At 32.2% G+C, this 72,089-nt stretch overlaps 1 protein-coding gene across 1 annotated transcript; it reads left to right on the top strand.

The window, feature by feature from the left end:
- Window positions 1–44,028: 44,028 nt before the first annotated feature.
- Window positions 44,029–57,356, top strand: LOC124355346 (neuropeptide-like protein 31). The gene is made up of 2 exons (XM_046806451.1): window positions 44,029–44,186; window positions 56,835–57,356. The coding sequence occupies exons 1-2, from the start codon at window positions 44,169–44,171 to the stop codon at window positions 57,171–57,173; spliced, it is 357 nt and encodes a 118-aa protein (XP_046662407.1). The 5' UTR covers window positions 44,029–44,168; the 3' UTR covers window positions 57,174–57,356.
- The last annotated feature ends 14,733 nt before the right edge of the window (window positions 57,357–72,089 follow it).

Below are 72,089 nucleotides of genomic sequence, written 5' to 3'. Positions count from 1 at the left end.
TCTTTTTCTCGGTAGAATATTTATTGATATGAATATTATTAAATTGCACAATAGGAACAAGGAATTGAATGAAAATAAGAATTGCACAAATTTTAACTATAGAAATATATTTTGTTTACTAAAACATTGTACATAATTTGAAATTAATTAAAATTTGTTATTGTAAATGGTAAAGTTGAATAAAACATTTACTAAAATTGGAATTTGAAATTCTTGCTAAACACAGTTAAATTCTAACTCCGCGCGTGGTGATTGGTCGGTTTAGTTCGTTTGTTTGGTTGCACTGTTATGACAGGTTAGAGGTTATAATTTGTTATTTTAAATGTTTGACTAGCAATACGCGCTGTTTCTTCTCAATCGACTGAATTACGATTGATTGCAGAGTGATTTAAACTAATAATTTACTTAACACTATCAACATTTGTCAATAGTATGACATAACCTATAAACTCAGTTTCTCAACTTTTGTGTCAATCTAACAATTAATCAATCAATCATAGTTTACGATAATGAAATATCAGTGTACAATTATTTACCTTTATTGTTGTAGGCTAGTTGTTGTAAATGACGAATCTAAGCACTCCACATTTTCACGAATAAACATAGTTATCTGCTTTATCCCGTGCGGCGGACCCATAGTTATCTGCTTTATCCCGTGCGGCGGACCCACTGGACGGGCATCGTAACGTTACCGGGCGTTACACTTTTTCATGAGTGACTCCGAGCCGCAACCTAATTTAAGACGTTGTCACGTCAAAAAATCATAATGTTGTTTTTATAGTGTGTAAACACTATATTGGGAAGCAGTCTATTGAAAATAAAAAAAACCCAATTATTGAGAAATTACCATCTTAGATGACGTTACTGACGATTTAAAACGTTACGACTTAAAAGTGTTACAATGATTGCAGAACAAAATATATCATTTTAAATTTTGCTCCTTTTTAGTATTGAATTGTAGGCTATTATTTCATAATGGCTATTTGTAAACGGTTATGCTATCCGAATTCAGGTGAGGTTAGGAACAATTAAAAATTCCACAAAATCGTAAAAAGAATAAATATATTTCGTGAAGAACTTCGTGGTATACATTGAAGAACATATGAAACGTTTATAATGCGGAAAAACTATTGCAAGGTCAAGGTTATTAATAGTTGGTGCCCTACGTGTTTGGAAATTTATATAAACACTATGTCCACGTTTCTGAATTTTAAATTGTATAGCTTACATTGAAGAATACATTAACGATCACGCATTTTATTGGCTTTGAACTAAATTCCATCATGTGTACCGATCATCAATATGTTGCAATGAACAAAACCATAGTTCAGTTGCTATATGTAGCTAAGAGAATACGATAAATTAATTATTTCGATTACTTTGAACACTAACGTGAGCACAAACTAGGGCGACTTTTTTGGTTAATTGTTACGACTCGTTTTAGACAAATACTCTTCCTCTTAATAAACTGCATTATGTAATTTGACCCTAACAGTTATGTCTCTAACACAATAAAATAATCAGGAGTAAAAAAACTAGCTGAATCTTGAGGAAATTCCTGTTAAGATGAATATTTATTCCAAAGCCCAGGAACAAAAACAATTATCTGCAGTTGTAACTAAAACCTCTGGGTAACAATCAATAGCAGTGGGGAAATATAGAAAAGTATGAATTATTACATCATTTTCCATCGCGGCACTCCCCTCCAGCGCGCCTCCGCTTCGTCTCGCTCAGACTATAATTGCCAGGATCACTTGAAGGAACACTAATCCTGATCCAGCAACAGCTGTTTAACTCAAGGCCAAGTGATCGGTTATTGGAAGGCCGTGTTTAACAACTGGCTCGCTTCTGACGTAAAGATCATTATAACATCACCTTCGCTGCATTTACACACAGACATCATATTGTATGCGTTTTTTTTACTGCATTAATTTGTCATTAATCCAGAATTAACAATAAGTGAATTTTACGTAATTGAAGTAATTAAGATTTTTACGCAAGGTTGCTTTAGATTTTTTTTCATTTCATTCTTCCAGACTTTCAATTAGTTGATCGCCCGCCCTTGGCGCTGAGGATTATTAGTGGTTTACTCTTATGTATTTCACGTTATTTTTATTAATTATAATTTATTTGGTTATAATTAAGTAATAAAATACAACAAAACATTAAGGTCAGGTTTTTCTTCAGAATTAAACATTATTAGCACTTATGAATGTCTATATCTCCATTAAATATAACGTTTTGAACAAAATTAATACTTCGGACTCTACAATTTGTTTTCACAACTACACAAATTTTTAGATCGGAATATTTCTTCCCTTATGACACCAACATTTTTAATGTTACCAGGCTTATTCATAAAAGTTTTATATTTCAGCAACATTAAGCTTTAGGTTTTTATATTTATTTTCAAAGTAGCCCTTAAGGTAACATTGGAGCATATAGACACAATGCTCCAATAGCATTATTTTATTCCCTGGCACAAGCGGAATGTGACGTTCAAACAACAGTCCAGTGAATACGGTACATTTATTTATACAGGACTTATGCTAATGACTGGGATTTATGGAAAGTTAATTACGTTAAATTATTAAGTTAAGTTTTATTAGTGTAATAGTTACGTGTAACTAAATCATACTAAAACAATACTAAACGTAACATTAGTATCAAACAAATTGCATTTGCGCGATTACAATGATAACCCGTTCGATTTTGCTTAAAAAGCAATACGACTTTGAGTAAATGTAATGTATGGATCTCCAGATGTAACCCATTATCTGTGAAAGAAATCGTAGCAAATTTATAAAATTATTGGATGAGCGTTAGCAAAGTCTAGCACTCGATGGCTGGAAAAATAATTTCTATCTGTTTATCCGTATATATTACAAAAACTAAATAACCTACACATTTTAAATTTTACATGAAGCTTCATTCAAAATAGACAAAATATAGTTTGATTATGGTACATACTACTCCATGAGGCAGACCATTAGTGAACATTTATCGTCGTTCCTATACCAAAGACATTTATACAATACTCCATCGGATCATAACACGACATTACAAATGATTGCAATAGACTGAACTGTCTGTCAACATATATTCAGCTGTTTTTTCTAGAAGAATCAAATTTGAATCGAATTAAGTAACCCCCGAAAGTGAAACTGATTTGCTGATTAAAAAATTAAGTTTGGGATGATATCCTAATAATAAAGTACCTACATCACATTTCTTTCTGCATTGGTCTTATGGGTAGCCATGATGGCAAAGAGGAAATTGCAGAATAAATAAATAAATGACTGTGTAAATAAGCTGAACACAGTCATTTGACTTTTAACTTGTGACATAGAAACACATGTAGTTATAGATTTGAAATATTGCTTATGAGCTCAGCGAAGCCTCTTACGCAACACGTGTTGTAGGTTGACTTTTAACTCGTTCTAAAATTAACGTTTGCTCAACAATGAGTCTTCCTGCTTCATTCCTTAGGTCTACGAGTTGTTCATCCATTCTTAGCTGAGAGCTGCTTGCATGAGTTGAGTGCAAATACATTCAATGTACCCGAACCACTAGGACTAGTATTACAATAGATGGAACCATAAATGTATTACATAACATTTCAATAAATTAAAATGTACAGTAAAGTAAAGATGTTTTATTTTACCAGGCGAAGTTAGGGCTAAGAAGCCCTCTTTAACACTTATCATGGGGACCAACGGCATAAAGATGACTTCCGAACCACCACCAATGGCCGGGCAGGCGGGCTGCTTGCAAGGACAGGATCGCTTAGCGGTCACCCATCCAAGCAGCAGCCACGCTTGAAGTTGCTTGATCCAATTATCCGGCTCTGGTTGTTCTGGCTGATACCTGTGTATATTTTCCATAACAAATGTTTTAAGAATGCCCTATTATTGTTAACACCACGTTTTATCATCAGCTTGAATTTTTATACGGAAATGTTGGAGTACCAATAACTTTATACACTATTTTCTTACAATAAAAGTCTGTTCGAATTTCATGGTAAAGTTTTGTTGAAATTTTGTGAAATTTGCCTTAAAATAGCAATGGATATTATATATATATATATATATATATATATATATATATATATATATATATATATATATATATATAATTTCAATAAACATTGAATCGCAAAAAGTATTTGCTCCGCCGGGAGTCGAACCCGGATCTCTCACTTGCCGGGTGAATGTGCTACCATTACACCACAGAGCGCTTACTTTTTCCGATTCAATTATTTTGTATTTGGCCGTATCTGTCACATATGCGTTTAAATAAGCAAACTAACATATGATCGGAAGACCAAATACCTGTCAAACGACTTTTATTTATATTAAATTGTATAAATGGCAATCGCCTTATTTAATTTCAATAAACATTGAATCGCAAAAAGTATTTGCTCCGCTGGGAGTTGCAAATATATATATATATATATATATGTATATTTAAAACCTACTTTATTAATTGTGTAGAGTTTGAAAATGTGCGGTGCATAAATGGGCAAGTAATATAAAATCAAACGTTTAAACCTCTTCTTGGGACACCCTGTATATATGTTTATTTGCATATTTTTATTCAAACTATTTGATTGAAGCTGACTGATACTGTACGAGACGAGACATATTGAGATCGTAAAGCCTCGACTTAAAGTGCCTGGATTAATTAAACATCGTAAGCTGACGCTGTTATTCAATATTTTCTTTAAATATAAAACGACATAAAACAATCAAATTTGATTTATATTCTATCTAAGTTGTTTATAATGTGAATGAGAGTGTGTTTATAGTTTTGAGTGTATTGAGTTAATTTGTATACATAAATGTCAACAGTTGGGCAAATTTCAGTTTCATCATAACTTATTCTGTTACCTATCGAAGTTATACTTTAGTTTTTTTCATTGAATAGATAATTGTATTATGTTTTACTAAATATGATTATAAACTATTTTTGATTCATGTTAAAAATAACAAAGAGCTATAATAATCATAATTCAACATTTATAATATAACTGTCTTGTGTGCATATCTAAAACGATTGCTTACTTGAACCTGAATCCGTATCATGATAAATGATGTAGTTAAGTTGGTCATGCTGGAACAAGCACAGATAATTAAACAATTGATAAGATAAGACTCTAATGTTTTGCACCTCCTCAAGTTTTGCACCTATACAGTAGATTAAACCCTGTACCTCTGGTTATACGGACCTTAAGTTTGTGGATCTATGATGCTACTGGTTACTGTAGACCGGACTATTTATCGACCAACAAATTCTCGAATTCAGTGTGCTTGTTATATCTAGTATGTACGTGGTGCGGTACTTTTTTGTTGGAAAGTCTTCCATTATCTTTTAAGATAACTTATCCGAAAAAAGAATCATTTTTTCTTTCCTTGACTCATTACAGGCATTTAAAGTACGAAATTTAGACAGTCTTGTAAAACTACTGAAGATGAAAATATGAAATTTTACAATACGTGCATGATTTATAGATTTTCGATCTCTTCAACCGAACGTCGACTTCAGATTCTGAAGTTACGTGAGTGGGAGTACCAGATTTCATATTCAGGAGTTTCGTTTACTGGAGCACCAGATTTTAGAATCAGGAGTTACTCCTGTGAGAGCACTATAATTCACATTCAGGAGTTTCGTTCGTGGAAGCACCAGATTTAAGATTCAGGAGTTTCGTTCGTGGAAGCACCAATTTCAGATTCAGGAGTTACGCCTGTGAGAGCACTATAATTCACATTCAGGAGTTTCGTTCGTGGAAGCACCAATTTCAGATTCAGGAGTTACGCCTGTGAGAGCACTATAATTCACATTCAGGAGTTTCGTTCGTGGAAGCACCAATTTCAGATTCAGGAGTTTCGTTCGTGAGAGCACTATAATTCACATTCAGGAGTTTCGTTCGTGGAAGCATCAGATTTCAGGAGTTACGCCTGTGAGAGCACTATAATTCACATTCAGGAGTTTCGTTCGTGGAAGCACCAATTTCAGATTCAGGAGTTACGCCTGTGAGAGCACTATAATTCACATTCAGGAGTTTCGTTCGTGGAAGCACCAATTTCAGATTCAGGAGTTACGCCTGTGAGAGCACTATAATTCACATTCAGGAGTTTCGTTCGTGGAAGCACCAGATTTCAGATTCAGGAGTTACGCCTGTGAGAACACCAGAATTCAGACACTGCACTAAGCGAAAGGTGAATTGAAGCTGAATTCGACATTCGAACTGAATAACCCCTTCCCACTATAGCTACAATTGCGTAAGATACACCTTGAAATCTTCCAATTTTAAATATAAAAAGCACACAATCTTTACTTTTTCGATTCTAAAAATCAAGTTATACACATGAAATAAAAGAAAGGAGGAATTGATCAAATTAAAAGGAAAAATCTATTGAATTCATAAGAAAAATAAGATAAATGTTTAAATCTAGAAACGTTAAAGCGGAGGGAGCTGGGGCTGGTTTTGTTGATAAACTAATCGTCCGTATGGCATTGGCTTTACAAAGCATTGGACACAAATCGACTTGAAACCAAAGAAAGAGGGAAGAAAAGATTTGGGGTTGGTTCTCTAAATAGGAAGTTTTGTCTTTTACTTTTGTATTAAATGGGCAGCAGCTTTAATTTTTGTTATTGTGTTTTTATTTATTTGGTTTTTAATATATAGCTAAAAATATTTTTGATGGTAAAAAATCGAAAGTTACATTCCTGGTTAGAATAATTTGTTTTAGAACCTCCATAAGTTTACTATAATAAAAAAATACTGTTATTATCCAATCTTAAATTGCAAAATACCAAATTAAATAGAATTGTGTCTATAACATTTTTAATTCGGTATATATTTATCTTAATTCCGCATAAGAATGTTTACTTACATTGTATTACTATAATTTTAATACTAATAGTTTTATTGACAAGAAATATTAGGTTTATTTGTATTAGAGATGTAGCCTCAAAAAGTGTTTGATAAAATTTTATACAATAATAAACCTTTTAACACTTTTGATATATATTTTTTTATTTCTTACTATGTACATTTCAAATTATCCTTAATTTACCTTAACCTATAAATGTACCTAAAGATGAATTCTTAGAGTTGGAAATGTAAATAGTAGGAAATAAAAAAAATATATATCAAAAGTGTTAAAAAGATTTATTATTGTATATAGGTTTATTTAGTTATCTTGTGTTTCATTTTTTGTGATTTCCAATTTGTAAATTAATTGTTAAACAAGATAATGTTTTACTATTTACAAATCTATGATGTAGCTTCTTTACAATATTATTTTAAATTATAGAACATGACCAATAAGTAATGGTTCATGTTTCATAAAATCATTTACAATTGTTCTCATATAATTAATTTGTAGACTAGCTAAACCTTTGTGCGCCGACGTAAGAAATATGTGGTACGAATAAAATGGTTTCTTGTTTTGGAGTAGGTTTATGTCCGTTTTAAAGTTTGAATCATTAGGGTTAAATTAATTTTGTAAAAAATCATAGGCTATTAATTTTGTTACAGCTTATTTAGGTAAACATGCGTCGGTTTGATCTTTAATATAAGAAAATGTTGGCTGTCAAAAATTAAATACCCACATTGCTTACCTAATAAGGCACAAATAGATTTATCTGAATTGGATTACTTAAGACTTAATTTACTTTATTTAAAATAAGTTAACACCCTAGACGATGTGAGGGAAGAAACAATCATTGATGTTGTAGAAAGTAGTGACATCACTCAGCTTTAACAGTTCGTGATAAGAGATTGAATATAATCTTGGGTATAACGAGAAAAATGGTTGGCGCACTAACAGACGTTGTTGAAAATAAAAACAAAACCAAAACATTGTGTACAGAATTTAATTCTTGGAATATTTCGACCTCGCTGTCGAGAGCCCTTTTCATTGAACAACTTTTAAACAGGAACTACCAATAATACATGTTTTCTTTTAGAGGTGGTTGTTTTTTACTCCAAGGGGACGCAATCGTTTTTGGATCATAATAACTCATGCTTAATTGTTCAAGAACGTTTGGGTCACATTCCTTTAAAATACCACTTCTGAAGACAGGGGAAATACAAATCGTTTATATTATTAGACGAGAAGAAATATGGATTGAAGTGGATTTCGGACATTTATTATTAGGTCCAAAAGAAAAAAGTTCAAAATAAGGTTATGAATTTTTTAATATATACATGAAAGATGACTGGATGGATTAAAATATTTATTTGCTTTAGAAAAAGAATATTTACAAACTATTATGAAATATTCTTAAACTGTATTTAGTTGAATAAATAACATGTTTAAGTCACAAATCCATGTTAAATCCAAAATATATCACTTTCTAAAAGTATAAATCATTTACAAACTGTAAAATATTTCACATTTTTCTCTTCAGCAGTTTTCAATTCGGGCCTGACTACAAATTTGTCTAAATGCCTTTTTTTAAATGCTTGTAATTCCTTCTGAAGTGATTAAAACGTTGTTTCCGTCTTTAGGAATGTAATTTTAAATGGATACGATGTAAAACAATGATATAATGTGCCAACAGAATATTGATTGATGACACGAAGTTAAACAATATAATTTCTTTATAAAAGGCTGCCAACATTTTGATAATCTTCTTTGTTGAGTTATTTTCCTTCTTGGTTAACTGAAAAACACTCAAACAACAATGAAAACAATATAAAACCGGGTGTCTAGCATTAAGTGGTTGTTACTAACAACAATACACACCTTGCGGTTATTGCGGTTACTCGCTATACCCTATATTAGTGGGAGTATAATTGCAGAGATCTTGTACAGTCGGTCGGCTCCACTAACAAGCGGACAGCCGGCTGTTAATTTCATCATACTTACAGAAACTAATGAGTATTTAATGTTTAATCTGAGGTACTTACTCTTGTACCTAATGACTTCATCTGGGACACCAGCAATTAATATTTGAATTGTCAAGGTCCTTCTACACCCAGTTTCCTCAGATTCTGAATCAATTAGTTTAAGGATGTGTTCTCAAGCTAAACTAACACAGTTTGTTAGTTTCGTTGTTTAAACTACTGCAAAACCTTTAAGGTTAATAGAATAATTCGTTTCGTAGCTATAAGAGCGTAGGGGAGGGGGGAAGTGTACAGAGCGAATTCTCAAATACACTGAGGACGCGATTATCCGAAGTTGATGGGACCAAACCTATTTCGGATAATCGGAATTTCGGATAAGGCGGAATACTACTGGAAATACGCTACCTGCTGATACTGATATCAAAAACCTTACATACGTACAGACAGACAATGGCGCTGTTTTAAGAAGGCTCTGTCGGATCCTCAATACATTTTTTAGTGTAATTTTTAGTGTGAGTAAGATTTTACACCTTGGCTTATTAAGTGGAATGAGACACCTTATATCAGAAGAAACTCTATGGCATGAGACGAGATCGAGGTGTTTTATATTGCAACACATATATAAGACATGAACAAGAGCGATCCAAATATGTGATTTTAAGTACTTGTCATTAAGCTTATATTTTATAAGCTTTTAACATTTTTTATTGGTTGGTAAATTTAGCATATCAGGAAACTCTCGGAATAATAAGTATAGTTGTATTTATACTTGTACACTTTTTGCGATTGAATCCTTTTGTATTTAACCGTTTCTACCACATATGTGTTTTAAATAACCAAACTAACATATGACCGGGCGACCAATTATCTGTAAAAAAGCCTTTAAATTAATTTAATTTAATTCTATTTTAATTGAAATTAAAATTAAACTACTGCTATTTATATAAATTAAATGAATTATATATATATCTATATATATATATATATATATATATATATATATATATATATATATATATATATATATATATATATATATATAATTACACACACACACACACGTGTTATTGTTACGAACGTTTCAATTTATTGTTGAATTCTTATAAGTGGTCCTAAAATATAACTATTGCAAATATCAAAACATGGGGAAATAAAAAATTAACCTATTGCTATTTATATAAATTTAATTGATTATATATATATATAATCAATTAAATTTATGATTATGTGTGTGTGTAATTATATATATATAATTATACATATATAATTATATATATAATTACACACACACACACACACACACACACACACACACACACACACACACACACATATATATAAATATATTTATATCCCATTGATATAAATATATTTGTGCCTTATTAGGTAAACAATGTGGGAATTTAATATCTGACAGCCAAAATTTTCTTATTCTCAAGATAAAACTGACATATGTACTAAATAAGCTATAAAAAAGAAAATTCTAAGATTTTTTACGCAATTAATTTAACTCTAGTGGTTCAAACCTTTAAAATGGAAATAAACCTACTCCTAAACAAGTAAACATTTAGTAAGAAAACACTTTGTTTGTACCATATATTTCTCAAGTCGGCGCCATAAATAAATTAATTAATTATAATTAGTATATATATATATATATATATATATATATATATATATATATATATATGTATATAGGGAGAGTCTAATGTATAATAAGTATTTATTATTTTAAGAAACAAGGTTAATGAAAACGTTATTGTTACGAACGTTTCAATTTATTGCTGAATTCACATAAGTGGCCCTAAATTCCAATCATATCAAAACTAATATAATATAACTATTGGAAATATCAAAACATGGGGAAATGACACCCTTAGCGTTGAAGCTTAAATACGTTCTTAATTAGGTGAAAGTTAACATTTTAATATTTAATTTTTCTAACACTAAAAATATTGTCTTATAAACATAAACATAATGTACTTTTACGTTTAAAATTCCAATTAATAACATGTCCTAGTACATTTTTTCTACGTTATTACGCAGAATATTTAGCAATAAACGTAAGATATACTCCATAATACTTCGTAAGATAATACTCCATAAGATATACTCCATAAGATAATACTCCATACTTAGCAATGATAGTAGTAAGAAAGACAGTGTAATAGCTCAAAAGGTATTTAAAAAATTTATCGATCTATAAAATTATGTATAATTTCGTTAAGAACGACTGCTTAAAGTTTCCCTTTACAAAAATTATTAATATTTTGTAGATTTCGGGGTTTTACAGATACCTGTTATGAGGAAACCATGATTGTTTACAAACGCTCGAACAGTTCCTAATTACGTGTGCTAAGTGTACATTTCAGCCACTGCGGTGATAATAATAGCTTCCTAGATCTACATGTTGACCTTTGCGGAATCAAGGTCACATGTCCACGTAGTTAGTTGTATTATGTTACAACTCGTACATACATAATTTTTGGAGAAGGTCCTTGTACAAAAATCAACTTATCTTTAACAATAATAGTAGCCTACTTTCTCTATAATATAAACAATATGTAAAATTTCCACAATAAATAGAAAAAGTATTGCTTTATGAGTTACATTTTTTTGAAACTCATAAAGCATGCCTCTTTGATAATTTTTGAAGCAAGCGTTTCTCAAACATTCAGCGCTCCTAGTGCATAAATGGTTATGTATATCAAAACAACACTAAAAATTAAGAAAAGCCTTGTAATTGCATGTTTATCTCAAATGCGCTAAAAGAAGTGGAGTCTCTATTAGAAATTACAAAGTATGGCCACCATACTGGAAAATGGCTACCAAATTTTAACTATGTAATTTTAATAAACGTACAAATAAAGTAAAGTTACTTATTTAAAGTTGACTGTAAAATCAATACTTTCTGAGATACATTAATGAACCACCGTTGGAAAGAAAACGTACTCAATATGCAATAAGGGTACGTACTTAAATTATGTAGTTTCATGAAAAGATTTTTTCAGGGGTACATTAATTTATAACACACTAAGAATTTGAATTAATGCTTTCATCAGGCGGAATTTATTTGGGAGAGCCAATGGTCGAGCGGTCTAAGACGATGGACTCTGAAGGACTGTGAGTCTGAGTTAGAGATGGCGCAGGTTCGAATCCTGTCTGTGACCGTTGCACTTTTTATTCTTGTACTGTATCTACTCTTCACCTTATTCTGCTTGATAAGATCATCGCACAGGAAGTGGCCCATGAGGACGGACAGAAGGCTTAAAAAACCACATCGTATGTCATTACAGTCCTTTTTAAAATATAATCAAATTTGGGAATCTCAGTAGGCATTATGAAAGTAAAAATCAAATTATAATTCAAATTTTCGGTGTTGGCAGTATTTGTCATTTTATTCTCCATTTGACTTCACGACTGAGATATTCTGAGTATATATGAATGATCACTGTACATCATCGTTGTAGATAAGACTTCTACAGGAGTTTTGTAGGCCATTGAGAAAAGTACAAGGTACGATGCTAAAGTTAGTGTTATTCCTACCAGAAACATGTCGGCTTTTACTATTTCGAAGAGAACAATAATAATTGCTTCGGCCTAAAAGGAATTTCCCATTTGGAGCGAAATCCCAATCAAAATACTAATCTGATAAATCAAAGAAATGTTGAAATAGCACACACTAACTAATTTAAAAATCAAGGCAACCAGATGGTTGAACCTATGATTCCCTTTTTCTTCTTATATGAATTTTTATTTCTGTGTAAACATTTACAAATATTCTACATACAGCTGATTGAAATCTTTTTTTTATTGAAGCCTCAGCGTCAGCTATGCCGGCTTCGAAGTGCACTGGTTTTAATTTTCAAAGTACAAAGTACATGATTGGACCTCCCCGGGATTTGAACCCGTGATCTTTAAGTTAGAGAGCCGAGAGTATGACCATTAATCTATGGAGGAGGACGATTGGAATCTTCTTATTGTTTATGGTATTTATTTGTTAAATTTCTTCTTTTGTTTGTTATGTTTTTTATTCTTGGTTTGGGTTCTGTTTCTATGTTTTATTAAATCAGTGTGTTTCTGATGAAGGGTTCTGGGAACTCGAAATTTAAAGCATGAACACAACTTTTTTCTGTATTTTTTTTCAACTTTAAACTACTTAAAAGTAAAGTAATCTTATCAAGTAGTCTTATTTTACCAGGCGAAGTTAGGGCTAAGGAGCCCTCTCTAACACAACCTGGGGCCCAACGGCTTAAAGGTGACTTCCGAACCACCACCAATGGCCGGGCAGGCGGGCTGCTTGCAAGGACAGGATCGCTCAGAGCGGTCACCAATCCAAGCAGCAGCCACGCTCGACGTTGCCTGATCCGGTTATCTTGCGATAACCGTTGTACCCGCTACACTACTTGGAAGAGAAGAGAAGAATAAATTATACTCTTGTGATAAATATGAACTAGGTATACGTTAGTGCGTTTCGATAGTTAAACTAGGTGTGTTTTCTTCAGTTTGTACAACATGTTTACTGCAAATTCTTGGGTACGAGAACACTTCAAACACACTGAGTATAGACCAGACTTCCACATCTAAACTTCTTCCCAAATACCTCATCCATAGAATTGTTGCGACTGAGAAGTCCTCACCTACTGTGTAATCGAGGTGTTATAGATCATCCCACCTGACGACCTCGGGTGTCTTTCCTCAATCTGACAGCCTCGGCTCGCCGCTCCGTGTTCAGCCATGCCTCACCGGAGTCCCCGTCATGCCGCCGATGACGTCTAATCGGTCCGACCGAAGATCTCCGACCTTTCCCAGCCGGCGGGGCGGCCACCGGACCGGGACGGGTCAAGGACCATGGCTGCCCCGCGCTTGTTATGGCCCGAACACGAACCCCGGGAACGATCCCAGGACGTAGCCGGACCCATTGTCCGCGGGTCACGGGCGCTCGCCGGGGACATTAAGGCCGGTCCTGAGCTGCCGTGACGCCATTAGATTTATTACCCTCTGATAAAGACGTGGAAATTGACACATTTCCCTCTTCAATTATGACGGAACTGTGAGATAACGGATAACAGGGTTGCTGACGTAATGAGGGCGTGAGGAAAATCTCGCTCGTTACATCCTTTAGTGCCGCAATAAAAATTATACTCATTTCCAGTCCCACTCAACATTAGTGATACCAATTCGGGTTTTCGGGCTTTTGGAGGATTCCTTTTTAATAAATAAAAAAAAAAATTTTTAAATAAAAAAGGAAACATTTTGGCACTGTCAAGTTATCATTATTCAAATATCAACAAGTAATACAGTAAAGTCTAGCATGTATTTATTGCAGGACTTCATTCTTTAATAGGTATATAATGTAAGTTTTAGTGCCGCAATAAAAAATTACACTCGTTTCAAGTCTCATTCAACATTTGCGGTATCAATGCGGGTTTTTGGGATTTGGCGTTAGTGCTATAAAAAATACATGAATGTACTATTGAGAATGAAAAACATTTTGGCACTGTCAAGATATCATTACTCCGATAACAAGTAATAGTCTAACATGTATTGCAGGATGTTCCTATTCTCTAATAGGTATATAATGTAAATTGTAGTGCCGCAATAGAACATTACACTCGTTTCAAGTCTCATTCAACATTTGCAGTATCAATGTGGGTTTTTGGGATTTGGCGTTAGTGCTATAAAAAATACATGAACGTATTATTGAGAATGAAAAAACATTTTGGCACTGTCAAGATATCATTACTCCAATAACAAGTAATAGTCTAACATGTATTGCAGGATGTTCCTATTCTTTAATAGGTGTATAATGTAAATTTAAGTGCCGCAATAAAAAATTACACTCGTTTCAAGTCTCATTCACCATTTGCGGTATCAATGCGGGTTTTTGGGATTTGGCGTTAGTGCTATAAAAATACATGAACGTACTATTGAGAATGAAAAACATTTTGGCACCGTCAAGATATCATTACTCCAATAACAAGTAATAGTCTAACATGTATTGCAGGACTTCATTCTTTAATAGGTATACAATGTAAGTTTTAGTGCCGCAATAGAAAATTACACTCTTTTCCAGTCTCATTTAACATTTGATTTATGGTACCAACGCGGGTGTCCGGGATGTGGTGTTAGTGCTATAAACAAAATAAACGAATATTATATTTAAAAACTAACACTTTTTGGAATAGATATAATTATTCAAATAACAACAAGTAATACAGTAAAATCTAGCATGCATTGCTGGACTTCATTCCTAAATATATATGAAATGTAAATAGAAATTATACATATAAAATCTTTACTTGTGTTTCCTCCTCCTCCCGCCAAGAAACATTATTGACTGGTCCTATGAAGCAGTACAGTAAGAAGTAACACAGCATCAATCGCAGCTGACAGCTGTGTAATAGTCATGTCTGTGTAATACTTGATCTATTTCGATCCTTCTTGCACATTTTGGCACTGTCAAGGTATCGTTATTGAAATAACAACAAGTAATAGTCTAGCATGGAATGCAGGACTTCATTCCTCAATAAATATGAAATGTAAATAGAAATGATTGATATGAAGTCTTTTCCTGTATTTCCTCCTCCTCTCCCGCCAAGAAACATTGGCTCGTTCTATGAAGCAGTAAAGTAAGAAATAACACAGCATCAATCGCATCTGTCAGCTGTGTAATAGTCTTGTCTGTGTAATGCTATATCTATTTAGATCCTTTCTGCACAATTATTCGTTTGAGGCTTTATGAAATGTCAGACTGTGGTCGTCAAAGTGAAAGGAGACAAGGATTTATTTATTTCAATAAAAATACTTGATTGCTATAAAACTCAGATTATGATCCGAACCCTTTTGAATAGAAAATTAAAAATACAACGGTACACTGTCTTACACGTATATTTAAAAATCTATTGGATAATATTACAAAAACAAAGACAGTGTTGACCTGTTTTACATTTTATGTAAATTTATAAACTGTGCTTATTTTTCACCATTGCATTCCTTCACCTGAATGAAGTTGTTACTCGAGAATGTGTTTTATTATATTATTATCTACAACTTAAAATTCACTTAAAATAATTTTTATTAGATTAAAATTTACATTTAATATTGTAAAAAAAAATAGAGCTTAAATAGTTAAATGAGATCAATTTCGTACCATCCTACATTAATTTAAACCATTTAAAAGACGCCGTATGTTAGATTTTAAATATTGCTGCGATGTACTTTACAGTTATTATTTCAGGGCAATACGAAACACACTTGTTAGTGTAACGTCTATTGAAATAAATAAATGTACATTAGACTGTACTATAATTCTATTTATCTAGATATACTAGTACTTTGCAGACGTTGCTGAATATATATAGAGATTATGTTGGCAATAGCATAGATTTTTACGAGCTCTTGTTTATTCTCTAGATTATGGTTCAGTGTTGTAGAGCTGTATAAAATACTTTTAAGCTTCGTCATCCAGTAACTCCTAGATTCCTGTTGATCTTCGTGTCCTATTCCGGAAGATGATGATTCCAACAAGGGAGGGGATGTGTTACTTAAACACTGTTGTGTTTTAAGGAACTTTGGAGTTGGTAAAAGTCAATAAAGCATTTCTATCTCTAGACACCTTTTCCTTTAGATGCATCAATCCTCTTAGTTAGCAGCCTTACATCGGACACTAGAAGAGATGTGTTATTTGAACTTCAAGAGTAACCTTAGCACCCAGTGGTTATTTAATTTGTTAAACTCTATTCCTCAGTGAACCATGAGACGGACGTATCTATAAATATCACTGAGAAATGTAAACACTGAGAGGTGTAAAAATTCGTGGCCTGCAAAAATAACTCCAACGAATATTCTTTCTTGAACGACAACAATGTTCCTAACAGTTCTGAGGTCAGTGCAGGTCACTTTGAAAATTGCCAACCTCTAATATCACCATTACTTTCCATTGGAGAGGAATGTGGAAACCCTATAAGATCATTGGAGTAAGACATCTTTGCAACATAACAGTCTTATCTATCTCTTGAAATTCTCGTTTGGTTAGTTAAATTACTGATCAGATGACCACATTGTGTCAGAAGGATGTAAAGGCTAGTAGTTAGTAAAGAACATTTTCCAAAAATTATCTATTGTTTAGACGAAGCTTTTTGAAACCAAAGTTTTCATCTTAAGGCGACTCCACAAATAAATATTATTTACAAATATTATGTAAATCTTTTATTTTTGGAGACGTCTGACAATGAAACCTTCGGTTTCGAAAGGCTTCGCCCTAAAAATAAATAATATTGGTAGTCAAATTGATGAGTCTTCAACGATATAAAGGCTGTCAACTTATGTCTAGCTATACAATCAAACTATCCACATTTTCAACAATAGATATGTGAGAAGTAATGGAAGCAATTTGTCACCGCGTTTCGTATTACGTGCATCGTATATTCATCAAAAAGTGCTAGGAATTTTGTTTTTAATACAAACAATATTTTACAATACAAATATGTTATTTTTTTAATATGATTATGAATAGGAAGGTTGTACAAATCAAATATTAAATAAATTATTTGAATTTGTCAAGGCTGTACAAATTTCCTAATTGGTGAACAGGTTAATTGAATAATAATGGGAATTACAATTACGTAACGTTCCAAACGAAGTGGACACCGGAAAAGGGAGCTAATTGACATTTTGTAAATATTATTGGAAGGACATGTGAAAATAACAAATATGTATGCGTCTCCTTTTCAATTTAATGTAAATTTAACAGGAAAAGCTATGTTTAAAAGCACACTTCTCTACCACTAGTTATATGGAATGAAATTTTATACATAGTTAAAGATTTTTGTAAGAACCAGAAAAAATAAATTTAGGTCTAGTTTTCATCAATTACCTATTTCTCCTCGTAGGTAAGCAAAATACTGCGCAAATAAAGTCTACGAACTTCACTTTTCCAATTAACCCAGTATTATAATAAAATATACTTTTTTTAAATGTTTTGGGCGAATCGTCCTCTCTGGTGATATAACCGTTTAGTTCATTCTTTAAATTAGTTTTGATCAAATATAATGTCGTTAAAAAAAGACTTAGACCCCATAGGTCTTCTTTCAGTAAAGATTTTGCCATTTTAAAAATTGTAACGAGTTACTTATAAAATTATAATAATAATAGGTTATTTATGGAGTTAAAGTATTTTATTGGTTTTAGAGAAAATACTCCTTTATCAATAAAAAAACAATGTTTTAAAAGTGTTATTGTATAGATGAAGGCATCGAAATAGCGAATATCCTGCTATGAAACTTACAGAATAAGCAAGTATAAATAAAGCTTGTACGTTAATTGAATATTGAAATATATCCTTGTGCAACTAACAGTCAATACGTCATCGTATTATTAATATGTAAAGAATATTGACAAGTAAAAGAAAATTACACAATTAATGAAACGGTTCGCTGTGATTATTTTGCAACGATTACAAATCAATACAGCCTAATTCTGAAAAAAATTAACTTTGAAGTAAATTTGACATAATTTCTTATAAAACAGTTAGTTAACATTTATTTCATTATGGATTTTAATTAGAGGTTGACTGGCTAATGAAAGTTCTATGAATCACCCACGTGGTTAGGTTGAAGTATAGTTAATTGTTGAAACAGTGTTAAACGGCTGATTGTATCACCAACATTAATTATAAAACAGTACTACGTTTTCTCACTGAAGAATAATTCATAGACTATGAAATGTTCTTTTAAGAGATTTTCTCTACTATTTTGAATCGTGATGAAAATTATCGTTCAATGTTCAATAGTATTTTCCACGCTCATCTTTTCCTCGCGCGTAATTGTAACCTTGTGCCGCAATAGGTCACTTAAGAGACTAGTAATTAAATGTACTATTTTCCATATTCAACTAGAGAACATAAGCAAATTGTAATTATTCAATATTATACGGGTTTTTTAATTAAACTTTGAACTTAGTTCTAAGGTGCCGTTTTAGTTGTTTGTACCACTACAATTATCTTTTTGTCATGGAAACATAATCAAGAACACGTAGTGCAATCTCTAAGTAATTAACCAGGGTTGTAGTACTCTAATCTGTTTCTTTTGTAAAAACTTTAAACTTTTTCTAATCTTGAACGAACGAGGAACTTCTTTCCCGGTCCAACAAATAATACTGTGGTTCCAAAATACGTAGTTATTGTTTTTGGCTTCGCTAACGCTCAGCCAAGTTGCTCGTGGGGCTAGGAGAATTTCATTTATTTCTGTCTGTCTGTAGCATGACATTTCAAAATCGAATTGAGCTGTAGATTTGGAGGTTTACACGAAGTTTTATTTATATATAATTGAGTTCGATGATGGTGCATGTCACTCCATTGGGTTTGGCTGAGCGTTAACGAACATTTTTACTTTGCTCTTAACTATGAAGCCAACCAGAAAATCTTAGAATAAATAAAATTTTAAAGAAACTGAGTGCAATCATATGACTCTTTAGATAAAGTAATACATGTAGTTGAATATTGAAATCAAATGAGCTATAAACAATACGTTTTGCATACAATATGAGCCATGTAGTGTGGTATAACCCTTGTTTAGTTTTGTATCGTATTCGACCTTCAGTGTCAACTGCTGCCTTACTGGCGCCCATATTATGTTTCAAATTTGAAGGTTACTAATGACCTGCATGAATACACTGGATTAATTAACACAACCTAGAGGTGTCAGTTATGTCACTCTTCAGAAAGACGTAATTAGGACGAATTAGATCATTCAAATAAACTATTATAATGAAATAAACATGTATAACGATTTAGTAGTGCTGGTAAGGATATATTTTTAAGAATGTTCATTCGATGTAAATAATTTAAGTTTCAACCAATTTGATAGTTTTGAATTGTTTAATTTATATTAACTTAACTGAACAACCGTTGAGGACAACCGTAAAATATACATTTGATAGTATATTTTTCTTCTACAAGAAATATCAGAAGAAGGATAAGTGCATGATTCAAATTTAATTTTAGGCTCTTTATCTTGTTTAAAAAAGTAATGTTTCAAAAATCAGGATAAAGGTGCGAAGAAAAAGTGTTGGCAATATTGGTATATAACTTTACAAAACATTACAACGAATCCAATTATTTACATTGCCGCCAATTTGTCGAATTGACTTGTTCCATAAAAAAAGATTAATAAGTCATAATTTTAAACACAAAATCCTATCAGTATTATAATGTAAAATATTAACGGCCAAATAATCGTAAAGAACAAGTAGGACTTTAACACAGAAATTGTGCTATTTTAAATGCAAGGAATGGCTATAAATATTCAGATAACCGATAAAAACCTTGAGATAACACTATACTACGTAGTATAGTGTTATCTAAAATCAGCTGAGATTAGAAGACAAGAGATAAGAGTGAGCTAGTTTGATAAGAATCTCATGAGCCACTGAACACTCTCTGGTTGTTCCATTTTTAGTTACTGCACCCACACACTAAAAATACATAACAATAAATTGAGTGTTACATAAAATGCTTGTGATGGCTTGAAGGTTAACCTCAAAAATTTGGAAATCCTACATAATGGCGTGGAACAAAATTCTGTTATATGAATAGATTATTTTTACTTTCTCACAGTTCGAAAAATAACATGGGTTCAGTGGAATGTTGTTAATGTTTGACAAAAATACAAATATGTATTTATAACATATTAAGGAGGTTACGAGTATAATAACATTAATAGAACTATGCATGCTAAGTTCCTTAATTAACTAAGACGCAAAAAAATCCAAAATTGTTTTAATGGTTTCTAAACTTTATTACTTGAGGAGCAGGGGTGAATAAGAGCAATTTTGCAAATCAGTAGATACAAGACAAAATTAATTATAAGTTTAGCGTTAATTGAACATTTATTTGCTGAAAGTTAGCAAAGCTTATAACTCAAAGGGGTGCACTTTTTTAATTCTGTCTCTTTATCCGCTCAGTACCTCGCGAATGAACTAATAGACTTGGCATTTTACATAAAGCTTTAATTTTAAATACGCAACATCAAGTTCGGTGTATGATATATTCCATGAGATTTGGCTGAGCGTAAGCGAAACTTTTTTTGCTCTTATTTATAACCTTAGTGGCATAGAAAGAATCGCAGAACAAATGAATTTTGTAAACAGAGTACGATCATATGGATGTAATGAGATTACTGCGTTGGATTGTTTGGTAACACTTTCGTTACGTTCTTTAGGGTACTTAGATACTGTGTTGCATCGACTTTATTTGTATTTAGACAAGATAGAGTTCTACGATGGTGCACGCCCTTCTTTGGGATTATGGTTGAGTAAAGCCTATCACTTTGAGTAATTCCTCATGATTGAATTCAGCTACAAACATGCAATTTTTTACGTTTTGCTATCCTCAGGGGTCCTGGAAAAATTCTTCTTCTTGTCTGTCTGTATTTCTTCATGTCTGTCTTTCTGTTTTAGCTATCTAAAGTACAAATTAAGCCATGGGTTTAAAATTTATATTATTATTGTGAGGAAGTGCTATACATTACTCGTAAAATGGCGTATTCACTGGTAAATTGTAATGTACAATTGTTGTACGTTGCATAAACATTTAAATGAAATCAAACCCCTTTAAAGCATTAACCATCAAATGAAACTGCTCGAATCTTCAATCTAAATTGCATTCCAATAATATTCATGTCAAAATATTATTTATTATATTATAATAATATCATTATTTATTTTTAATTAATATTTTCAAATGATATTTTAATGTTTAAAAATAGCATTGCAAACCTTTCTAATATTATATAAAGCTTCGAGCCGTAATGGATAATTAGCAGTCGTCCTTGTTACACGAACTCAGCTAATACAAATGACAGTTTGTAATTAGCACTGTCATATTATTATGATATAACTGACAGACCAGTGCCTAGCAGACTGCACGCTCTATACAGACCAATTATGGGCTGTCGACCTTGCGATTGACGGTTCGCTCTTCATCGTTAACGAGGTGACGTCACGACGATTATTGGCGCGTTTGTTTTGCAAACGATATTCGTTGGATTGCAGGGTCCGATAATTCTAGCAATCAAAACGGATACAATCTCTAACGGACAGTTCAATATGATGTTTGCTAAGATAAACTATCCTTTTCCAATCTTTAAGATAATCTTGCGGAGATTAGTAATCTTAAAACTATTTCACGACAACTGACAATATGATGCATATAGCTGACCCTGGTAGTAATATGATTAGAAAAAAGTTCCTTAGATCTTCTGGTTTGTTTGTGTACTTTCCACAATTTGTTATAGTAATTAAAGGAACTTCGTGTTGGAGCGACGGTTGCTGAATAGCTGAAGAAAGCGTTAGGAGTTCGGCCTAAGCAGGATTCATTTTACACCTTTTAAAGCAGATGAGGTTAACTTTTGGTTGTATTAGTTAGAGAAGAAATAATTCATCAAATGCTATACATTGAGGCATGGCAAAAGCGACTTGAATTTAGAATTTAGCTATAGTACGCCTTCCTTTTATGGCAGCGTATGGTATCTGACGCTGTCTCAGACTTGACTTCTGTAATCTGAGACAATGGACTATTACTTCACCTATATAGCTTTTTCATCGTCGACTTTCTTTGGATCTCTTCAGACGAACATGACACCAGATTCCAGGAGTCAAGTCTAAGATAGCGGCAGATACCAGACGCTGTCATAAAAGGAAGGTGTACTGGAGCAGAACTCAAAATTCAATTGTATCAACCCTTCCTACCATATCTACGTTATGTGTAGAAAATTTGGATGCTTCACCGTGCTTAGAGATTGTGTCTATCACATCGTAGTGCACTCAGTTGTGTACCTGATGAGACAATGAGACTACCACTTTACCTAGGTGTCTAGGTGACTATACATAGGTGTCTTTGATGTTAAAAGATGTAAATTTTTCGTTTTTAACTTTTTCATCGTCGACTTTCTTTGGATCTCTTCAGACGAACATGGCTCCAGATTACAGGAGTCAAGTATGCGACAGCGTCATGAACGATTTATCTCATGTGTTGTAACTAATACAATCAAATTTTACTTCATTCTTAAGTCACTTAAGACTCGAGTAAGGCAAGGTTTATTGATATTCCATTGATATTTATTTATATATTAACTTAGTATGGCACTAACATTATCTTATTTAACATTATATTAAGATTATTATTTGGACGACTGGATCATCAAACTATTAACGGTGTTTCCTGATTTATCTCGAGAGAATTTCTGCTGTGCTCGTCAACAGGTAGTGAAGTTAAAAATATTAATTATTAAAATAACAAGGGTTTGTATTTCAAAAATATACTAATGACGCTGTATCTCAAAACAAGAAAATTTTATTTGGATAAACAGTATCATTATACTCACTGTTAACCTCAAAATAAAATACGTCCCTTACAGTAGAAGTTGTTATGAATCCGTTCCACGTATTGTTGTTCAGTGAATACGTATATATTTACCTGGAGAGTGTTCCTGACAACTTTGTAATCGAACGGGCTGAAACGAAAAGTGTTCTTGACACGGCTGTTGCGTTCTGAGAGTTAAGAGGTTAAGTGTATAATTCGATTTTCAAATTTTTGGGTCAGTGGAAATATTTTGGTGGTTAAGGTAATTTTTATTACATAGGTAATTCTTTTAGTGTATTTATAGTTTATTTGTTTATTCATTTATACTGTTAAATCATTAAGCACCCGACAGGACTTGCTAAAAAGTTATTGATAAAACTACTTGGTGCAAAGAGAAATTTGGTGCATGGCCTCCTCCTGATATAAGTAAGGTTGATTTCCAATTTCTAGAGTCTCAATGCCTAAGGGGAATCCGTATGTCTGTCCATCTGTCAGTCCGGGAGACAACTCATTCGGTAGGTTCTGTCGAGTCGTTCGATTCCCCGTTGTGGGTAGACTTAAATAAGCAACCTACACTTGTTATTCGGTTTTTTGTATCGAACGGTTCGATATTTTTAACCGAAAGAATAATTCGATATTACAATTATTCTAACTTAAGCATATGACTTCAACTTATTAGTTACAGTAATTTTAATGTAAACAATTAAAAAGCAAGAAGTAATTAATATTTTGAGACAAAATGGCGTTAAATTAAAGTGGCTTCCAAATGTCGGTTTGGCTCCTGATAACCCACGGGGAGAATTCTTTTCCTCCACTCTGCAAACGCGGTCACTCATTGATAACAAGCTGGACAAGTTATACACATTATAAGGTTAATAATTATTAACATGACAGTTTTAGTGCTAAATTTATATTTAAAAAAAATTATAATTCATAGGATTCTTTTTGTTACGGTAATTTATTAAAACTCTTATTGTGTACGATTTGTACATATCGAAGTTAGGATAATATATCGAGTTATTCAATAAAAATAACCGAATAACGAGTGTAGGTCGCTAATTAAAGTCTCCCCCTCCGTTGTATGCGTTTATTTACCACAATAACAATGACTCAAGGTAATGTTTTTCTTTTGAAAAAGGTGTCATGTGTGTTAAACCTTTCTTTTAATGTGTGTAAAATGTTGTGACGATAACAGAATTATTAGAACTGGTAAAAATCTCAACTAAATTTGAGAATACCCAGGTTTAAGAAATAGAAGAACGATGGTATATCATAATTTTATATTCCAAATTAATGGAGTTTTCTCCAAAATAATCGTCCGCGGTATCTTTGCTAGGTGGCACTGCTATTTTATATCAAAAACCAATTCTTACTATATTTCACATATTCTATTTAGAAACATATGTAACAAATTTCAGAATTTAAATTAATTTGAAACAGGTAGTATTACAAAATTTAAATATAATATCACAGAACTGTTGTTACAAATTGGAGTCCAAGGATCCGAGACTTTCATTCACTCAGACTGGGGACCAACCTGACCTTGACTCCTCCTCATCCCCCGGCGCTCGTCATATCACGGTCTTGTGTATGTGGTCTTAATTCTACCGATGGTTTTGTCTAATACAACAGTATTATCTGTTATCTCCTTCATCACACAACTACATTTCTACATTGTATGCCTTATAACATAAACTTTTTAGTACGACTCTAGCCTACGCACAGGCTGCTTGCCCATGTAGGCTAATTTCCATTGTAGAATATATGTTAATATGTAATATATAGTTTACTTAAATTATATAAATAATATTTATCCAACTACTGTACTTAAAATTAAATTGTTTTATTTTATCGCCACTTAGTAAGTATAGTAAAAGGGTAATTTACTATTTATCAAATGTAAATAAATATAATATCTTGGTGTATATGTTTTTGGAAATAAAAAATGTTTGTATTCTATTCTATTCTTTTTTTTAAACTAGGCTTGCATGTTTTCTGACAATACTCTTAAATTTTCGTTCAAAAGGTTTTTATATTTTTTTTTTTCAAAAATCACTGCTTAGCTAAACAACCAAAATTTTATCGAAAACTGCTGTGAATGTTTTAGTTTTAATTCAATTTTTACAAGCAGTTACATATTCTTGCTCTCAATAATATTTCATGGACCAAATACTTTTTTCAATTTGATGTGAAGGTTGTAATATATTTTATTTCAATTCATGATAAAATTTAATCATAAACGTTTTAATTTTCAGTTCAAGGATTTCGGAATCTAGTAAAAATAGTGATTTCGTATAATTATTTATATATGTGTTTTGTGATCAAATAACACTGAAATCTAATTTAAATTCTAAAAGATTATATCCTAGCAGAAGGATTAAGATTATACATCAACCTAATTTAATATATTTAAACTATGAATCGAAGTTCTAGTGTGACGGTTATGAGTATACCAAAATTTATTTGATTAAATTTGACTTAGACTGCCTTAGCCTTAATAGCCATTCATGTTATAAGCATTTCCATTTGAGAAACATCAAAAATTGTAAAATGAACATCAACAACATATCAATAACATAATTTTACATTTTTATTTCACATGTCTTATCTATAGTAGGTAGTCCTTATTAAATCTTAGTATGGACTTAAATAATACGTAAAAAGTTCACGAAAAATGTAGGCTAAGGTGGTAAAAGTGAACCTTTATCTTTTCTGCCATGTAATACGGAACAAGTTATGGAGTGATATACTCTGAGAGAGGCTTTGACTGCAAGGTGTAGACTGGTAGACTTTGGGTTTGAATCAAAGATAACTAAAATGTGTATATTTTCAGTGATTTTAGCACGTTTCCTCAGTACCAGCTACTAAAGTACCAACTTTCCACCTTTATCTGTTTCGCAAGATCTCTACACAGGATAGTGATTCATGGGAATAGGGAATTCAAATTTAAAGTTAGATGTCCTTTACTCATAAATGAGAAGAAATCTTTTTCTGAGTAGGGTGTGACTGGACAAATAGAAAGTCTACTTCATAACGGTATATATCAAGACACAGGCTATTATCATCTACGAAGCAACAGTCCTTCATGTTGCTGTTCTCTGACACGCTCTACCCATCCTACAACAGCACCCTCCATGTTCATCACTCAGGAGAAGAGCAGAAGAAGGATTTCACAGATGTCTCCAAACAAACGTACGTTGCCAGATTCTGCGAAGGCCAAGTTTGTATGTAATGAACGGCGCTTGTTGGGCCAGAACTAACCGTTTCCGGTAAAGATAAATTCAGCGGGAGTTTCCATTATCCAAAGAGCACGTGGCGTTCAAGGCCTCCTTGCGACATTGCAGAGAAGGATATTCTATATAGATTACGTAAAACCGTAATGTTCGATTCGACATTTTCTCACGTGCCATTTCTTTGAAAGATACATAAGATTATCAAAGAATGGAATACTTATTATCCTTATTAGAAAGGCCTGCTGAGAGATCCAAGCCAATTTTACTTTGAAGCCAAGTTGCAAATACGCATAAGTTACTTTGGAAATAAAAACCTTTTAAGTTTCAACCAATTAAGAGATAGAATTAATTGTCCTTTTCATATGTGGTGATTTGAATGAATAATGGATTTGTTGAATCTGATTTGGCTTAAATATTCAATCCCTTACTAAGGGATTGAATATTTAAACGTATTCGACCTGTTACAACTAAACGATCTGTAGTAACAGATCCACAGAGACATTTTGAGGTTTTATCCTTGTTTTGGGTTTTAGGCCAATTTTGTGTGATATCAGGCAATAATTTACGTCTAGTCTCTATATGTGTAAAGTATTCTCAGCAATAGATAATGTGATAAACGTGTATATAAAATTAAACTACATTATTCAGGATATGTATTGTTGCAAGACCATCACTTAGCTAATATATGTATTAATTGCTACTTTTTCTATCGCCTGAGACAGTGTCTTGTTCCTAAATATCCTTTCATCTTCTTTCAAAAAATTACTAAAAAATGTTTATTAAACCCATAGACTTCTTATCTACTCAATTAGAACAGTTATGAGGACATATTAAAAATCTCGTCTTAAGGTTAGGTTTTTGCACCCGTCAGGTTATTCTTGGGCGCAAACAATAAATTGGCAGTTGATTCAATTATTAATTAATTGGCTATGGTATAGTGAACAAGAATAATAATTGAGGGCTATCTTATCATAGAATGAGATTTTGAAGATAGTGGAAAATGCAAGTATGCAAATAAAATTGGTACCAATCGAGTTTGTTGGGTGAAGTTGAAATTTTAATTTATAAGGAACAGAACAGAGCATTCTAAAAATCGTATCACCATCCAGTATCCAGTCGTCTGGTACGAGAAAACTCTAAAAGATTTGGAAGATGTGCAGATATATTTTATCCAAGGAAGAACTGTATTTTAGGGTTTAAATGTAAAAGGGCAGTGCATCCGTATATCTGTCCATTGCCTCTGTGGTACCCGATAGAAAGGTCCCACTCACTTAAAAGTTAGACATAGTGTCCTAGAAGACCTCTATAGTAGTGATGGTAAAATCGAATACTTAAAAGAATCGAATACAATGTATTAAAAAGCACCCTTGTATTCAAATACGTTTTGTAACAGACAAGTCTAGACTTGTCTTACTTCCTTCCCGCAATCCATTATTTCTTGGGTATTCGGAATTGCCCTGCCAAAAAGGTGGGAAAATCCTTTGACTTTTGTGCCTCTTGCAAAATGTCATACCCATGATTTATGTACTCCAGAAAAAATACATTTGTTTACCTACTAATTCAGTCCCGTCTGAAAGATTCTTTTCTACAGTAGGTTTTGTCACCATTGATCGTAGAAATAAATTCAAAAGTAATAAAGTCAAAAACCTCATTCAAATTCTGTTTTTACACAACACGAAATAAAAATTCATTTTTGTCTTCATTGTTTACAAATGTATTTATTAATTGATTATTTGTACAATTAAACATATTGTCAAGTTTGAAAATTTGTAATTACTTATTCCAAATTATGAATCTCCCCTTAATTATTATTTTCATAGTCCAGATATTCATCTATAACCCCCCAATGAATACTTTATTTGAATACTAATAGTCGAAATAAATGAATACTGTAGGTTTTAATTCGATTCTTCCAGAAATTGTATTTATTTCAAAAGTATTCGAATATGTGAATATCCCGGCTGTATTCGAATACTATTCGATTCTCCCATCATTACTGTATAGATTTATGGGCTTAAGGCGTAAAAGAACAGTCTGTCCGAGTGTGTCCATCAGTGCGATAACCTTTCATCACATTTTGTCCAGTGGATCCACCACTATCTCCATAAATTCAAGGGCAACATCATTTATAAGTGGGGGCTTTTTTGTTTGTTTTCATCCAATTAGGATGCTTCCTCCGTTATAATGGGTCAGGTCTGGGAACCAGACGGCGGCGGCGTGGCCCATCTCGCATTAGTCCCATATGTTAAGTGAACGTCTATCCAATCCGGTTGTAGGTGATGCCCTTAGCAAAGTCCAAGGGTAAACATAAGCACCTCATGACGTCATATGCTATCTCTAAAACATAGGTTACACCAAGTGATGAAGTGACATGATTTTAGTGATGGAACTCAACTCTGCACGTTGATGTCGTCTTGTAAATGCTATCTGCAAGGAAGAAATTAGTTCTCGTTTTAGGAACTGAGAATGTAGGCCTATGCTTTCACTGGATTCAGACTATTGTGAAGTATAAGTAAATGTTACTTTAAGTTGTTTTCGTTGCAATATGAACTCACATGATGTATGATATTATATTATGTATATAGTATAATACATATAATATATAGTATAATACGGGACTGAATTAGTAGGTAAACAAATGTATGTATATATATATAGTGTTGCCAGAAAGTTTAGGGACACCCCACATAAAGTGATATACTACTTGTGTCCTTATACTAATCGCAGATTGGCTCAGTTTGGTGATCGCTCAAAGTTCCTTTATTTTTTTTACAAACACGGAAATGGCGATGTTTGTAGCTGACGGCAACAAAGCAAATGATGAAAAAGGAGTGCGTGCGCATCAATATCCCTTCCTGTGTTTTGTGAGGAACAAGCTGGTGTGCGTGGATTGCCTACCACTCCCATAGTTCGAGCGCTACAACGCACCAAAGTTATCAGTTTTTTCATTTCCGAAAAAAATAAAAATATAAAAAAAAGAACTTTGAGCGATCACCAAACTGTGAGTGATTTTTTTCTAGTTGCCACAATAGCATTTATTTACTCCATACCTTATGTTAAAACAACGTACCAATTATTAAGATGATTGGACATTTATTTTAGAAGTTATAAATTTTAATGTTTCAAAAAACAGGCGTTTCCTCCAAAATTTTAAAATCACAAAAAAGTTCATATTTTGAATGATTTTATACATAAAGTAATGAAAGTGACACCAAAATACTTCGTTTTCACTGCGTTAATGGGGAAATATATAGAGTTAGCCAATCTGCTGTTAGTATAAGGACACAAGTAGTATATCACTTTATGTGGAGTGTCTCTAAACTTTCTGGAAACACTGGATATTTTTTAACGTTAGTTAAGGTTCGCATTATGATTATTAAGCCGATACTTACGTGTTTGGGCGGATGAGGATTTTGGACTTCAACATAACTTAATTTACGTCTTCCCTGAGGCCAGAGTACAAGTAGTTACTCTGTGTATAAATTTATAAATACAAGGGGATTTTTTTAAAATTAAAACTGACAATGGCACTGGAACAATTTAGGTTCCTATTAAGTAACTATTCAATTGTTACTTGACTAATTTTTAACACTACAAAATGGGCTTTACTTTTTCTAACATAATATATTTGTTTTTTTAAATCGAAGCAGTCTTTAGAATTAAATATAGATATGGAACTGTTCTTGGGGGACTTGACCCTTATCCCCAATAATGCATGCTAGAAAAATTTCAATGGAAATATTAAAGAGTAGAAAATTACACAGTAAAACAAAATGTACATAATAAAATATATGCAATAAAATAACATAGGTGCAATTTAAAAAAATATTGTAATCATTTTATACCAAACAGTAATAGCAAACAAAATTATAATTTACTAAAAATAAAAATAAAATGATGTTGATTAGATGGATTGGGGTTTTAATATATTATCAATAGCATTTAATAATCATGAAAAAATTAAAAAATGTATTTTACTATAATTAGTAAAATGTGTCCGGTAGCCAGGATTTGCATAATTACTGTAAAATAATGAAAATTATACGTAATTTTAAGAGCAACAACAGAAAAATATATTTCTTAAAATAAAGGTAACGTTTTCAGGGTTGTTAAAGAAGTAGTAAATTTTCTAAAATTCAGTACTTATATATTAATTTAATTTCAAATATAAACATAAATAGTTAGGCCAGGTAAATTGAGCTCGTCCCCAAATGTTCGTTTCTTCTTCCTTATGACTGAGCGTTAGCGAAGCTTATCACTCGTGGAGCTGGAAATATTTTTAATTCTGTCTACATGTCTGGACGCATAGTATATCGAAAACGAACAGACTTAAAGACTATTTTGTACGGAGTTTGATTTTTATACAAGCGGCGGCGCTGAGCTCGATTGTGGTGCATGCAACTCCATAGAATTTGACTGCGTGTTAGCAAAATGTTTACATCGGTCTTGTGGGTAACCAACATGGTAACGAGAAAATACCAGAATAAATAAATTTAAAAACTGAGATTTTTACCATGTGACACAATAACACATGTAGCATACGTACAGTATACCGATATCTTTTGGTGACTTTATGTGCAGATTTTTATTCATGAAGTGGAAAGAAAACTAATGGAGTGGAAAGTCAACTTCAAAGGTCGGTGTCAAAACTTAATTTCAGCGCACTCTAGCGCAGTAACCTCCCTAGCTTACCGGAACTTATATTATTTTAACAATGCAATAAAAACTAACTTAATGAAAAGAAATGTAAATGTTTACCGTTAGTTAGTTCCATTTTATATAATGCAACATTTCACAACCTAGTTAGCCAGTACAACTTAATATTATTTTTTATCCAATGTTCCGGAACTACATTATTGGCGGAACTAAAAACTACCTAATTGGCACGCGTAAGAATATTTTATTGTAACCCTTAGTAGCAGCCCAACTACGTGACCGATATCACCTCGCGCGCTATGTCCGTAAGTAAAATTTATATTTTCGTATTATTAAATTAGCCCTTTGATGCCAAACGAATAAAAATGAATGTAACGTAAAGTAAAGTTGTAAATAGTAAAGTAACTTACCCTTGAAGATCTTTTATTTGCTTGATTGAAATTGATACAAGTTGTGGCGTCATCCTTCTGACGAGCACGTTGTGATAAGTTTTTTGTCTCATTAAATGGCTAATACCGTCGCGAATTTGTTTTGGGCGAGCTCACGTATTATTTGAGTAGATGGCTACCACTTTCGTAACTTCTACTCCTCTTCTAGTAATTACCGACTAGAAATAACCCTTCTTAGACTACAGCTTCAATGTCTCGTGCCAAGACGCCGACGCCAGGGTTGTGAGTCTACAAATTGCGAAGGGAAGTAAAATCTTTAAGTTTTATAAAGTAAAATATCGCAGGCATAATTCCATAGAACATTGGATATTTTAGGCCCACCTATCAGATATACATTTTTAGTTCTTCTACTCTAATTGGCAGCAATGTGGCAAGGCATACATTTAATTTACCAACTAAAAGTGGTGCTTGTGAGTTTCATTAATTAAATTGAACTTATAAGTAAACTTTGCAATTCGAGTATTTATTACTACGACCTCAGAAGTCACCACCCCCATGTGTTATCGTCATTCGGTACAAATGTATCAAGTGGTAAGATACTCCTGGAAAGATTTCATCTGTAGACTTGAAAGTTTTCATGATACTTCAATATATTATTATCGATTTTATTTTATATTTAATATTACAATAGTTGATAAGTTGTTCTAAATCCTTTCAATAATTTGTTTCCAAATTCACTTTGTTGTTGTAATAACTTGAAATATACTTATTTGACAAAATTTAAAACTTTTAATTATGGCTCTTTACAGTAATCTTTACAAGTAAACCTGATTGTCGATTATATAATTTTATATTTATTGTAATAAACGTTTACGTATAAGACAAACAAAACTCATGACAATATACGGCACTTCAAAGATTAAAGATTTTACTCGAACTCTTTTGTAACTAGATATCATGTGATATTTGACGCAACTTCTTTACCTGAGAAACAATAATATTACACATTGTGCAGTCACGTTCCCTCTAATCTCATTCAAATAACCAGTCGTAAAGTTCAATGCTCAGACATTATTATTTTATGTATTCTTTATTTTATCCTATTAATTTATTTTAATTTATTGGATTTCGTCAGTGTATTTTATTTGTTATCTAAACTAAATTACAAAAAATTACATAATTCAGCAACACAAAGAATAAAAATGAACAAAATAATAAATATATTTTGTAAAGATGAAATGATAGTTTGCTTCATAAACTGTCGATTCCATGTTGTTTTTCAATATTTAAATATAATAATTATTACTTGTTTGCGTTTTTTCTAACTTATGTTATTAAATATTTTCGTATTCCACTAATGTTGAAGAAGTTTATCTAGTAATTGGTTACCTCATGATTGGTCATAGTTAATTCTTTCTTGTGATAATCGATTATAGGCCAGGTTGACAAACGTAGTGATGTCTTGATTTATTCCTTCTTATTCGGTTATGAGCACTAGTTGGGCAATACACCGAAAGAAGCGCTAGTCAAAGTCCTCGTTTTTGATTTGCAGATGATATTTTATATATATATTAAAGTATGTCAAATGAGATAAACGAACTAATAATTATAATAAATTTAAGCAGTTACCCGCGGCTTCGCATGGTTAGGTGAGTTCTTACCTAATAGCAAATCTAAAAATGGCGTGAAAACTAATGGTTTCTCCTCAGAAAATTTACACACTATTGATATAAACAAATTGAAAATAGTGGTTATATTAATAAAACACATGATTGTGCTGTCACAAAACAATGTTTACACCGGCAGTTGATCACATTTGACAGGCTCCTTGAATTAATGTTTCACAATTTCAATGACCAAGATGGGATATTTTTATTGATTTAGTGACCAATGGGGCGTAGCTCGTAGGGGTAAGAATAGGCCTACATTCATCCCAAATACCGTAAAAATGTCCATTTAAAATTTCAGTACAAAGTTGAAAAGTTTACGCGTAACAGAAAAACAAACAGGCAAAGGCGCTTTTGTATTTATAATATTATTAGGATTAGGATTTGTATGCATGTTCTTTACAGTTATTATTATTAAACTATTTTTATCGTGATTTATTCAAATTGCCATACTTATTTAATGTTTTATTTAATGTACGTATTGTTTATGATACATAAACTTTCTAAAAAATCTGTACTTTATGAGAGTAGTGGCTATAAGTCAACAGAATTCGGTAGGGAATATATATATGTAAATTTGAATTTGGCGCCAGATAACGGATGCCCATTTCCGGCGAGGCAGAAAGGAACTCCAACGCACGAGAGCGTGATAATCAAATTTTGAATCCATCTTTTGACATTGACTTTCCACTCAATATTTTCCACTCTTTAGTCTATCAGCTACACCTCAGCCAACACAATTCGATCCTACAAAATGACTGCTATCCAGAAAGAACATAGGGCCCAAAGAGTCTGCCCTTCATCCCTCAAATCTTCGCACTCCGGTCTTTGTGTTTCAGGTGTACCGCATGATGTGGAATGTACCGATATTGATTTTCTCAGTATCTCAATTTCTGTTGTGTGTATAGCACGTTTTATGTAGTGAGCTTGTATTGTTAAGATTTATGGGCTGTCATTCTTCACACAGCTATAAAACTCGTGGAAATGTTAATGAATTCGTTACGTACAACTATGTTGTCATATCTTTTACTTTGACGAGTCATTCGCTGTATAGGAGTTACGATGCTTTCTTATGTATTACGTTATCGACACCTGAAGAAGAATAAAGATTCCCATCTTCGAAACGCAGTGTTATATTCTTATAACATATAACGAACGGAATCCCGTTATGCTATTGGAGAAGTTGTTATAGCTGGATTACTTGTCGCAATATAGAGGTTTATTTCTTCAGATATCGTAACAGTCGGGTGGCTTGAGGAAAAGGGATAAAATGCTCTGTATTAAAGATGAGTTATGTCTATGTAGTTTTCATTCAAGGTAAATTGAATTCTTATGATTCTTCATTTTTATTGAACAATAACCAAGTACTCTACCACGTACTCATGCAGTTCAATAAGGATCTCCTTATTCTTATCGGTTTCTATGAACATACTTTTACAATACCGAAACACAGTGTACAGATATCCATAATAATAATGATTTTGTAATACTGAAACCAAGTATGTATGCCTCGCTAAAGGATGCTGATTCTGTAATGCTGAGACCAAGTATGTATGCCTCGCAAAGGATGCTGGTCCTGTAATACCGAAACGAAGTACGTTATGCCTCGCAAAGGATGCTGACCCTTTAATGCGTAATCGAAGTATGTATGCCTCGCAAAGGATGCTGGTCCTGTAATACCGAAACGAAGTATGTATGCCTCGCAAAGGATGCTGACCCTTCAAAGCGGAATCGAAGTATGTATGGCTCACACAGGATGCTGACCCTTTAATGCTGAATCGAAGTATGTATGCCTCGCAAAGGATGCTGGTCGTGTAATACCGAAACGAAGTATGTAATCCTCGCAAAGGATGCTGACCCTTCAATGCGGAAACGAAGTATGTATGCCTCGCAAAGGATGCTGGTCCTGTAATACCGAAACGAAGTATGTATGCCTCGCAAAGGATGCTGATTCTGTAATGCTGAGACCAAGTATGTATGCCTCACAAAGGATTCTGGTCCTGTAATGCTGAAACGAAGTATATATATATATATATATATATATATATATATATATATATATATATATATATATATATATATATATATATATTTGGTTTCTTTATATCTGTACGATTTTACTAATATTAACCTAATAAGTAGATAATTTCATGTAGTATTCATTCACATATGTTGTTCTGACCTCTGCTCTAAAGTTTATTGAATTAATACAATTATTAACACGTGCACATTGATAATGTTTAAACTGTTTTCCAATAAATCGAAATATTTTTTCCACACTATTACCTGATCCGGCAATATACATTTTAATAATTAAAAAATAAATATTATCTATGAAATTATTATACTGTAATGTAACTAATTATCAAGTTAAAGCACCTTTGTAAGGTTAATAATCAAGCGTTGTTTAAAGTAAAAGTAAAGTAAAGTAAATATTTCTTATTTTACATGGCGAAGTTAAGGCTAATAACCCCTCTCTAACACTTAACCTGGGGACCAACGGCTTAAAGGTGACTTCCGAACCAATATCAATGGCCGGGCAGGCGGGCTGCTTGCAAGGACAGGATCGCTCAGCGGCCACACATCCAAGCAGCAGCCACGCTCGACGTTGCTTGATCTGGTTATCTTGCGATAACCGTTGTACTCGCTACACTGCGCCATTGGCGCATTATTATGTTCCTTATATCGAGAGAGATAGATGAATGGGGTTGTAACGCATAATAATTAGATCATTTAGTAATGTTATCAGATGAGTGTCTAGGGAGGTTTAGGATCAACCAAAGCACTGCGTCAAAGAGAAAATACACTTCCTAATGTATGAAGCATGTTACACGGTGGCGTGGAACTAATTGTTTCATTGTATCAAAGTTAGTTCTTGTTGTTATGCTGTTATGTTGGCAACACTATACAACGGTTAATCAGCACAACTAGTTACTTGTAGCTGCAATCCGTTAGTTACTTTTGGTCACGCCAAATAGTATTATGTAATTATCTCCTTTATTTTATGCGATCTACTAATAATAATTTTATTGATATTACATTAAGTGGTGTAATCATTGCCGATACTGTAATACACATTTTTTAAACCACAGGTTTTTTGACTAATATATATTAATATTAAAAACTAAATAAAATAAAGCATAACTTTGAAGATAGAAACAACATTTTAAATTTATAAAACTTTAATCTTAAATTTTGAATTTAACAACTTTTACAATGCTATCTCCGTAAATTTGTCCACTATTATAATGCTCTAGCTAACAAAAGTTGTTTCAATCCTATTTTGAATTATATGTGTTTTTTTTTTTTTTTATATTCTGGGAGTTTTTATGTAAGAAGATCTCTAAATAGATTTGCCTGTGTTGTGTTCCAGCTAATCATTTCTCTCAACCGATATAAACAACAATTTTCAATTCAATTTTTTTCTAAAATATATACACAAGGAAAGGTTAGGAAGTTTAATTCTTTAAAGGCACATTATCATGACTCTCTCAACTATAGTTATTCAATCATTCGTTTAGACATTTTTGTAAGACAAGTAGTCTATGTAACTAATTTACATTACATCCCCAAATAGCAATACCGTATGATAAGTGAGGCTAATTTCATAATAGTGATAATGACATAATAGGCCAATTACAATAGGTTTGTTATGCAATATTTACTTATACTCAACGCATATTTACTGTCGACGAATATACAGTGTGTTTTCGTGACATTGGGTCATATTTCAGGAGTTGATTCCTTACAACTAACTAAGTATATGTTTCTATAAAAGTGATTGATTTTAAGTAAGTCTGGTTGTATGTAGTTATTAGATAAAATTCTTAGGTCATAAACGTTTTGAGTATATTTATATGTTTCATAAAAGTCTGACAGATCCCAAAGTAAAGGAAATACTTTAATTTGTTTCTAAATCCAAACGTGTTTACGATATACTTGTACTAAAACCGAGGTATATTTAGTGTTTATGTAAATATTAATATATGAATATTTGTTATATCCAAAATATATATCTTTATATAATTATAGAGTTGAGATAAAGGAAAAGAGCAGAAAATTGTTTTCACTTCTATATATTTTGGGGAGTTAATACCCCGTTTTTAGGAAGTTTTAAATAAGTATAAATTTAAACGTTTGAACAAAATTAAAAGCAAACAAGAACCAAGAAAATATAAATATAAACACATAACATAATAAAATTTGACAAAATCCTCTTACCTATTAAACTTACCAGAGCAGTTAAAATATTGGTTCACAGTTACCTTCTTTCCAGTTATAATAAATAAGACAAAAAAGTTATTCGTTATTTTATGATTTTGTTTGATTTATCTAAGTAACCTTTCACGTCTCCAAGATACTTCCTATAATTTTGTGTAAGTTGTTTGGTTTATAACTATTCCCTTTAATTTTAGCAAGAAATCAGGTCTTATTAAGACATATAAGTAACAGTTTTGTATCTCAAAAAAGTTTACGAGTTTTGAATTTGTACGTGTAGAACAAAATCAGAAAATAACCAAAAACTAAGTACTACAAGAAACATGTTTTGTACATTTCAATCCATAAGAGTCTCCTCCAAGAAGGTGATCATAAAAGAAGCCTTTCCATATTATCCACGATTGAATTTTTTAATTAAATCTAAAACAGGAGTTTACCTGTACTTGTCCGCAGAACGTCACGAGAGTGAAATTAACTACATAGTTGAAATACTGTACAAAACCTCGCCATAGCCTGTTTTGGGACACAAGGTGTAGAGTAATCTTAATTTGTCAAGTAATTACATTTACGAAGTAAATTTCAGGATTTTCCTAATCAAAAAACAATTAACTGAGGATCTTCTGAGCATTACCTCCTTGTGGTTTATTTGATAATATTGATTTCTCCCATTACATATTTAAAAACAGATACAGCCATCTTTTAAGTAAATAACAGTATTGGCTGAGCCTTAGCGAAGCCTATCACTCGAGGGACTGGTATTATTAAAGGGGGAAGTCATATTAGTTTATAGTACGAGAGCACACCACGTGTTAAGTAACATGCTTCGCCTGCATTTTTTGCATGCATATTTCAAATATCTTGTTTCATTCTTAATATGACATTTGGGTAGATATACGAACGTACAATCATACAGAAAAGAAATTGTAAAATATTACGCTAAAACAAATTTATGGTTCAACATTCACTATCGTAGAACACATTATTGTCTACCTTTATAGGTAAAGCATTTATATGAAACATTCTGGAAACCTTTCTCAGAATTTCTCGCCTCATGACACAATCACGTTTTCGATCATAAGTAACGTTTAGTTGCAGAGTCCAAATAATAAAAGTTCCGGTGAGGTAGGGAGGGTACTACGACGCAAGAGTGCGCTGAACTCAAATCTTGTCACCGAATTTGAACATTGACTTCACTCAATTATATTTTTGTTTTTCTCTATGAATAAAAATGTCACTTCTTCAAATTGTATACGAGTTTACTGTTTGTTTACAGCTTTATTTATTCTGAAACGTTCTCGTTGCCATCATGGTTCCTGTAAGACCAATGTAAAAATATTCACTATCGCTCAGTCAAATCCCATGTTACATCATCGAATTCAGTCTTAGTCATATAGAAATTAAGCTTCATGCAGAAGACATAGAACACTTTTCGAGCTATCGAGCTATCATGCGGACAGATAGACAGACAGGCAGAAAACTCATCCAATTATATTGTTAGCTAGTTAACTCTCACAGCTGTCTGAGAGATGAACTTAAGTGCACTTCTATAGACATAGTATGTGGACTTTTATGCATTTAACCTGTACAATCTCGATGAAAACTTGTAAATAATGTTATGGCGCAATGAGAACTTACAGTATAAAGTATCTAGTTGTGTGTAAGTTACATACCTTTGTAAAGAGCTGAACAAGGAATTGAATGGAACTGAAACTGAGTGTGTAGTTTAACTAAGATTAAGATTTTCTTTGGTTCTCGTGTTTGTTCTTGTTGTTAACAGTTTAAAATAAGAAAGACTAGCTTTCTAGACAGACAAGATGGACAATTGATAGAATAGTGTTGTCTAAGTCCATAGACATTATTTTAAAAGTTTAGGTTTGCACAACGAACTTGAACAATTTTATGCCATTCGATTTATTTCACCTTGGACCCTTATTAACAGTGTTATTAAATAAATTCTGATTAAACAAGATAAAAAAGATTTATGATTAATCTTGTCCTTTCTATATGTTTTTCAACACACCTCTTTAAAGTAGTTTTAAAATTACGAAAAACTTACTTTAATAGTTTGATGTCCGTGTATTTCTCTTCTCACCGAATTCACAACGATGCCATATGAGCGAACTGGCCAAGAGCATTTATATCCATCCCTAAAGTCATATACAAAAAAATTCTTAGGTGCTGCTCCAAAATAAAGGTGAAATTATAAAACCGCACGTTTTCTTAAAAGTGGAAAAAATAATTAATTAATAAATTTTAACGATTTTTTTAGGTCCAAAAGAAATAGGTTCTTTAATATCGAGAATTGCCTCAATGGTAATTGGTTTCATACCTTCACAATTAAAAATAATCGTCAAACTTAACTAAATGTTAAACCGACGTCAGCTAACCACATACAGGAGCTAAAAAGAACAGATTTCAGTATATTTATTTTATTAGCTCTCAATAATATACCTAATATTTATTTTTATTTTAAAACGGCCAGTTTTAATTGTATCAATTTAGAAAATATAATATGCGAATAAAATTATTGTTTCTTAATTTTAACCCTTTTAATACCCTCTCGTTTCGACCTCCACGCTAAGGACGATTGATTTCTTTCCAAGGAAAAAGTTATTGATTTCAAGGAAACGACGTTATACAGCTACGAGTTATTTTCTCAAGAAGCATTTCGCACGGTTACATTATTGTTAAATACACACTTACACAACAAAAGAATACAGAGTAGCACACAAACATTTACATAAAAACAAAGAACTCAGTTTTGCCTTGGCAGGTCGTTAAATAGATAAATGCAAGCAAAACATGATAAAGAGTAGGTCGAGTTTAGCTTCATTCGTGGATTGTATGTTTTGTTTTCTTGACATTCTATGTAATGTAATATTTATTTTAGTAATTATTGCTCTTTTCCCCAAAATATTTTTTGAACACACACATGTAACTAGTCCACAGTCAGTTCTGTAACAGACTAGTTGAGACGATGCTGTTTCTTAAAAGTTCAACTGCATGTATTACAAATATTAACAAGTGAAGTGACTTGTCAGATCTGATAAATTTAATATAAGAAAATATATTTATTTATCGTGATATAACCTCACATACTGTTACAGGTTATAATTCACCTTTGCTTTTTTAAAAGAACTATGGAATTTATATGTAAAAAACATTACGATTTGAAGAATGTAAAAAATGCAGCAACTCATTCTGAGATAATCATCAGTTGTGCTTAAATTTTGAAATCCGTAAAAATCAATAAATGGCGCAAACACAAAAAAATTCTTTCGACAGTTTTATTGTACTTTATTCCCTATTAAAAATCAAATGTATCTTTTTTTAACGAGGACGTTAGATCTCTAGAAATGTTGGTCTTTACGGGTTCATAAATAATAAGGAAGCGATTACATTTATTAAGGTCGTTTAAGAATCTTTTAGCCAAGATGTGGTTTTGGTTTTAAAATAGCGATGTATTATTGTACATATAGTTCTCAGTTTTTCGGCTCAGTTGAACTTTAATGTATGAAAATTCAACTTTTCTTTAATACAGTCAACTATAATTAATAGCCTTTTGACTACAATATTCTTAAAATTCAAATAATGTACTTATTTATGTGTTCGTCAAGCAAACACGCATAGGAATATGTTTTAAAACCGGGTCCATTTGTTTGGACACGGTCTATTTGAAAACAGTTAAGTTAAGGCATTTTTTATTCTCTTAGGACAAGAAGCTTATAAATTGCAACTAGTCTATAAGAACTAGGACTTTGCGCTGCCTCCGGAGTGACAGCATATTCTGGATGGGTAAGGTTGGGCGTAGGGGCCGCATTCTGTCGAGATTCATGAGGAAATGTTTAGGGCACTAATCTCAAGTCACGTCCCCTAGGAGGAAGGAAAAGCCAGCTATGAACCGGCCTTTCCAGTCAAAGCATGCAGGGGGTAGCACACCCTTGTTGAGGCTAGCATGAACCTTTGACTCTTAGGGAACAATCCCAACCAACTCCAACAGTCATCTCCCACAGTAGACTAGACCTATTGAACTACCCTTGCACTCCAGAATCTCGACATTGGCGGTTAGTGATGTGCTTCTCCTGGACATCCATAAGGTTGTCCAGATTTAAGTGACACATCGGTTTTTGCTGTACCCACTGTGGGTTCAACTGGAAGGTATAAACCAGCCAGAAGTGAACCCTCCTAGGGAAACGTTTAGGTATAGTATACCTAGTTTTCTATAATAATTGATTGCTACCTACCATAAAAAATAAAAGTACTAAATGCTAAAGTAAAAACCCCTCCCATTATTTTATTTTAAAAATTAAACATTCTAAACGTGGCTTACATTAATTTTTTATTTTTTGTGACATCACTTTCTAATTGTTACTTAACAAACATTCTGTTGCCCATAAACTTTACGCAAATACAAAATACGAAATGTCAAGCACTCTTTAAGTAAAGATCTAAAGATTATTCCTATACATTTTAATCAATTAAGAAAATTTGTGGAATTATTTATGTATCACCCTACATAAAACTATCATCGTAGAACCTTATTAGTGATAGCTTTGTCTAATACTAAAAATTTCCTTGTGTAAAACGGTTGTAGTATTTCTTACATCATTACCTCCAATGAAATGTTATATCTCTATATTGAACTGTAGGCAGTCCTTGTCACTGTTTACATGTGTGACTATTTTTAAATTTAGGTTTAGTATCTTATGGACCGTATTCGCTATTATAAGACAAATTACAAGCAAGTTCTCTAACTTTACTGAGTCAGATTCAATTACTTTTAAAAATCGCATTAAAAAACTAATGATTGAACACTGATATCAAACTGAGTATTATTATCACATATTTCAAAGATTGAAGTGTGTTAGTTCATATCATATGCACATTTTTTTAAAATTTAGATTTACTTTTATTAGAAATGCAGAGACGAGTATAAACTCCGTCAAACTACTTTGTTTATTAGAATAACTTAAATAAGTTATGTGATGTAGTTATTGGTGACAATGAGCGTTGCTAGTCTCTCATATTTGCTCCCACAGCTATAAATCTATAAATAAACTTTGCCTTTGAAAAGATAATAATTAGCTTAAATACGTTTAACAAAATCTCTCATTAGTTAAAAGCATGATATATAAGTAAACTGAAAAAACGAATGTAGAGCAAGACTTATACACACAGTTGGGTACAAATTTAGCCAAACCATGACTTGCGTAAATTACACTGAGGTTCTGTGCAAAATTTCAAGTCTATAACTACAATATGTCAAATATTGAAATGTCCTGCGAATATACTTAGAATGTCTGCAAATTTACAGCTCAGTGTCTTCTCGAGATATTGTGTAGACAGGCAAACAGAATGCAAATGTTCCAGCCTTTGCTGCAATAAATAAATTGCTGGCGTAGAACTCACATTCTGGACTTATCTGATAGATTGGAAAGTAGTATCGTATATTCGAGAAAATTAATTATGAAAATTGAATGAATGGTTGCGGGCGGGAGAGGAATTGCCGCCATTGGAATACGGTTTACTGTACGGAGACGCCTGAACTTAGTTTTTATATTTTTTAATTTTATTTTTTAAGGATAAAAATATAAAGTCCAAAAATCACGAAGATGTGGCTCTGGTGCTAAAATGCTGTGCTCTAGCTCGAAATCCAATCGGAGCCCTGAGATGATAAGCTGAAACGGTAATCACTCAAAATTTTCAAACAAGAAACCTACGAAAGCAAACGTTAAACTAGCTTATAAACAATGTAACATAATACGTCCATGCAGACTGTGAGCAAGGTCTGTTCATAACTAGGCAATCTTTGCAACATTAGGTTTTGTAGACTGTTTTGCAAATATAAAATAATAGTTCTACTTTTAATTTTAACTCTTTTCTTTGATATCTAAAAAAATATTTAGTCGGCTTTGTTCTGAAGGAGACTTAATAAATTAATTAAACTATGTTTATTTTTTTAACTATTCGTTTGGGGAAAGAGGAACATTTTGGTAGTTAATAGGTCCCCCTCTTTTGATTATATCATGATCAAAAGTAAAAGCATTTTAAAATTTTTAAATATTTTATTTTCAATATGTATTATAAAAAATATATTGGATTTTAACCAAAACAATCATTGTTGTTTATAAATGTTGAATGCAAAAAGTGTATTAGAGTAACCGATATTATTCAAGAAGATTGAAAAATGAATTTTGCTATTCATATTAAAATATCTCAATGCTATAAGAATAATTCAGAAATAAATTAGGTAAAAATAATTAGGTGCAAATGTTAGTATATCGTAAAATGCATGCAGGTTTAATAAAATAAATTCGAATTGGTAAATTTAAAATAAAATGTTGTAGTAAATATGTACAATTTGAAAATTTGGAATATAAACTGTATTACTTTAAATGTTAGGATAATATATTCTGACAAGTTTATTTATATAAATAAATAATCTCGTATTTATAATACAGTCAAATATTCACAACCATTTGTTGTGTATAAGTTATATAATATTTTTGATAAATTTTGATAAGCAGTTATGAAGTTCTCAACATGTTAAATTTACAACTTAGCTGACTTTCCTAGGATAGGGTGCGCGAACAGGATGTGACCACGAGACCGAGGTCCGACCGGTCAGGGAGGTGACTCAGAGAGCGAGTAGACGGACAGACAGACAGACACGCGTGCCGAGGGCGCAAGGCCGGGGGGGCGGAGTCCCCTGACCCCTCAGTTGCTCTGTATATATAGCAGCCCGCGCGGTAGGAGCTGCAGTTCACAAGCTAGTGCTCCAGCAACATGGCTAAGTGCATTCTGGTGAGTACCATCCCCAACACGTGTTATTGTTAATGCGTCTATTAAAAAAAAAAATCAAAATCCATATAAAATACAATAATTTAAATTTTCTTTGTATTTATTTACTATAATTTATTTAGCTTGAATAAAAAACACATAAAAAATAAAAAGGTAAATAAAAACCTTGTTCTTTAAATATGTAGAATATACAAATATTATTGTAATGTGTACTAGTTAAAACATATACAGCGTGTTATTTTTAGAAAGAAAAATCACTACTACTTATTCCAATATTTTTTTGCCAATTTGTGTATTCAATAACTTTCTTCTACATTGCGATAGAGAACATTACACTTTGTGCCATAAAATAAGATGTGTTTTCGCAGTAAACGTATTACAGCGTGGTAGGTACTAGATAAAATAAAAATCACTATCACTAACTTTATGCTAAATAGTTTATTCAATAACTTGCTTCTACGTTACGATAGAGAACATTACACTTAGTGCCTGCCATAACTAAGATTAATTTTTGCAGTAAACGGTTTTTACAGATTGTTTTCAGGTAAAATAAAAAAAATAACTTATCACTATTTTTCTGACAAATAACTTGCATTTAATACAATACAATAAGTTGTATTTATTTACTATAATTTTTTAGCTTGAATAAAAAACACATCAAAAATTAAAAGACAAATGAAAACGGTTCTTTAAAAGATGTAGAATATTGTAAATAGTATTTTTAGTATTTTAACGTGTACTACTTAAAATAAATACAGCGTGTTATTTTTAAAAAGAAAAATCACTACTACTTATTCCACTATTTTTCCTGCTAAATAGTCTATTCAATAACTTGGTTCTACATTGCGATAGAGAACATTACACTTTGTGCTATAAACTAAGATGGATTTTCGCAGTAATCGTATTGTAAAAATGGGTGAAAAGATCATCCATCTCGTCGTTGTATAATTATTAAATGTAAAATTGTATACATCTTAAAATTAGTTACATATAATGTATACATTATTAAACAAACGATCGCACTCCAAAACCTCAGTTGGCTTAGTGGCTTTAGAGGCTTAGTAAACCTTGTACATAACATGTTATACTGATCAAACATTTGAATTCTAGTAGGAAAACTGTCAATTAAATAATTTGGTAACTCCTTGGTAGTTAACTAATATAAGAAACAGCCTGTACTGAACATTTTATACGATATCCAAAAAAATAAACTAATACAAACAAAAATGAGAAGTCACAATGGTAAGAATTGTATATAGCATTGCAATACTAGTACTTTTAAACTTTTAATTACAAAATGTGCTTAACTCTTAAATTTGTTAATCAATAATTCTATGGGTGAAGGTGAAACTTAAGTTATTGTTAAGTTTGCTACTTTGATACCTTATTGATCAGATATGGTAGCAAATTTCAGTTATGCACAAAAATAAACACTGATTTTCTCGAAAAACTCAGTTTTTATTTAAAACACAGCTAAAACATTATTCATGAAAAGCATACGTTTTGTTAACATAGATACAGTAAATTGATTTATGTGTCATAAACACTATATTTTTACAATCCAATAGATTACATTATACACTGCAATATTTTTACAGTAAGCTTTGACATACAGTACCAATAATTGGGGCAATTTCATTGAAGTAATAATTTTTTATATGATTCAAATGTTTTATCCTTTATTACAGTTTTAGACATGAATATTTACTCACATCTTTCTCTTACTTCTACTCCTTTTTTTCTGATACTAACTCGTCTGTTTATGTTTTGTTTTTCGAAGATTATATCTCAACCATTCATATTTAAACTTTAAAAAATCAATTACATATCGAATGATAGGTTTAACAATAAATGATAAAAGCTAGAAAAAAGGTGTCAATTGCTAAAAACTGATAAAATGTACAATATTAAAAACACACCAAAAAAAGATTGTAGGTATTTTTTCATGTGTTTAATAGTGTAGAATATTTATCCAATGGTAGACTAAAGTTTTAACTCGTCCAAGTTAAAATACTATTTACAATATTCTAATCATTTTAAAGAACAATTTTCAATTGCCTTGCTTTCCTGGACAAAGTGATTTTCATCTTATTTGAAACATTGTCTTTGTAATTAAACATGAAAGGCTACATGTAAGTCAAACAAAATAACACTTTTTTATTCTTTGGAATAAACTGGGTTAACCTTTTATACACAATCGTGATTATTTTTGTACTAACCGAGTTAGTAGCTGTAACAGTTGCTATAACATATATTATAACTGTAGAAATGGAAAACACTATCCTTAAAAAATGTTACAACATACCATTTTTGTAACATTAGGTATTTCTTCCCTTTACTTCTTAAAGGCGTTTCCTAAAATATATGCTCAATTCAAAATAATAAGAATTGAATTCAAGTGTTTATGAATTTCAAACGTTATACATAAATTGGTTTGATTTTCTTCAAATGTTACATGCCCTTTGTTCACAGAATTAATATTAATTTGTTGAACAAAACAAGAATTATCAAACATAATCTTTTCTTCATCTTTGAATCGTCTGATAGTTTTAAGGTGACAAGGATTGGTTTGCTTATAAACGCTACGATAGTTCAAGCGCAAATTGTAACCATTTTTAACTCCCGTTGTTCAAATATAGCAAATTACGAAATCAGTTAATTTCTCTGAGAATCAAAAGCATGTCTGTGTTTGTTTTATGAAACGTGTCAGTACCTAAGGCTAGAACCTGATGGACAAGAAATTCTGGTTGTTACAAGCTGGGTGGGTAGAGCTTTGAGCTGGTTTCATTTGCAAGCCTTAAACAAAGTGGTAGGATCTAACAGTGACATTTAATTAAGTGCAGGGCATTACAGGTGCCTGGGTAATAACGTGCTACGTGAACAAAGGGTGGTGGGCGGTGGTAGGGGGGAGGGGCGGTCAAAGGTTGAAAAAGACGTGATAGCCGATCATCCCACGCTGCGCATCCATCCCTTGTTTGAATTAATTATGTACTCATATAACATTCAACCTTAGTTATCTTTCCTGCAGCTCTTTCCACAATTCAGTATAAAACGAATTAATTTCATTTTTAAATCTATATAAAATTTTTTTTTTAGGAGATGGTGTGAAAGGAAGTTTTTGTAATGTACTACGTCATATATAAGTAACAGTAGACGAAATAGACGAAATAGCGTTTTGGAATATGTTTCAATAAGACTATTTAAGCTATCTTTTGGTTAACAATCATTACTTGCATAAAATAATAAAATTTGCAGACCATAATCAAGAACTCAGCATATTCAGTTCAGTTTTTGTAGTCTTCAGTCTAGACGTAATTTGTTATTGCTACCTCATTTGTTTATATTTGTTTACAAATGAAGTTAATGATCCGTCTTCTCTACAGCAAATTCGTTTTCATGTTCCCGGAATTAAAACTAGAACCCACCATCTGTTTGCTATACCTTTTTCTAGAACTAGCCAACTCTCCTATTGTTTCAATGATGCAAATTTACAATTCAATGGCTCAACATTTAGTTATTTTTTACAATAGTTTAAGTAAGTTCAGAAGGGTATGTTTAACTGTGCTTGATATATAAATATTTATACGTATAATTATATAAACCACAGTTTGGCATAACTTAAATACCGCAGTTTTTCATTATTTTTAATAGATGATTGTATCCTTATTTATTGCTGGTTAATTTTTTATTAATTTTTTATGTATACTATTTGTATGCGTTGATTTGAGTTTAATAGTTTTTGTTGCTTACAAAGTGGTAGTTTTTGTTTAGTTTTTAGTACTGATCTGTTGTAATTATGTTTTTTATCTGTAATAGTGCATGTAAATAAATAAATAAATAAATTTATGATAATCTGTGAAGTTGGCTAAATGATTTATCTTTTTAAAATAAAAAGCATATGTAGCTATATTTCGATATCAAACCACATTGAGATAAATACTGTATCTACTCTAGGAAAATAAATTAATATTTTAGATTGTTTTAAAGTCAAACTAACAAATAATGATTGGAATACATTAATTCAATGCTATGATCCATAATTTTCCGTGTTTTTGTAAGCAAAATATTACAAATAAACGTAGTGCAGTATTTGATTACTTTTACGAGAGTTAAAATCACCTGAACTAAAAAGATCCAATTAATTGGATACTAATTGCCAATTAATAATAAAATCACAGCGCCTTGTGAACGACGCAAAACCTTTGTTAAAGAAACAGTTTTACGTAATACGATCTTCAATTACTAGTTTTAAAAACGCCACCTTTGTCTAAATGTATTAAATTAATTTTACTGAATTTATCTCTGGAAAGATTATAATGACTTAACTATGAACTTATATTGGTATGAATTCAAGAACTAGCGATTTTAGTGCCGAATATGTTGAATAATAATACAATATTATGTATAATGAAAGGAGAATACTGTGCAGATTTTTTTGTTTTATTAAATTGGAGGAATAACCGTTTTGCTTTGTCCTGTTTTATAAAACTAGACGTGTTCGGTTGTTTCCTCGGTTTTCGACCTCGGTCCCCGCAACAAAGGACTATTGTTGAAGTCGTTACCGCGTTCTCCCATACAGTTCGATTATGTCTTTGCTTAGTATGTCATATATCTGTAGGTCCAGTCCGAATACTTGAAATATTGTGAAACATAAATTTACTACAGTATTAAATCCAAAACTACATTAGTTTGTTACTACTAATTCGTATATTTTTAATATGTTATATTTTTACAAGGATTTTGAATATATTCCGGTAGGTTTCATTACAGAGAGTTGAATGTGATAGATTTTTTTATTATTGATTAACAAAATAACAATTTTATATGAGCTCTAAAATCGAAAATGTATAAACACAACCTAACCAGTGATAAAAAGTAGGCTACTTTGAGTAATTTTGTAAAAAAGAATATTTTGTATATTTTAACCTAGAAGCTGTGAATTTTCCCAAATTTGATCATAAGTTCTGACAATAAAGCATCCTAATGTAATATATCAATGTACTCCAGTATGTTAATGATACAAATGCAATCATTGCAAAATGATTGGAACATTTTACTATGTTAGCATAACATAAACTACTTAACTTCTGTTTTGAAAGTATGTGGATTCTGTTGTTAAACTCTTTTTTCTTTTGGAGGTAGGCAAAGCAATTACTGTATTAATGTTTACACTATTTACAGATACATCGATACATTCTTTTTTGCACAGAATAAAAATTAATTATCAGTTTAATTTCGTTGCAGTCGATTTTTGAGTTGTCTTGGGATTACTATGTAAGGTCTACATTTATGCAAAATTCCATCTTTTCAACTTTCACAATTGGTGCTCCATAGTGTTCTGTAAAGTGAATAAATTTATTATTTAGTGAACCAGTACTGTGTGTAACATGTGAAAACTATAATTATCTATATATACTATAAAATAATAATTTGGCAACGAATTCCGGAACTATACAAATTACATTTTCAAATTTGAATTATATTTATTATTTTAGCGATTGCCAATAAATCTCTGTACCCCTTATTACGGAAACATCTTCAACATAATTCACAAATAAACATAATCCATGGACTTGAAATTTAATAGCCAATTTGGAAGACACGAATAGGCGATTGTGTTCGTATTTCTCAAATGTGTTACCTTTGATTGCATTTGTTACACTAGAGATAACTCACCCGATGTTATAAATTGAGGTACGGATAAAGGAAGCGCTCTGACTGCCATCTGGTGAGTGTGAGACTGAACTAGTGAATGTTTGAACTGTGACAATCGAAGGTACGTGGCGCGGCCCTAGTGCCAGAGCTGAGAACTAACTGAACAAACCCCCTGGCCCGTATCACACTTTGTCCGTATGAATGATTTATCCCCTGTGTAACTACGAGATAAGTAACTCTCGTAATACAATTTAATATATTATTAAGATAGAACTCTAAAGTTTATGTGCAAAAATATCGTACCAGATGTAGCAAACATATCAATCGAAACACATAATAAACAAAATGGAATTTGCTTGTATGTGTAGGTTGCTTTATACTCGGAAAAAATATCCACTATGTAAGACGCAAGGATCCAAAGAAGTTTCTTAAAGAATCTTATATGAATAGTGTTCATAAACGTGAAGAATATAAAAATCTTTATAAAACATAAAACCTATAGCTTTCTTTGGAAGCATTACAACACTCAAGTTTAGTGGATACATAAACTACTCATAGAGAATATTATTATTTATAGAATCGAATTAAATCATAATATTTTAATTTAGGTTTATTGCCTATTTCTTGATCAGTTCTCAGCTCCAGATGTTATGGCTCTTACTATATAAATGACTTTAAACTGTTTAAAATACGGCTCAAATTTAAATTTAATTTGTTCATTTCGATAATGCTCTAGGTAATAGGGTGATAGTTTTGAAACAGAACATGCCAAACTATAGACATATATTTGTGCGATCTGCTCTTAACACTTTAATCGGAAATTGGTCTATAATGAGTTCTCATTTAATTATAAAAGTAGTCTCTGTTCTCTCTTTCATACCCATGATTCCAAAATTAAAGAAGAGGCTAACTTAAAGGTTAAATAAAGAGTTGTTCCTCTTAAGCCGACTTTTAATAAACGTAAGCTCCACAATACGTTCGTAATGAAAACTTACATAAACCAAAGCAACCATAAGTACAAGAAGTACTAAAAATTCGTTGCAAAGAGCAATGTCTACGTGTTTAAAAAAAGTTTTATTAATAGTCAATTGGTTCGGTGACCAATATAAAACACGTTTAAAATACAGAATAGAGCATTTAAAGTACTCTGAGCAAATAGGACAGAGAATACAGAGCAGGGAAAATTCAATGCGTTCAAATGTTAAAAAAAGTAAGAAAACATATAAATAAGGCCAATATGGTGAACATTCAGAGTTTAATTTACAGGAGATTTAATAAATTAAAACTGAAATGCTTGGGAAGGAGACAATGTATTATTTTGTGCTTGTTAAAAATTAAGGTGGTTTTGTGTCATGAATAGCTACATTAAGGGTCAACAGTAGCTTTGAAATTTGGATCTAGGGTGGAAATGGACAAGTGATAAACTCAATGCAATTTAGGGCATTAAAATCTTATTTTGCCTTAAAAACCAAAACATGTACGGACTTAGACATCAAAGAAAACTATTTGTTTTACTCAGTCCGCAACAAGAAAGAATAATATGGAAGGAAAAGCACATTAATAGGAAAAAAAATAAAGGAAGGTGTTACAGCGTATCAGATCTGAAAAATACTAAACTGATAAAATTACTGTGGTAAATCCGCTCTTACCAAGAAACATGTTATGGATGAAGTATCATGGTTTCTATAGCTCTTGCAGTTTATTTGGACCAAAGTGAAAACTTTGGTCCAACACTATCAAAATTTATATGTAGGTTTGGAAAGTTCTATCAGAGTTTGAGATTCCGAATTTCACGCCCTATACAAAGCATTTATACTTCCAATCACTATTAACTCAAACCTAAATATATTGGCATTTCCTTAACACTTCGACTACGGTAGGCGCAGTACGCAACTTGCTAATAAAAACAACTGTTACTGCAAATTTAGCATTAGTTTGCCAGTATTAATAGAATTCTATAACTAGCTTTCAACATTTTTAGTAGTACGGGAGAGATGTTATTAACTATCGCCCGTTTTAAATTAACCATTCCGAAGAAGACAAGCGCCAATATACTCAACACCACCTACACCGCCTGTGCTGGAAGTAATAGACATCCAGTTAATCATAGTAATTTATCAAACATCATTACAAAACCGGTTGTTACTCCTGCAGTATACCTTTTAATGAAACGCAGTAATGACAGGTAATTGAAAGGTTAATCTGCAGTGATATCACTTTCCTCAAGCTGGCCGGCGAATACCGTCTCACGGACCGGTGCAAAAGTCAAGGTCAACCCTGGATGGGCTCAGCAGCTTATTACATCTTTGTGCATCTCCGGCCGAGAGTACTCGTGCAGACTCCGCCCCCTCTAACTGCACCTCGCACCGCCCTTGCGCCTATGCGTGGTGTTGCTGGCGGCAAGAGGAACATCCGGGAAATTTAGTCAGAACTGGGTTTGCGGGAGACATGCCACGATATTTTTCGATAAGTCCAAGTAAGCTATGCAAGTAAGCGCGCTTGCTGGGCATTTGGAATCAATTACATGGTGAAGTTCTGCTTCCTGAAAGCTGTCAGGATTACTTGTTTGATGATAGTGCTGGATCTAGTAACAGTTTTTATTTGAAAATTCAGTGTTTTCCAGCAGTTTGTAGATACTAAAGTATTAACTCGATTGAGCAGTCATGGAACTAGTTTTAGGGTTGGTCTGGTAGAAGGGACAAACTATTAGCTGCAGAGTGTGCTATTTGGTGGGGCTGGTACATGACGTAGCTAAAAGTAACCATCCTACTGACAATCATTAGGGAACTACCCTCAAGGAATAAGGACTCTTGAATTTGCACGAAAGGGGTCCAAAAAGTGATATGGTTGAAAAGGGTCACAATATTTCAACGAACTGGGGATTCAAAGACTTCTGTCCTGTAACTCTTTCCTATTACAAGATTGTCCCTACTTTCATTAATTTGATTCCGAAGCAAAGATTAAGTACGCCCTTTCCTTTTTCGCGACCTTCATTCTAATGGTTGAACAATAACCATGGACTAAGATGCTCCTATCCAATATCTAAATCTATTTTACAACAATATTTTAGTAGTGAGGAATGTTACAACAGTTTGTATAATTCAAGCGCTTCTTAAAGAATATTGGGATCTTAGTTGACTATCTCGGCGAAATAGCTTATGTGTAAGACAATTCCCACATAAGCTAATGCTGTATTAACGCTCTTTGGAGACTAATATAAATAGTCCTGAATGAATGGTACAATTTATTATTAATACGAATTTATTGTAGTATTGTGTCCCACTGTTAGTAGTCAATAATTGTCAGTGAAGGATACAGTTTGATGTTTGTAAACTAATTTTCTCAGGATTTTATGAGTTTAATAACTATACTATTATTTTAAAGTTAGAAACTAGAGTTGAAAAAGTAAGGACTACTTTTATAAAAACACATATAGAAAGTGAAATATTGCAAATGTTTTCTAATCTGATAATTGTCATAATTAGGTGTTAATATTAACAAGGCTGCTTTAATATTAAATTTCATTTGTGACAACATTGTTTGGACTATTAAGTAACTTTTTTTTTGGAATTTAAGCTTAGAAACCTGTCATACAAAATCCTCTTAAGAACTGTCTGCGTCATGACAGTATAGTTTTTTAATTGTTGTTATAGCTTCGTTCAGGAATAACACGTTTCGTTTATCTGCTACCCGTATTACACATTCTATAATTATGGAATTATTAATGAATAATTTATTCTCAATTAACCAATAGTTTGTATATATTTGTATTTTTTTGGATGATTCCCTATTAAACTATATAAAAAAATAAAAGGTATTGAAATATTAAATTCTATTTAATCTAAGTACAATGTTTTTCATAACTCAAATAGACAATTTGTTTGCAATAATCACACTTTACAATATTTCCGCAGTTACCTTTTCAAAAGGTTCCTCTATCTCGATAAACTGTACACCAGTTGTGTTGGTGGTAAATACTTCAAATTTTAAGAGTAAAAAATGGAATTAAAACTTTTTATTTATGATTTTCACTTTTTTCATTGACTCATCAAAATAAATTATGAAACTGTACATTGATTGATAAAGTATGAATGTGTGCAAATTTATTATTTTAAATGAAAGTAGTAATTGGCTGTTTTTATTTATTGATTTATTTTTAGGCATTGATTGTTAACACAATGTACCTATCTAGATTGACTAAACTTCGATTTAACAAAAATTTATCATATGCAAAACTTGTTATATTATCACTGAAATTTCTTAAAAAATCAAGTTGTTGCTACTGGTTGATACATTTTCAGAATTACGCTACTTTACCTCATTTTATCAAAAATAAATAAATAAAATAGAAGAATTGTTTCATATTGTATTGGATAGCCACTGAGTGAGAACTTGTAAAATCAACAAGCTGTTTTTATATTTAAAAATAGTGATTTATTTTTTAACAATTCAGAATGGTACCTGAAAGATATTTATAGTGTGAATGGAGAGTTGACACTGACGAAGAGTTAGGCTAGTGACCTGACGATGGTGTTCAAGGACACCAGGTCACTTGCATCGGTTGCATCAAACCAGTTCAAATGCGGGCCGGACCCTCTTCACAACAAAAAACTGGTTTTAAACTCCACTGGTTGGGATTCCACTTTATTTAATAGTATGTAGGTCCTCAGAGAATATTACTTAACGAGGACTTACTAAAAGACGAATGCCATTCACTTTATTAAATAGTATGTAGGTCTTCAGAGAATATCACTTAACTAGGACTTACTAAAAGACGAATGCCATTCACTTTATTAAATAGTATGTAGGTCCTCAGAGAATATTACTTAACTAGGACTTACTAAAAGACGAATGCCATTCACTTTATTAAATAGTATGTAGGTCTTCAGAGAATATCACTTAACTAGGACTTACTAAAAGACGAATGCCATTCACTTTATTAAATAGTATGTAGGTCTTCAGAGAATATCACTTAACTAGGACTTACTAAAAGACGAATGCCATTCACTTTATTAAATAGTATGTAGGTCTTCAGAGAATATCACTTAACTAGGACTTACTAAAAGACGAATGCCATTCACTTTATTAAATAGTATGTAGGTCTTCAGAGAATATCACTTAACTAGGACTTACTAAAAGACGAATGCCATTCACTTTATTAAATAGTATGTAGGTCTTCAGAGAATATCACTTAACTAAGACTTACTAAAAGACGAATGCCATTCACTTTATTAAATAGTATGTAGGTCTTCAGAGAATATCACTTAACTAGGACTTACTAAAAGACGAATGCCATTCACTTTATTAAATAGTATGTAGGTCTTCAGAGAATATCACTTAACTAGGACTTACTAAAAGACGAATGCCATTCACTTTATTAAATAGTATGTAGGTCTTCAGAGAATATCACTTAACTAGGACTTACTAAAAGACGAATGCCATTCACTTTATTTAATAGTATGTAGGTCCTCAGAGAATATTACTTAACGAGGACTTACTAAAAGACGAATGCCATTCACTTTATTAAATAGTATGTAGGTCTTCAGAGAATATCACTTAACTAGGACTTACTAAAAGACGAATGCCATTCACTTTATTAAATAGTATGTAGGTCTTCAGAGAATATCACTTAACTAGGACTTACTAAAAGACGAATGCCATTCACTTTATTAAATAGTATGTAGGTCTTCAGAGAATATCACTTAACTAGGACTTACTAAAAGACGAATGCCATTCACTTTATTAAATAGTATGTAGGTCCTCAGAGAATATTACTTAACGAGGACTTACTAAAAGACGAATGCCATTCACTTTATTAAATAGTATGTAGGTCTTCAGAGAATATCACTTAACTAGGACTTACTAAAAGACGAATGCCATTCACTTTATTAAATAGTATGTAGGTCTTCAGAGAATATCACTTAACTAGGACTTACTAAAAGACGAATGCCATTCACTTTATTAAATAGTATGTAGGTCCTCAGAGAATATTACTTAACTAGGACTTACTAAAAGACGAATGCCATTCACTTTATTAAATAGTATGTAGGTCTTCAGAGAATATCACTTAACTAGGACTTACTAAAAGACGAATGCCATTCACTTTATTAAATAGTATGTAGGTCTTCAGAGAATATCACTTAACTAGGACTTACTAAAAGACGAATGCCATTCACTTTATTAAATAGTATGTAGGTCTTCAGAGAATATCACTTAACTAGGACTTACTAAAAGACGAATGCCATTCACTTTATTAAATAGTATGTAGGTCTTCAGAGAATATCACTTAACTAGGACTTACTAAAAGACGAATGCCATTCACTTTATTAAATAGTATGTAGGTCTTCAGAGAATATCACTTAACTAGGACTTACTAAAAGACGAATGCCATTCACTTTATTAAATAGTATGTAGGTCTTCAGAGAATATCACTTAACTAGGACTTACTAAAAGACGAATGCCATTCACTTTATTAAATAGTATGTAGGTCTTCAGAGAATATCACTTAACTAGGACTTACTAAAAGACGAGTGCAATTTAAGTAACCGACATGGACCCTATTTTTTCTAAATTTACACAATTGTATTACATTTAAACATTACGACTTAAATGTAATTTTCCTATCCAGTAAACTTGATATTACTCAGTGACAATATAATACTGTATGATTTTCACGGACTTTTAATTTAAGTGGTTTCACTTAGTAACACAAAGTGGTAACAACTTAATTAGTCAGTAGTTAACACTTAGTAACAATTTAACAATTTAATTTAATCGGCCACCTGTAACTAAAAATGTATAAAAAATATAAAAATTAAATTAATACTTTTTCATTGAAACTTGATTGAGGTATTATTTGATGCAACAATGTTATTAATATTATTATTGTTATAAATTCAATACTGTTACAATTGTTAAATACTGTTCTTGATATTCTTGTTAAAAACTCTTGACAGTCAATTCAACTTTAGTGATATTGATCTTTTCGTGTTACAGGTCGGAATCCTCTTTGCGGCCGTTCTGGCGGTCTGCTTCGCCGCTGAGGCGGAGGATAAGTCCAAGTCTGCAGATGACGACCTCCAGCGCTCAGAGACCTACTGGGGAGGATACGGTGGCAGAGGCTGGGGTGGTGGCTATGGAGGATACGGAAGCGGCTACGGAGGATACGGTAGTGGCTATGGAGGCTACGGTCGCGGCTACGGAGGATACGGTGGATACGGCGGATACGGTGGCTATGGAGGATACGGAGGATACGGCGGATATGGAGGATACGGAGGATACGGCCACAGGAGAGGTTGGGGAGGTGGCTATGGAGGTCACGGATACTGGGGCTGAACCTCCACGTCATGAAATCCCATCTTACCATCGACCGATCTTTACCTAAATTTCAGCTTTAAATAATTGTTTCAGTAATTGAAATTGTGATAAATTAATTTATGTAAATGTGTCCAGTTTAAAATGTAAAATATATTAAATATTATTTTTTACAAATTTCTACAATAAATGTTTTCAAAACTATGGCTGTTTGTTTTATTTCACTTTTAGTTCATGTAGAATGTAACGTAATTTAACACATGGTAAAACACACACACACACACACACATATATATATATATATATATATATATATATATATATATATATATATATATATATATACAAATACGACAAAATAGAAATTAATACCAAGGAGCCTCAATCAGATATACAAAGACCTTCGTGTGAACCCATCTATTAAGACCAACAGTTTAAAAATAATTGCTTAATACTTTGGTACAATACATAATCACATGTAAAGACATTAATATTTATTTGCGATAATCTTTAATGAAAATATCGCATTGTTGAATTTTTATGAACAGCTGATTTTAATGAACAGACGAGTATACTATTCATAAAACGTATTTATAAACACAAATAAGTGTAATTAACTGAATTAATTATCTGTTTATTCCTAGTGGTAAAGCCATAAAATCAATGTATTATTTAATTATTTATCGTATAAAAATGTAATATTTGTGTCTCGTGTTATATTCAAACCATTTTTGATTAATCTACTACAATTTAAACACCTACACAGTTTGTTAAAAAGTAAAAGTTTTAATTCTTTATAATTTTTGTGTCAAAATATCAAAAGATTGAATGGCTTTTAAAACCAATACAAAGTTATAGTGTTCAATATTATGGTGTTACGTCTGCACAATGTATTCAGAATTAGAAATACAAATAAAAAATATCGATCCAGTGTTAAAACATTCTGAAAAATAATGGTCAAGTTAAGTAAAAATTATATTGTTTGACAAATAAGACTTACTACTTAACACTTACAAAAATTACTACAGCCTGACGTCTGTTTTAAACATTTATAAAATCAGTCTAAACATTCAACATAAAAAGGAACTTTAACAAGCTTGCGTTAGGCATCAGCCTGTGAGTTTTAGTAGTGAAGAGACTTCGTGGAAAACGGTAAAATGATAAGATAAGATAACATTCTCATTGACATTGTGATTTTGACTGAAAATAATTCAAGTCAAGCGAAAGATAGTCAGAATCTTTCATGGAGTTTAGTTTGCAGGATAAGCTGCAAGAAGTTTAATGCTTTGAACAAAGCACTTCTTGTTATGGGTTTCTGCAATTTTGTTTATTAATACTGTTTTTAAATGCTAGAGCACGAAAAAGCGTTTTGCAGTATTGTCTAATGCATCTGATAATACGAGGGTAATTCGGAAAGTAAGGTCCGTTTTTTTATTTTAAAAAAACCACACCAGATTTTTTAAAAAAACTTGTTTTATTTGATTCCTGACATCAATCACTATTTTTCTACATAATTACCACTTTTGTGTAAACACTTGTAATAACGATCTACAAGTTTTTTGAATGCCGGTGTCATAGAAGTCGGCCGCCGCCTGCGACGATAACCAGTCTTGTTAACCACTTTAACCGGTGACGTCGAGTGACGCCACTCCATTGACTGGCGTTTCGTTTCTGGGGTTATGTGGGAAACCCATGTCTCGTCACCCGTCACAATGTTGTCTAAAAGGTTATCCCCTTTCTGATGATATTGGATCAAAAATTCAAGAACAATACCCATTATTCTTTTCTTGTGTTCCTCAGTAAGCAGCCTGGGAACCCAACGTGAGCACAATTTGCGAAAATCCAAAATTTCAGAAACAATTTTTAAACAACGTGCTCACGTTTGGAAATTCTATTGCTAATGAAAAAACAGTGAATCGCCGATATTCACGAATTTTTTCATCGACGGCTTTCACCAAATCTTCGGTGATCACTGACGGCCGACCAGATCGTGGTTCGTCATGGACATTTTCCCGTCCATCTTTAAAACCTCTCACCCACTTCCGCACTTTGCTGTCACTCATTGCATTTGGACCGAACACTTCACTTATCTGTCGATGAATATCCGCTGCTGAAACGTTCCTTGCTGTCACAAACCGTATCACAGACCGTATTTCACAGTCGGCGGGACGTTCAATAGTTTTAAACATTTTAAAAAAGGCACAGACAACAGCAGACTACAACGATTTCACTGCAAATGGCGTCGTTCTGCGCGCAATGCATACCGGGAGTCAGGGCGAATGCGCATTTCGCTGCTCGCTTACAGTTTGTCTGGTCAACGCGAATCGGACCTTACTTCCCGAATTACCCTCGTACAAATTACTAATATTACTTCATTTATTATTAAAACACAAGAGTTTATTTTTTCAGAAATTACTTAGCTTTTACATTTATATGAAAGTGTGTAAAAAATAAGTATTACTTTTATTTGGGACTAGATAATTTCCATTGGTAATAAACAGATTGACCAGTTAAATGTATTTAAATGAGTGGTAGAACGAAATATTAATTACTTATGATAATATATTACTCAGGAACAATGTAATATAATATAATATATCTTCAACTTTGTGAAGGCCGTAGGCCTTCCTAAAAGGTAGTATCTAAAAATTAGTCTAATCTCGCCAGATGCATTTTTCTCCGGCTTACACAATCTTTCATTGTCGTAACATAGGACGGCAAAAAATTGCTATTAATTCTTAAAAAGGCTGATCCAATTGTAGGCAAGTATGGTATAGTCAACAACTAAAGATGTTTGACTCGCCAAGGGGATTGTCACAGCTTTTTCTGCCCTATAATACAAAGGTTCCATCGCCATTGTTCATGCCACTTCATAGTTCGCCTGAACAATAGTATAGACTCCTTCACATCATCTCCTAGCTTGTCAAGGCTCCTTGGCGACCCGTGTAAACCTACATTTAATGGACATTGAGCCTTAACTTACTGAACATATTTTATACATCAAGATTGGATTATGAACTTCACAAAATGATTCTAGAAGAATTGCAGAGGAATCAAATGAAGTAATACACTTTTTAAACTGAAAATAATAAACAAAATTTTAATAGACATACACTGCGATTTTTTTAGTTTTTTAATAACGTAAATACTACCAGGGTTCATATAAAAATTTGGTGGATATATAATTAGTCTATTAACTGTCTCCAACAAATAGATTTGTATATAAAAATACATATGCCAACACACGCGCACAACAATGATTGAAAGATTAAAACTATGATTTTCCTGGTAATGATATTATCCATCATGGATAACGCCCATGTAACGCCGTTAATTCTACAAACCCTTTTTTACAGCAGCAGTACACGTACACTATTACTTTTTATGAAGTCTCTGCAAAATTTGAAAACTCGATAAACATGACATGCTTATTGATGATAAATTTCATTTGTGAAACATTGAAAAATGCATAAATATGACAATTAAATAAAAATTGGTAAAATATAATTGTATTCCGAATAGATTTTACTCGTCTTTTCGGGCTTAAATCCAAGATACCCTAATTATAGTCCTAAACATATCCGGTTAACACACGCATTATTTAATAATACATAATTATTTGAAGAAAAGATTGTTAGTGGTGTTGTACTTATGGTTTGCGTCACCAATTTTCAACCGATAAATCTGATTGTTAGAAGTTTTATTTTGATTTTTGACAGTTTGATTTTTGTATCTGTTTATAGACAAAATCTCCGTTATGTGATAATATTAGTGATTACCGTACGAATTAAAGATACAATGCACTAGTGACGTTGAGTTCCTTTTAAAAATATTGGCATCATGAACAGAATATTTTCATTAACAGTTTACACAATTACTTCTTAGAAGCAATGATTAATCTTCGTTGCACGTCCATGAAAGATTTATGTTGTACTTTCACGGTCGAATCATCCAACGCGTGGTGTTGACTCTAAGTTAAAAATATCTGAGATTACTTCGTGTTTGTTATAGTCATAAATCAATTCTAAATAGTAAATCATTAAGATCCATATACATATTGTATATCGCAATACAGGCTATTATGTATCTCTATGCAACCGCTCAGTTTAGTATCACCCCTTGTCTATCTGGAATAGCCTGTCACTGTCGCAGTGCACGTATCAATAAAGATTATCCTAATCAATGGCTCCTATAGTAATTAGGAGCCGCTGCCTTAAAAATGTCAAAGAATGCCTTATTTTACGAGGCAAAGTTAGGGCTAAGAAGCCCTCTCAAACACTTAAACTGGGGACCAACGGCTTAGAGGTGACTTCCGAACCACCACCAACGGTCGGGCAGGCGGGCTGCTTACAAGGACAGGATCGCTCAGCGGCCACCCATCCAAGCAGCAGCCACGCTCGACGTTGGTTGATTTGATTACATTGCGATAAACGCCATACCCGCTACACTTCGTCATTTGTCTGTACATTAAAAAAAGGTGAGAATAACTCAGCCTCTTACCGGTGTGAACTGAGGAGAGAGTTTTCGATAATCATGTTCCGAATTGGCTGAGCATTAGCAAAGGGGACTGGAAAATGTTTTATTCGTTTATCCGTGTACCTTTCTGCACGACATTTTGAGAACGAACTGACTTATAGACCTTGCATGCTTCATTTCTGTAAGCAACGTAGAGTTCAATGATGGCGCATGTCTCTGTATGCAATTTGGCTGAGCGTTAGAAAATATTTTTACGTACATCTTATGAGTAACTATGATGGCAACAAGAAAATGGCAAAATAAATATATTTGTAAACAAACTGAGTACAATCTTATCAGGTTTCACATCGTAATTTCATTTATTTGAACATTGCTATGACCTAACTTAATGGCAAAAATGTGAATGTATCATTTGGCAACTTTTAATTTTGCACGAAACAACATTTCTACATAAACAAGAATGAGTTCTATGACGATGCAGGACTAACCGTGGAATTTGGCTGAGCGTTATTGAAGACTAGCACTCTGAAGGTTGACATACGGTAATGTCTCTTTTGTCTTATATATTTTTTCTCTACGTTTATTTGATTGACAAATACATATTATTTTCCGCAGGAAATTCCAAGAAAGAAATTAGCTACGGATTTTAAAGTAGCCTGTTTAGCGACAAGTGTTTGGTGTACACCTATCTTGTGTTATGAAAGGAGTCTGGTTAATTCATCCTTAAACACCCACATTTAAATTAAAATTTATTCTACTTTACATGACTAAGACTTAAGATTAATGGTCAGTATTAAGTTACTACATTCTAATATAGAAGAATCTTGAATATAAATTTTAGTACATGCATTACTTCTTGTTAGTTAAAATACTGAACTATATCCAGGAAAAGTTAGTAAAGAGTAACAAGTTATTCAGTTATCTTCGGATTTATTTGGACACACATTTTACGGTCCTTTAACTCGAGGTGATTGGGAGAGAATCCAAAAATCCAAAGGAATGAGTGTCCAAATATTCACGCTGCTTGGCTTGAGGAGTTGAAGGACACCTGTGACTTCGTTGAGGTAACAAAATGTAGAATCAAGAGAGCCAAGAACATCAGATTCACTGTAATCCAAAATGCAATGATTCCATGGTCCCAAAGATTTAAATTGCCAAATACTTAGAGAGTCGGAATCTTATAAGCATTGAAGCCAAGAGGGTAAGAGGGTAAGAGAGTCACAAAAAACCGAGGAAAGGCCATTATTTTAGTAACACATACCTAGCAGCCTAAGGGCTAGATTGTGTGCTGCAGCTTCGACACTAAACTATTTATAGACTTGGATACGATGCTTTAAATTACATATATGCTAATATGTCGGACAAATCATAACCCATTTTCTTTCAGTTTACTATAAAATATCAAATATGATTAATATGAGTAAAAACATAACTATTCATTCTACAATGCCCTTCATAACTCTGTAAAAAGTTAATCAGTTTAATTTCTTAATAATATATATAAATAATAAAGTTATAAGTAATAATAAATAGTATAAATAAAAAGTAAGAGTTGTAGAGTATAAAAGTCAAATTTTGGTAAATTATAGATCAAAGGTGATTGATGTAAATATGGAGTTTCTGCATTACTTTTAGTCCCGGTTTTGTATTTCCAAATTTAGTAGTTTGAATTACCACACAATTTTCCACTTACTGAATTAGGACAATGTGAGCTAAGACAGTGATTTAATTCCACAGGGGTTACAAATATAGATGATTTCATGAAGTTCGCACTTAACTAGAAGTATATATATTTGAATATTTTTTTTAAATAAAACAAAGTAATTTAATATTGTAACATGTATAACATGTAGTGTTGTGCACGCTATGGGATGGTAGTAAACTGCATATCGACCTACATCAAACTGGTGCTGCCACCTGGTGACGGTATTGAGAACTACTAGGAAGAGACAGAATGTTGTTATTGACTAGAGAAAACTTTTAAACCCAGAAAGGTGATTAAGTATTTAGGACAAATGAGGGGTTCGAAACCTGTTGAGTACATATGCAAAATTTGAAGACTTAAAACCTAAATTGATGCAAAAGTGTAGGCCTAATTAAAAATTAAGTTAATAAGGTATATATGACCTATATAAACTGGAATGTATAATTTAGTATGTGTGTAACAAAAACAAAACAACTTATAAAAACAAACTTAGTATACATATAATATTTTTATTTATTTATTGTACTCCTATTTTCCAAGCATTACATACTATTTTGCCAGAAAAATATTGTCGTTAAAACGTATTGGTTAATTTAAGCGGGTAGTTTTCGAAACAAAACCAAATTATATTCCTGTCCAAGTAAAAAAGGGTTTTATAGAAAGCTTTTTAGATATAATTGCAATGTTTGCTATCTTTAACACATTAAATAGCGAAAAACATAATTTAAAACAAATTTCCAGTAAGAGTGATCAAGTTCATTATAGTTTTTTTTTATGTCAAAAAGGTAAGAACGACGATCGCTGCTATTCTTGTACATCAAAGGCTGTGGTTTAAAAATGGTGTACTGATTATATTATGTTGGTTCTAAAAACCATCACACATTGAAGTATTTCTAATATGCTGCAAAAGGTAAGTATAGATCTATTAATTAATAGGCTTTTCTAGGATGAACATGGGGATGAACTAGGGGGGATACCACTACAAATGTTCCGTACCTCCCGGTCAAGCTGAGGTAAGAGAGCACTCCCCCGAAATATGTTAAATACTAATATTATTAACAATTTTAAATTTTACAGCCGTCTGAGATCATATTATTCTTGTTTTATGGCCTAAAAAATCGACAATAACTTAGACGAGAACTTAACTTTATGGAGACCACCCGATAACTCAAAATGATTTATAAAAACGATGTTATATCAAGGATAATAACGAAGGCTTGGGAAAATGGCTACATCTTAAGAACTAAAAGACACATTTCCACTTTTTACCTAGAATTTGTTCACTATAAAATGGGCTTCCAGGAAAATATGAACGTGTATTTTCATCACTATAATAATATCTGTTTAATATTTAAATGTTTTTAATTTCAATCCATGATAAAAATATTTGGATATAAATCGACATTATTTTATAGAGGATATATTTACTGTGTATACAAATACACGAATTTCGAGGCGTTAAATAAGAAATTGTGTTTTTTACTGCCATGCCGCTGAGCGGTTGATGCCCACTGCATAAATAGACGCGGTAGACACTCGGCGATCAACACATATAGACAGACATAGAAAGTATGAACTTCAAGTTTAATATTATAAAAAAAAACACGATAATTCGTTACTTTGAGTATCTAATTTTTTGTTTTCATACACAACGTGTGATGGAGGCACGTTATAGCGATCAGCAGTTAATTAAATACGAATATAAATTAAAGAAAATAAATCTATTTTGTTTGTTGGCGATTTTAATATCATCCTACTTAGTCATAACAAAGATGCTAGTGCTATGTTGATTTTTCACATAGTAATTAGGCTTTTAATTATGATTTTATTAAAAGCGAGTCCGCTGGAGCTGAACAAATAAAACTAATAGTTTTTAGTAATGAAACTATGAAAAAATATTTCAACAAGAAAATTTGAATAGTGTTTACAATGAAAGAGATGGTGAAAGTCAGTTAACTAATTTTTATAGAGAGGTATCCGTGGCTTCGCACGCTTTTTGTAAGCTTTGCCCGTGTACGTGCACTTCTGGTGCAAGTGAATTATATTTCCAACGCCGATATAGAGTTTGCGTTGTTGCCACAATCATGAAAATATGTGTATGCTTATATCCATTGTACACGTACATGTACTTCAAATTTTAAAGAAGTCTAACACTCAAGCTTTAAGTTTAACCAGATTTGTATTTAAAAGAGAAATATACATCACAACTTAGCACCTTCAAATAGAGTTTAGCTATTTAATATACGTAACGGTTTAGTATTTGCAGTTTTTAGTGTGCAGGCGCTTTGAAAACCTTTATTTTTTCGCCTGGTGGCGAGTTACATCAATGGCTATAACGTATAAACCTTCTTCGTCGAAAAATACATATACATACAGATTAAAAATTATCGGTCAAATAGTTTACGATTCTATAAAGTACATGCAGACAAACATTCATTTATATAAATATATATATATATATATATATATATATATATATATATATATATATACATTCATTAAATTTGTATAAATGGCAATAGCCGAATTTAATATTTCAATAAACATTGAATCGCAAAAAGTACTTGCTCCGCGGGACTCGAACCCGGATCTCTCACTTGCCGGGTGAATGTGCTACCATTACACCACAGAGCCCTCACTTTTTACGATTCAATTATTTTGTATTTGGCCGTTTCTTTCACACATGTGTTTAAATAACCAATAACATATGCCAAATACCTGTCAAATGACTTTTATTTACATTCATTAAATTTGTATAAATGGCAATAGCCGAATTTAATTTATTTCAATAAACATTGAATCGCAAAAAGTACTTGCTCCGCCGGGACTCGAACCCGGATCTCTCACTTGCCGGGTGAATGTGCTACCATTACACCACAGAGCCCTCACTTTTTACGATTCAATTATTTTGTATTTGGCCGTTTCTTTCACACATGTGTTTAAATAACCAAACTAACATATGATCGGAAGACCAAATACCTGTCAAATGACTTTTATTTACATTCATTAAATTTGTATAAATGGCAATAGCCGAATTTAATTTATTTCAATAAACATTAAATCGCAAAAAGTACTTGCTCCGCCGGGACTCGAACCCGGATCTCTCACTTGCCGGGTGAATGTGCTACCATTACACCACAGAGCCCTCACTTTTTACGATTCAATTATTTTGTATTTGGCCGTTTCTTTCACACATGTGTTTAAAATAACCAAACTAACATTGGTTATTTAAACACATTTTTATTGAACACACATTAAATTGTTTATTGAAATAAATTATATATATATATATATATATATATATATATATATATATATATAAAATAAATGAACGTATATACATATATATGTATAAAATTTTGCTATAACAGTACGTCTAGATTGTAAATTCTTTAATATATATTCAACATTTAATTATGGCGGGCCATTATTCTATAAAATACAAGCGTCTAGAGATTCTCGTATGTAATTTTTCATTTTACGATTAATATATATATACAGATTTTAGGGCCTACTGAGACAGAACGTTACCTTTAATTGACTAGACACTATCAGCATATAAGAAACCGAAGTTGAATAATCGTAAAATTAGAAATTACATACGAGAACCTCAAGACGCTTGTATTTAATAAATCAATGTCATGGCATAATTAAAAATTAAATATAAATTAAAGAATTTTAAATCTAAAACGTACTGTTAGAGCAAAATTTGACCACACCAGGGGCTAGATTGTTGTCGGCGGCAATCCTTTGAGGCCAACCTGGAACATTATCACCAATTTTAATTTATAATCTTCGCCATCTAAACGTGAGATGGGTGAATTGAATCTCAACGGGATTATGTTTTTGAGATATCCTCTTACTTGACTGTTTTGTTCAAATCCTCTTTTAATTAGGACTTTTGACGTGGTGAACCACGAGACTCTCAGGGTGGCTTAAGGTGGAATATTTGAGTCTAGGCTGAGATATATATAGCCTGTTTTTCTAAAACAATTCTTTCCTTCAGGGTTTTAATAAAATGTTTGTTCCCCGTGGACTTGTTGGTCACCTAGGATCTCGGACCGTGAGAGAGTTTCAAAGAATGTTTTCCATCACGTAGCTCCTTAACACTCACATCTTTATTAATTTATCTTTGCAATATTTTTGGTTTAACCAACAATTTGTTTAAAATTCCAGAACATAGCTTCGGCATTATAAACTAAAACTATTTCAAAATAGAGGAAGTGAAATTACGCATTTAAAAAAGTTAAATTCTTTACTACTGGTCCTAAATCAAATTGGTATTAACTCTCCAAAATTAGGACGATATTCGGCTGAAAGCCATTTTAAGGCTTGCATGAAGTTCTAGAATTTATTTTAAATATGCGATTAATATAATATAGACTAATTTCTAGTATTTTTTCATTTGTCTAGTATTTATTCATACTCTATTTGTGGAATTGATGTAAATAATACATTTTATATTGTGTAAAATAAAAAAATACCAACTTAAAATCAGATATCATTTAAAAGACCACGATATTTGTTTTCTGTGTTGACTTACAGGTTTTGTGAATTGAAATATGTCATAAAAGATATTAAACATGTTATTGCATAAATTCCGATGTATTACAAGTTTGACGCCAAATAGTTGAAAGTTCTTTATTTTAGTTTTATAGGTGGTCAACAATAAAACATGTTTTGATAAGCATATGCTTTTGTATATAACAGGAAATTTTGGTTAAAGCAATACAAAGAAGTGTAACAGGAACAGCGAGTGAAATGTAATAGTTTTTAAGAAACAAAATATTATTAAACAATAAAATCAGCAGAACTGTACTTTCATTTTTTTGTTTTTTTACTAGCACTATCGGTATTCATTAATAACACAAGTCACTAATACACTATTAACGCCAACAACGAAAACGACGAGAACTGTGTTCTAGACTACGTATGAGACATTGATATCTAATACTATAAAAACTATAATTATTACACATGGTTCTACTAAGAATTTTCAGTATAACGTAAGTTAAAATATACCTTGAATATTTTTATTTATAAAAGGAGCGGTGGTTACAACCCTCAAACCAATGATTACATAGTATATAACCTAGATAGGCCGTGGACTCTAACAAGCATTAAAGCAGTTGAAGCCAACGCCGCCATCTTGGTCGAGTATAGAAGCGTCAAATGCAGTCTTTACACGGAGAAAATTTTAATGGGCGCTTTTCAAATACACTGTCGTTTGACCGACTTACAATGAAGTTAAAATTTCGAAACTTTGCATGCAGACAAAAACATTAGTGTTGGACAGAAACGGTGCAATTTAAAATTATAAAATAATTTTATTACTAATTAATATTACAAGTTAAAGTTAAAACTGTTGTATGGTTTTTAAAAAACGTGACATGAAAAAGTTGGTCTGCGAGGATTTTTTTTTATTTTTTGGGTAGAGAAGTTTTGTAAGCGACAAAGTTGTATATAAACACTTGAATTTAGCTTATTTTTGTCATAAAAATTTTTTACGAACTATACTCTGGACAGGAAGGCAGGTTGAAAAGAAGCGTAATTCAACTCGGCCGCGGCACTAGTCGCGTCAGGATTGCACTCCGAACCTGGCCACTGCTCCGTAGGCCGCTTCCTATCATTGTAACCAAAACTCTTATTATTAACCATTACATAATTATTAAATACTTAATTACAACACTACACGTAACTGTTCATAATTTAAATATTTGCAAAACAGGTACTTTTCGTCCTGTATATTTTATTTTGTATGTGTTTTATATTTGACACATTGACAACATTTATTAAAAGTCTCAATACGACTCAGGAAAACTTGGACAGGTACAAATAATAAAAACAACTCATTTCAGTTTCAAATACTGTACATTTAATGGAAAAAGAACATTGTTAGATAAATGACAGAAGATTTAAAACTAACTCAGGAACTTACTGTTGTTGAGTTTTAGTTTACTGTCCTAAAAAAAGGTTATTAGACTACGTTAGAATAGCTTCTAACTTTATTTTTATGTAATAACCCATTAACATTTTTTGCATGCTTGTGTAAGGGAACTGTGAAATACTTCTTACTCAACGCTTTCATTAACAAAATGGTATGGTTTTGTTCCGGTTCTTGGTCAACACTGTGGTTTCCGACAAATAGTTAATGTCAATACACTTTCTCATAACTTTCACATTCATTACTAGAAGCAAGTTTGTTGTTGTCATTAATTTCCACGGCCCTGGACTGGTTAGCGGGTGGCGTTGGCGCTCGGTACTAGGGTGAGTCATGCTCCGCGCCGCCATCTTGGTCTAGGTTTGGGCTGTCGAGCCTGCTTCACCGAGCGCCTCCCATGGCCTATCTAGGTTTTATACTATGTAATCATTGCCTCAAACCCTCTCACCTCTGGATATGCGCTGAATATCTGACTTCATCAGGTATTATGTGGTAATAATAGCTATTACTAATAAACACAATAAACATTAACTAACAACCACTACACAGTAAGTATGAACAAACTGTAAACTTTACGTTTTATGTTTTACCGATTATAGTACTGTGATTCAAGAATTAGATATTTAGTTAAAAAAAGAATATTGAGTATTTATCAAAAAGATATTATTTCAGTTCAACTATTTCCATACGCTGTTTCCATAATCTAATTTTTACCGATGTGCTTTTTTAGTTTACGATGAGAAATAAAATCTAGTAAACGCAAGCCTTAAAAAGCTTTGTTACTTCAAATTTTATAATTTTAAGTAAATAATATATATTTCTGTAAGTATTTAAATTATTGAGTTGAAACTTTGCACATTTTTTTATGAAGGTAATAACAAAAACTACTATACGCGTCATTTCACCGTATAAAAAAGACATTTATATGTTAATACTATTAATGCTACAAATAAAAAATGTTTGAATATTTTTGTATGTTTGGTACGCAATCAGACAAAGTCTATTGGGAAGATTGGGACGAAATTTTGCATGCTTATTACGTGTATACAAAAAATGTAAAAAATGTAGGAAAAAGTATTTATTTTTCAAACTACTAAAGTTAGGCAATATTTTTGACAACTGATTAAGTTACAGGACGCAACGTGCCATGCAGTGCCCAAAAGTTTATATTAGCGTGAATAAATTATCAGTATAGTGTAATGCAAATAGTAAACATGAGATGTTATCTAATTTGTATTATAGATGGCAGGAATGATGAATTCAAAACAATTAGATTATTCTTTACCGTTCCTGTATGTAGTGAACAAGATGGGTGGGGGGGGGGGTCTTTTATGTAGTGTGGTGGTGAAGTGGGATAACGTTGTGGGACGTCAATGTCAAATTCAAAATGTTTATTACACCATTGAACATGTCAGAAAAACACTAGTTGATGTAAATGTATAGGTAAGGACAAAACTATATCCCTCCTTTCTAAATTTTATTTCTTTATCGAAAAAATATTGTGCATAACAGTTGTTGACAAAGCATTTGTTTATGATGTTCGTTCGTTTACAATTATTGCCTTCTCTTAACCTTGAATACTGAAAAATATGTTCCTGATATACGTGATATAGGCCTACTTCCATTTCAAAAATATCATAGGATTCCATCGTATAACATCATGGATGCTTTTACTAAGAAAGCTACGGACTTTAGTGTTCCTCCAAACTGGTCTAAAATAATTCACATTTCATTACTGGTGTATATGAAAATAAATCAATTAAAATCCAGAATTTTAACCAGCAATTTATGGAACGATAAAACGTTTTAGACAACGTTGTTTCATCTGATGTTAAAAGGGATCAAACAACAAATTACTGAATAGTGACATTTTGTTTCATGTGGTGGTTAGGTTGGTAGAACTTGTCAAACAACCTAGTAAACTGACAGTTTCCGTGGATATTGTCTATGTCAGACTGGTGTTTGTTGTGAACATTGCATCACAAACACTACCGCAGTCGTTTATTTTAGGAAAGTCAGACATAATTTTTTTTAGTGTTAGTTTTTTAACTGTATTTAGTTTGAAATCGTTGTAATAATGTAAAAGTAAAGTAAGGATGTTTTATTTTACCAGGCGAAGTTAGGGTTAAGAAGCCCTCACTAACATTTAACCTGGGGACCAACGGCTTAAAGGTGACTTCTGAACCACCACCAATGACCGGGCAGGCGGGCTGCTTGCCAGGACAGGATCGCTCAGCGGTCACCCATCCAAGCAGCAGCCACGCTCGACGTTGCTTGATCCGGTTAACCTGCGATAACCACTGTACCCGCTACAATACGCCATTGGCATTGTATTGAGTAATACTTAATTGTTTACTAGTTTAATAATGTTGCGTGTAAACTAATAATATTACAAACACAATCTACTTTAAACGTGTTTTAATGCATATACAATATCATATACAGTATAAACCAAGTTTGTGGAAATATAGATATTGATATGCTCGAATATGCCTGAACCCAGATACATTTAAGATACATTTTTGTATCTTACATGAAGCATGCCTATTATACACAAACTATAATTTTGATTTTAGTTTTAAATTGATATACTCAAAGTTGTGGTTAGTATTATATCATACCGTGTTTCAAATTTATTACAAAGTTTACATTTTGAGAGCATATGAGTAACATAAATCATAGCATTTCTAAATCATCTACCGACCAAACTTAACCACGCTCGATGATGCTTGATCTACTTATCCTGCGAACCGTTGTATCTGCTACAAAGGGCCATTGGCAATATTGTTGTCCTTCAATTTAAAAATTAGTATAA

The sequence above is a fragment of the Homalodisca vitripennis genome, chromosome 2, assembly GCF_021130785.1.
Source record: "Homalodisca vitripennis isolate AUS2020 chromosome 2, UT_GWSS_2.1, whole genome shotgun sequence".
Lineage (NCBI taxonomy): Eukaryota > Metazoa > Arthropoda > Insecta > Hemiptera > Cicadellidae > Homalodisca > Homalodisca vitripennis.
Note: the sequence above shows the minus strand (reverse complement) of the source record. Positions and strands in the feature narration are given on the sequence as shown.